Source organism: Anthonomus grandis, chromosome 1, assembly GCF_022605725.1.
Source record: "Anthonomus grandis grandis chromosome 1, icAntGran1.3, whole genome shotgun sequence".
Lineage (NCBI taxonomy): Eukaryota > Metazoa > Arthropoda > Insecta > Coleoptera > Curculionidae > Anthonomus > Anthonomus grandis.
This window is the reverse complement of record NC_065546.1, coordinates 49,640,000-49,712,088: the sequence shown is the minus strand read 5'-3', so window position 1 is coordinate 49,712,088 and position 72,089 is coordinate 49,640,000. Positions and strand designations below refer to the sequence as shown.

The 72,089-nt window shown below is 29.4% G+C and overlaps 1 protein-coding gene and 1 non-coding gene across 3 annotated transcripts; one reads left to right on the top strand and one right to left on the bottom strand.

Moving 5' to 3' along the window:
* Positions 1-28,807: 28,807 nt before the first annotated feature.
* Positions 28,808-69,255, bottom strand: LOC126736425 (neurotrimin-like). Of its 2 annotated transcripts, none has more exons than XM_050440762.1 (10): positions 69,116-69,255; positions 42,487-42,584; positions 34,754-34,961; positions 34,499-34,657; positions 34,316-34,444; positions 34,125-34,262; positions 29,473-29,622; positions 29,304-29,372; positions 29,142-29,231; positions 28,808-29,082 (listed from the first exon to the last, which is right to left on the bottom strand). In XM_050440762.1, the coding sequence occupies exons 1-10, from the start codon at positions 69,195-69,197 to the stop codon at positions 28,940-28,942; spliced, it is 1,266 nt and encodes a 421-aa protein (XP_050296719.1). In that variant the 5' UTR covers positions 69,198-69,255; the 3' UTR covers positions 28,808-28,939. The 2 variants fall into 2 exon arrangements, with proteins under 2 accessions (XP_050296719.1, XP_050296725.1); XM_050440768.1 differs by lacking the exons at positions 42,487-42,584; positions 69,116-69,255 and adding exons at positions 36,808-37,002; positions 37,072-37,270.
* Positions 48,865-48,936, top strand: Trnah-gug (transfer RNA histidin (anticodon GUG)). Its single transcript has one exon. It is a non-coding gene; the product is annotated as a tRNA-His (tRNA).
* Positions 69,256-72,089: the final 2,834 nt, after the last annotated feature.

Sequence of the window (72,089 nt, the reverse complement as noted above, 5' to 3'; positions counted from 1 at the left end):
ATTATAAAAAAAGTGGGCCGTGGTGGCTTTAATTTTTGTAAAATCAAATTAATTGTATCAAAAAAATTTATAAGAAACATTATTTTTAGATTTTTTTTATGGCTAACTAGATGGTGTTTAGGTCTCCAAATATCTTAACAGACACATCAGATATGGGCCATCACAAAGATAAGCTCTTCTAAATCCTTTCCAGAAATGGGGTAAGCTCAACTTTTGGGGCGGAAAACGTCAAGAGCACTCAAAAAAACGACAAATTGCAAATTTTCAAAATATTATCTATAGCTATAATCAGTATTTCAAAGAATCGGTTTTGTATAGGAAATTTGCGCGAGCTGTAACTCTGAAGAAGTGCATTTTAGGATACATGTTTATATGACAAAAAAGTCCTATTTTAACCCCAACAATGTTAAAATATTTGCACCGAGTTTAGTAACACCTTGTAGATAAAATCTAGAGGAAAACAACTTTTATTGATATTCCTATATAATAAAAACCTAAGAGAGGAAAACAATTCGAAAAATTCATCGAAAGTACAGAGATTTAGAACACCAGATCCAAAGATAATGGAAATTAAGAGTGCACACTGTTCTAATTCATATATCACCAGTACGAGTAATTCCGAGTAATCTGTATACATTTAAAAATTGTTGCAAAATTCAGCGTCTACGTTACCTATCAGAACATCCACTCCATATGTGAGCTACTTAACTTTAAGTTTATTATTGACTAAGTTATTATATTAAGTTAATTTAGGTCCTTACAAGGCTTATCCCTTCTGATATATTGGTTATCTAGGATCAGTATATGTTATCCCTTAATTCAGGTGGAAGTGTAATGACGTGTAGCCTGTAATCTATAATAATAATTATAATATTAATAAAGACGTTTAGTGATGAGAAAACTGTTGATAAAAAAATAAGAAATAAGAGGGAGCGGGAAAGGGAAAGAAATGAAGGCAATGGAATTAATTGCAGATTTTATAATTATTATTGACAACATTGTATCTGAGTATCATCTTGAATGTTTTTCAGTAATTTTTCTATAATGCGTTGAAACATAAAGCATACTGCAAATATAAGACACAATAAAATATTTGTATCTTTACTTGTAGTGTGCTATTGCCCTCAGATCCATTTTGTTGAAAAGAGATTTTTAGGTCTGTGAGATTTTAAAATGTTATATTAAGAGGAAATGCAAAGAAACTTTTTGCACTTTGCCATTTGATATATTGTGTAATTTATGAGTTATACTATTGCACCTATGTATTAACGCCATTCTATTATACCATAAATAATTTACATTTTTATTTTACCAAATAGAATTACCTCATATTTTTATTATTATAACCGACATTGATGTGATACTACTAGCAATACTAAAGATCTTTATAAATATGTATAAATCGAGTACAGGAGGCCTATAAAATACTACTCTATACTACACCAGCCAGAAGATTGTATCAGTATAATATAATTATTTTTTTCTGTTTTCTTCAATCCAATAATTATAAAAATAAACCTTACGAAAAAAATAATTAACTATAGTATTTACCATTATATTAATCACTATAATGTAAAACAAATAATTGGGGTAAACTATTTAATCATTAATGCTATTTTAAAATAATTGAAAAGTATACATGATTAAATATAATGAAAAATAAATTTACTTACCTACGTGTATCGTTAAAATTTAAAACACAATGTTTAAATTAAAATAATCAAGAATAGAAGCATTCATAAAATGAATTGAGCGTAAAAATTAACTTACAAATAAGAAAAAAAAGGCCCATTTAGTAACGACCATTAACTAATTAAAGCGCCGCGAGAGGAGCTACGGATGTACTTAGCAGAATTGAGTTTTTTTCATTTCAAACTCTTTGCCATTCCGCAATTCTCCAAAGAATTAATGCGCTAATGAAAATGCAAAATTAGGAAAATCTCAGACGTGCATACAAGTTAATGCTTTGAGTTCTTTTTTTTTCTTTTTGATTTTTTTTATAAAAACAAATAGGTATGTATAAAATTTAATTTGTTAGACTGATCGAATATATATTGTACATAAGAAAAACCGCATCTTAGAAGAAAAACGTAACAAAAAATTAAAGAAGGGAATCTCTTAAAATGTATATCTTACCGGCAATAATACATTATATACAAAACCTAGACTATGTATGGAATATTTGCAGGTTCGCCGGCAATGTACGAAATAAATTGATAATGAGTATTATGTAGTTACTCACATATAAAATTCATTACACGTGTGTCCCTACACTTACATACGAAATAACGAACCAATAAAACATTAGATAATATCAGACTGCTCAAAATCAACTACTAAATAATAATATTAGAGAACTTCCCTCTATTTGTAGTAGGATTGTTACATTTAAATGTATTTTTTATTATTTTAAACATATTTTTGAGTTATATTTAAAAAAAAATATGTATTACAAATCGGCAACACATTCATGAAAAACGTACTTACTACCTTTCTTTAATTTAGTTACCTTAAACATAAAAGAAAATTTAAATATTTTGGCAGTCAGCAAAAAGCTTATTTAGCTTATTATATTAGCTTAAAAGTAAGTAGGTGCCTTCGTATGAAAAGGCCACGTCCTTCCATCTCCTTCTTATTTCTTTCTCATAATAAAATGATCGGATGGGATGGATCATTCTAATTGCATTATAATCAATATTGTTTGTTGTTTGTTGTTTGTGTATTTTTCTTTTGTTTCCATACTTTTAACATATTAAAGAAAATTTCCTTCTATTATAGAAAAATGTGTAAACCTTACTCTTAATCTCAAATCGTTCCGATCGGGTAGAAATAGAAATACAGAAAGAGATTGTATGGTCTTGCTATCTTACTTGTGAGGATGGGAATCAATAAATTCTCAGTCTTAACTTGTAAACTACTTTTTTTAGGTTTAAAACGATCCTTAAGTAAATAAGGTCATATGGTTTATAGTTTATGCTTATGTACGCCCCGAAATTGGGAATTTTGGGGCGTACATATATACAGGGTGTTACAAAATTCGGTGCAAATATTTGAAGAGCGTATTGTTAGAGTTAAAATAAGACTTTTTTCTCCTATAAACATGTATCCTAAAATACACCCTCTTAGAGTTATTGCCCGGGCAAATGGCTTAAAGAAAATCGATTATTTGGAATTTATCTTTTAAAAATTTGCAAATCCGCATTGTTTTGGGTCCTTTTGATATTTTCCTTCTCAAAAATGCTGTTAACTTAATTTTAGGAAAGGATTCGGCGAGCTTACTCTTATGATGGCCTATATCTTATACCTCCAATAAGAAATTTAAAAATCTAGAACTTCATCCAATTACCATTGAAAAAAATTAAAATTATCATTTTAGGCATTCTTTCAACAAAAATAATTTGATTTGACAAAAACTAAATAGACGAAAAAAGACATAATAAAGCTGTGTTTCATTTGCATATATGTGAAACTATTTTTGTTTTATACATGACAGTATTTGGCTCAATATATTCAAGTTATTATAAATTACCCAATTTACTAAGTGCATTAAACTTTAATTTCCTAATTACTTTTATCCACACACATAATAATCTTGATGTTATCTAAAATGGCATTTGAAAAATAAATGAATAAGAAAATCCTCACTTTATATATGTGCAACTACATCTAAGCCAACATCTGTTAACTAAACATCGCATTGTATTACATCTTCCCCACACAATATATACCATTTAACTTAATTCTTTATGCTTACACGCACCAAAAATATATCCACAGAATCTCAGTCCCCTGCTATTAAGAGCTTATCCAGCGTCTATCAACCAAAATGCACGAGGGAACGTCGAATATTCCCGGATACCAGATTGATTAATGGATAGAGGCGCACTTAGACGTCGCTAGATTTATTAATTGCAAGTATTGGGGTAGCAAGGGATTAAATTTTATTGTCATTTTTTTTTTGGAGGAAAATAAACTAGGGGACCATGCCGATATGATTTCTGTGCGGACGCGGATTTTAATGATAACATCTTAACGGCAATTTTGAAACTAATTTTTATATATCACATATTAACGGCTAAAACACCCTAATTTTTAGAGAGTTTAGAAGTTGAAATTACTCTTGCATTTTATACATAGATCCCCTTTATTGTTCTGTTATTCTTGTTATACAAGTTTTATAAGAAAACGTTGCAACCATTTAATACCATAAATAAAGATTTAAGCCGTTATTTTAAACTTCACTTATATTATCCAAAATTTTACTTTATGAAAGCTCTTCGATAAATTAGTGTAGATAGAAATTGTCTTTTTCAAAAGCGTAATTGCTTTTTATTAAAGAACTCCATTTATTTGTAATTTCTAACTGAATACACCATTAAATAAGTTGACAAAAGTATTTCAGACATTCATATGATACGCTTTCAGAAGCCTGGTAAAGTAGAGATTGAAAATAAAATCAAGACTTATTTAAGTACACACAAAGGTTGTAAAACAGAAAAATGATATGCATTTATGCTATCTAAATATTTGTTCCAATGAATATAAGCCGAATTAGTTCATAGAAAATCATCTTACTCTAAAAATTTGCTGAAATGTAACAAACAATAAGTTATATTATGCAAATTACTCCACAATATCTAATTGATAAAGGATAAATCTGAAAAGAGAGTTCCTAACGTCAAATATTTTCTCTCTGTACCGAGAAATATAATAGAACATCTCTAATTACAGTATGTGTAAAATAAACTAGGCCAGTGAATACCTAATCTCCTTCAAGAAAGGCGTTGAGAGCAAAATCACGATCCGACATAAATATAACCATAGATTTAGCTGAACATTCATTTTCACTATTTAATTTTAATTAATAATCAACATAAATAAGAAATTTAAAACTAAAAATCTTAGATTACACCAATAGACCTTCCAAATATACTATAAGAAAATATTTCCAGACAGATATTTACAATAGCAAAATGGCGTGAGTAAAAAGTTTCATATTTCTGATTATGGCCTACTTCAGAACAAAGCCAGAAACCAGAAAACCAAATGGCAAGAAAAGAATTAACTTTCCATGCTAATCTCATTTCTTGAAAATTCTATTATTTCCGGTTAAGGTTGTCTCACACTCAATATGCTTTCTCAGTATGAATATTGTATTTTTCCTTTAACACGAGAGAAATTTGAGCTGATTATACAAATTGGTTTTTCGTTCTTGTTCCTTTTTTTAATTTTACTTATCCTTTGGCTTTCTGTTTGACTTGCTCTGAAAAAGCCAAATTTTTTCCTCAGCAAAAAAAAAATCCCTATTTTTTTTTTGCTGTCTGACAGAATATCCCGATTTAAAGATCCTTTTACTATTTATATTTCCATGCTAATCTTTTTGAAAATAGCTATTAACAACGAGTACTCTTGATCTTTTTTTCTAATGAACTTCTTCTTGTTCCTCAATTAAAATAGACTCTTTAATATTGACCTACAGTTTAACGTGGGCTCCGAACAAACACAAACAACCATGCCCATGCCAGTATTCGAACCTGAGACCACACGATCGCATCGTGAACGCTTTATCCACGGTGCTATCGTGGTCAGCTCTAAGGAACTATTAATTCATCATCTCTTATGTTCTAAATTGCATATCATGTATTTTGTATCAATACACGTAAACCTTCACTAACTACTAACGGTAAGAAGTGGAAAATATGTTTTCTGGTGCTGCAAAGATACGTTCTTATGCGAAGTACTAGAAGGAGTAATTGGACATGCAAGTGCGATAACTCATTTAAAAGGCAATTAAAAATACTTTTTAAAAATAAGAAAATTCAATATGGCGCCCATAAGAAAAAATAAAGTTGATGATGATCGAAAACAAACCAAACGTCAGATTAATTTTTTTTTGCGTCATGTTGTAGGACATAATATATAATATTTTTAATTTTCCGATGTCTCTTTAAATAAAGTCGGTAGAAAGTAAAAACGATTTTGATAATTTCCGATTTTGTTCGGATAACTCCGGAAGTATTCGGAATTTTAAAATGTTTTAAACGTTATTTTATTAGGCTCCAAATTGCGCAACTTTGCCTTTATTTAATTGATTCTGTAACTCTTACGGTTTCCAAGATTCCAATAGTCATCCTCGAATTTGGGACACCCTGTACTTTCATATTATAAAGGCAATATATTATACATATAATAAGGGTCAGATAAGGGTAACTCTATGGTTATCATCTTTAGAAATGATTATATTGCTGAAATTAAAAATATGTTAGAAGACCCCACAACTTACATCCTATCAAGTCTGACCCAACTTCTAACTTTCAAGCGAAAATCAACAGTCTTATTAAAAGATTAGTATCATATATATAGGTAGAATCTTGCAATATAATGTAATACTGTAATAATATTATATATAATAGTGTGTCTTCTAAGTTGTATGGCCTAATAAAAACCCATAAGATGATTTTAAGTTTACGTCCTGTTGTAACTTGCATTAACGCTCCTGCTTACTCTCTAGCTAGATTTGTTCATTATATTCTGGCACAAATTACCTCAACTTTTTAATTTAATATCATAAACTCTTTCGATTTTGTTAACTTTATGCATAGTGTTTCTCTTCCAGAGAGTTATATTCTTGTTTCTTGAAAAGTAGAATGTTTGTTTACTAATATTCTAAAGAAATTAGCAATTGATATTACTAAATCTAGAAAGCGTTAATCTCTGCCTATATTACAATGCAACGTGAGTTATTTTGTGAACTATTTGATACTTTATTTCAAACCAGTTATTGCCAATTTAGTGGTAAGTTTTACCTTCAACTTGATGGCTCAGCGATGGAAAATCCAGCTAGCCTAGTACTGGGCAATCTTTAAAGCTTCCGTACATGAAATGATTTTCTGAAACTGTAAGAAATACTATCATGAAAAAAACACCCAATATTCAACTTGCATTTTATAATACGAAATTAATAGGCTCTCTTTTCACTAAACTAAGCGACCTTATCCCTAAACAACTATCTTTTCATTTAATAAACAAATTTATTAATTTTTTAAATATAATAACAATCTCGATTAAAACTGCGATAAGAGTTATATTAAACAAACTAGATAATACATTAAAAGCAGAATGAGTCAGCACAATGTACGATTGCAATATCATCAATAAAGATAAAAAAAAAGGAATACGGCTTTAACATCATTTTTCATTGGGCCATAATTTCGATTTTTCGAAAGTTATGATTTTGAATAGGGAAGTAAATTTTTGTAAGCGAAATGTCTTTGAAATATTGTTCAATCATATAGCAGTTTTATAGCCACTCCACTTGAAAAATGGACTTCTACTTACTCAATCATATTAACGATACAATAAATTGTAGAATAGACACCCAAAACCTTGACATGACATTAAAGCACGAATGAAGAGACATAATTCTTATTACTCAATTACTATCTTTAGTAATCTCGCTAATAGCATTTCGGCAGTTATTGGTATCACTGGTGTATTAGAGCTCGGTGGATTTTAACAGCAGACTCCGTTGAGTATATGTACGAACTGTTTTATTTTCTTTCTTAAATTGTGATGTTTTTTATTTTTTTTTAATATAAATGTTTTTTGATAATGTCTGTTAATTTAATCACTAATTTTTTAAACAGAAATATTGTGTACATCTTAACACTATCCTTTACTGTTCATATTTTGAATTGAAATCTATATTTTCAGCTCGTTTTTTTTTTGTAAATTATAATCGAGAAGAATATTACACATTTATTTGCTCATTTAATTGTGAGCTGTAGCCTGTTATTTCCAGTCCTGAAAATGGTCTAAATAAAGAACGAAACGTCGGCATTTTCTCTGAAATAAAATCAGTTTTATTCGAAGTCTCAAACCTACGATCCTTTCTTTCTATATTATACTAAGGATGTTAAATTTTATTAACGGTTATTTTTAATAAAACTTTATATTTTTCCATTAACTAAAAAATATAATAAAATTAATCTGATTAAAAATACAAAATTAGTTACTACTAATAAATTTGTCTTATATTCGCATATCAATCCCATTTATATTTCTCCAAGCTTCATTTACTGCATAATTTTTGAATGCTCGAGGTAACGCGCCATCTCGTCGTATTATGCAAATCCTTACAACTCACTGACTACGATATTTCCTTCCCATTGAAATCTATTTCAACGAAATGTGTTGTATAATTTCATTTGGTGAGATAAAAGCCTTTCATGTTATGGTTATGTCCTTGTTTTATTCGAAAGCTAAAGTGTATTTAACTTACTAAATAGAAGAACAATCAGGTTTTTATTTCTCTATATTTTAATTATTTATCTCAGCTTTTTTTAACGAGTTTGACAGGGCATTAAAATAAATAACCTTTTTGGTAAAGGTTTAAATGAAACCGTAGAAAATATATCTTGTAGTGTGTACATAAAAAGTAGAGGCTTTACTATACTGTCCTGTTTTTATTGCCATTTCACCTGAAATCTTTTCAATATGCTTAGCTTTTTGTCCTTCTCTATAGTGCACTGATCAGTTAAAAACTACCTAAAATTAGTTGCTTTCTTAAAAGAATAATATATCCTTAAACTCATCACTAACTTTTTAATTTAATTATAATTAATTTAATGTCCAATAATTCACTTATTTAGTCAGCAGTTAAGGATTTAAAGAGACAATTATTTTTTTAAATCATAGGAAAGAAAATCCAATTTAATGAATATAAATTAATACCTTAGCAGGCACACCGTGCAGTTACCAGTGTATAAGATTAAAAGTAGTCTGCTAAGACTATAAAAATCGCTTTATTTAAATAAATTTTTAATCCTTAAATAATAAGTTCTTAGTTTTTTTTTTTAAATATCTGTACTTAATAAAAAGCGAAATTTATTAACTAAAAAGTAACTTTTAGCAAATAGAAATTAGATTTTTGAAAAAAAATTCTTTGGAAAAATTTGTGACAGTGATAAAATTTTATTATCACAAATCTGCGTATAGAATCAAATAAACCTTTCCACGAACCCTAAAACTCTAAGAGAATGAACTGAACATGATAAAGGAAGATTTAAGTACCTAAGTACTTCTAGGAGATAAATTGCCAATACTTTAAATGTAAGTCAATGGACAGAAGATTCTTAAAAAATCTTTATAACCTTCTTTAAGTCCAGCCATATATTCTTCTCATTAATCATTCCAAATTAAAAAAAAAAAATGATATGTGAATATCGATTTCAACATCAGTTGTCCTTAAAAGTTTGCGTAGGAACTGTGGGTGACTATCTCATTATATTGGTATATCTACAAACAAGATTTACTGGCGGACTGTATCGTAATTCTTTGAAAGAAACTCTGCTCGAGTTTCTATAGGATGTCGACAAGAATTGCAATATGGTTTATGCATGGTTGAAAGCCACCACAGTTTGGAGGCTCGTGATATTTTAACAGAAATATACGGGGACCGATAGATTGGTCGAGCTGGATCACACGTATGGCCTGCTCGATCCCCAGACTTAAACCCCTAGATTATTTCTTATGACGGGCCTCTGAAGTCATTATTTTATGCTACTTCTGTAGAGAATACGGACGAATTGTGCATTCGGATAATTGCAGGGTATAACGCAATTAGAATGAACCTTGATGTACTTGAACGTGTTCGTCGCTCAACGACGAGAAGATTGAGTGCTTGTATACCGGCTGAATGACCTCAGTTAGAATATTTAGTGTAGATTGAGCAACTTTTTGGTTATGAAATTTAATAATTAAAAAAGTATCTAATTTTTTTGTGGTAATTGCTCAGTTGCATTGAAATTACTAAATTTTTTAAACAAATTTGCTATTTTATAATTCTAAGAGCGTGTTTCCATATTTTCTTAAAAAATCTGGTTTTTCATTGCGTTTTTTCATTTTCAGCAGATCGTTTATGTTTCAGAATAATTTAAAAATTTGAATCAAGTAAATATAAATATTTTAATAAACAAGTACTAGGAAAAAATTATAATGATTAAAAACAACTTATTACAATGAAAATTACAATTATGTAATTAACAATATTTCTCAATAGCGTAATATTTAATTGTCATAATATGAAATTCTCTTACGTTTATCTATTATTTTTGGATAAACACTCTTCTCATAGGAATTTTTTACATATGAGAAAAATATTTATTTAACGTATTTCATTTTAACTATTTTTCGACCCTCAAACATGTTTATCAATTTAAAGTCAGAAATTTTAATGAATAAGTTGACATCTGGGTCAGTCCATCTAGGCATTTTGAAAATTCATGCTAAATACTCTTTTCCTCTTTAATTTAGGGAGAAGGACCGTATTGCCTTATAATAGTTACATTTTTCAGTTTTTGCTACTGTTTTCTTTTCATTAATATTAAATAAATATGCAAATAATAATATGCAAGCCAAGATAAATTAAACTTTAACTTCTAAGTTTAACTTAATGATGCTTAATTTATTTTGCTTTTATATTCATAAACTTTCTAAAATGTAACATAATATTCCTAAACTGACATACTAATTACAAAATAATCCGTAATTCTGTAAATATTGGGCACTTAAACCCTTATACAATTTTGATCTGTAAAGTACATAATCAACCAATTTTTCACTTACATCTATTGATCAGTCATATTTGTTGACTTACCAACTAGCAAAGTCTATAAGATGTAATTAAATTGTTCACTTTATTGCCATAAAAGTTAAATATGACATTTTATACGTGTTTACTAAATAAACTTGGTTTTAATAAATTTTTTAATGTTTACAAAGCGACGAAAATGCAAAAAAAATTTAAAAAGTTGAACGAATTTATCTGCAAACATCGTTAAAATGACCATAACCGTAAATCTAAAACAGTTGGAAACCACAAATATGTTTTCGAATAAAGTGTTTCGATTGCCAAAATATTATGAATTTTATGTTAGCGTATTTTTATGATTAACTGAACATGCGTAATTTTTTTTTATTTGCCTAAACAAATTGCCGTGCTTCGAATACTGCTTATAAAAGTTGAAACGAGGAGTGAAATATGAAAGAATATTTTATTGAATACCACATTTTTGGAATTAAATATACGAACTTTCTTATATTTTCTATTTAAAAACTTTAATTCTACTCTATAATACCATGGATTTCGAGATTCAGGATATAAAAAGAATCCACAGGAATAATAAATTTGTCATTAAAAGATTTGTTTTATATTGCTCATATTTCGTTGAATTTCAAGGAATATTGTGCCATCTTTTCCGAGCAGTATGAATAGTCCTGTATAATCTTAGGTGAGTTTCTGCGTACTCCGACTATCCTGGAGAGCATGTCCCAGGCATTTTATATAGGATTAATGTCTGGCAGTAGTTTTTATTTTACCCAACCTTAACTCTAATAGCCACAATACATTATGATTTGAGTGCGAAAGTTAAAGAATTGGTGTGGCTGTATTGCTCGCGGGTGTGGAAAAGATTGACAATTTTCCTAAATAATTTAGATATAGATTCTTGATTATATATATTTTGCTGCCTCTATTCTATGTTACTATACTCTTATAATTGCTTTTTTATTAGAGAAATTACTGTTAGATAATTAAATATTTATTGTCTGACTTTTTTTAGTTTCTAAATTTCTAGAGTAAAAAAGTTTTCATCATCATTTTCTAGAACGTAATCCGGACTCTAAAGCCAAAATTTCGAAATGTTTATTTCGAAAATTTATCTTTACGGTTAACCGTAAGAGCTCCTCGGATAATGTTATTAAGCAGCCTTTGTTTCGTTCATAAAACCGCCTTTTGTTTGGGCAACAAACAGCGGCATTTAAGCTAAATCACGGAGCGAAAATGCCACACCATTTGATGTCACGACAATATTTCTTTTATTTCATTAGGCAAATTCGCATTTTCGAAGAAAAACTGCCGCATAGCTCCGAATGACATTTAATCATAAAAAGGGGACCTTTAGAACATCAATGTTATAGGGACATTAACCGCGACCGAAGTCTAAAATGTCGCTTTTTAATTTTGTCGCTGTTGCGTCCTTGTCTAATGAGGGGAAACGAACTCATTTATAAGATTTTTATGAAGAATGAATGTGCTTAAAAATTTGCAAAATATTATTTACATTTTACAAATTTTTAATTTTTTAAAATTTATTTGTTTTTTTTTGTTATATTAATTTTTCACTGATATCTAAAAAATACGTTCACCAAACTTGTTGAAATATTTACAGTATGTTAATTACTTTTATAAGATATCCTTTGGCTTATCTGACATTACTTAGTTTTTGTAAAAAATAATAACAATTGAGTTTTAAATATTATCAAAGTTTCATTAAATATAATGTCGAAATGAAAACCACGACTATAAATACAAGCATGCAATCGATTTCGCATCGATTGTCGCACTCGTTAGAATATTCCTGAAATGTTGCGTATGACACTAGAAGATTCTACAATCCCGTTTCTTAAATCATTCTCATACACAACTGGCGTCGCATGTAGAAGCGATTTTAAATATTCCCAAATGAAATAATCCAGAGGATTCAGGTCTGGGGATCGTGCTGGCCATAACTGAGGTCTCCCCGAGCAATCCATTGCTCTCGGAAAGTGTTATTAAGATAGTAGAGCGACAAAACTAAAATGAGCAGGTGCACCGTCGTGCATAAACCACATAGTATTTCTCATTACTAGTTGTACTTCTTTTAACAGACCTGGCAATGTTCCCTCTAGAAATTGTCTGTAAGTATCACAACAAAGTAAAAATGCAGTCCAATAAGATGATCACCTGATACCTGCTATTGGAATCCACTTTCTCCAATGGCATGGGGATTTTCATAGAAAGTAAAACTTGCCTTATCTCCGAATAGAAAATTAGACGTAAATTTTGGATTCTGCGCATTTTTTTTAAAGAAATCAGCGGCAAAACTCTAATTATGCAGGAAAATCTCTTGGAAACAGTTCTTGAACCCGTTGAATGTGGTATGGATAAATTAAATTTGAGTGCAAAACCCTCCAAACCCTTTGGTGGCTCATGTCAAACTGTAAAGATAATCTTCCCGTACTAGTTGTCAGAATTGCTTTCTCTATTTCTTAAGTCAATGTTATTCTCGGTCTTCCAACACTGCTCAGTATTGAGTGATCCAGTTTTGTACAGTCGGGCGTGGAGCCTTATGAAGGTCCTTTTTGATGGAATTAATCTATCAGTATAAAATGCACTGGGCTAATTCGATGTTAGTCATAGTTATCTGCACACTAAAACCCTTTCAACTAACAGTACCTGGTAAATATTAATGTAAAAACATCGGAATTTTCTTACCAAAGCCATTTTTCTATATAGGTACATATTATGCCAAATAAGAACAATTTTAAAACACTTATTTTTTTTATGGAGGCTAGAGACGTGCTGAGATATGATTTTTAATTATTTTCGCTAAACGAAGCAAGATATGTAAAAAATTTAGGAGACAGAAAAGGTAAATATTTAATTGTTTTATTAAAAAAAAATAACACTCTGTATCTCGAAAACGGAGCATATATATGTTTATATGAACGTTTTTACTTAAAGAATTACAAGCAATCGCCTCTTAAAGTTAAAGTCATCAGTCATGTTACACCCTGTGTACTGGAATATAAATAAAATTAGCATTTATCGAAAAACTACTTAATTATTATTACGTGATTCATGAGGCAGAGTCACTTTTCAGTACCAGGTACTGTGACAAAACGATATGAACAAATAATGGTCCTTTATTTCTAACATGTTTTTTGATTATTGTATTTGTCTGGTTTTAATAATTTTAAATTTTCTGTTCCTGAAATGAGTAGTATTTAAATAATATTTAAGTAATAATAATATAATTTCTTAATAGACTTATGCTTCTATCGTAAATATTATCCTCAGTTTAACTTGCTTTTCGTCAATTTTCACAAAAACGGTGATATTTACTGACTTTTACTAAGAGCACCTTTTTTATGTAAAAAGCATAGGAACATCATAATCTAATGCCCAAAAGGGGCAGAAATTAAAGTCTTCAAGGAATGGGCCTAAATTTACCAAATACTCCCCTGATTCTGAAGCCCCTGGTAAATATTTTTTTTATTTAGTAGATTCAAAAGAATAAACGTACTAACAATAATTTACCTCCCAAAATTGGTTGCGGTAGCTAAAGTAGTTCCGGAGCTATTAAAAAAAACTAGTTTCTAAAGGTTATTTTCAAAGAGCTCTAGCTCCCTGAGGAAGCTTTTCCGGACCCATGTTTATATGAACTTTTGTTTTTCTTTTGACGTTTTCTATCTGCCCTAGAAGTTTGTAATATGATCAACGGAACACCCTGTATTACCTTGAAATTACCTGCTGAAGTTAGAAATTTACAGATATTCTGTGATTCGTGCTCCGGATAGAATAACAACTTTCCAGTGTTTAAATTTTTACATTACTTAGTCCATTATCGTTCCAAGCTTGAGTCCATTGAAGTCACATTCCCCATTCGAGGTCACTCCTACATGGAATGTGATAAGGATATGGGGATCTTAAACGGATAGTTTCGGGCGGAAGTACCGGATGACTGGTGTAAACACATAGAAACCGCTCGTTTAAGGCCCGCACCATTTCTTGTTGAAAAAGTTGATCGTTTTATGATTAGAAATTGGACAGATTTTCTATCTGCAATGTATGTGAAAAAATGTCCTTTCGCCACACGTCCAATCAGGCAATTAAAAATTACCAAGGAACATCCTCGCTTAGTTTTTATATCGAGATACTTACAATGGTCTTTGGAACTCGTCAGTTATTGTACCCCCATGAAAAAAGAGAATCACTGGTCCGCCGCTACCCGACGGTCAGTTTTACCACCCACCAGTCGCAACTTTTGGTTAGTACGCTTGTTTTGACTTTTGCAACAATTTAATTATCAGTGTTTTTTTTATCCAGATGATAGACCTATCCCTTCGGTTCTTAAGAACCGAAGAGAACCCAGACGAGAAGTTTTATTTTTTTCAATTATAACAACCATTCTTTTATAAATATCTACATATAAATAAAATAATATATTATACTTTATGTTTGGTAAATAAATAACAAAGTATAAATAATTATTTAAGCAAAATTTAAATATAAATTAATCAATCGCCACTGACTTAGCAGTTTGTTTCTTTCATTGTATATACTTATACAATGAAAGAAACAAACAAAAAAAGTGATAAGTATATACAATGAAGGAACGTGCTAAGTCAGTGACATAACACCTTTTTCCCCGGTATTCGGAGTTCGAACTTCGACACATTGTGGTGAAGTACCAGTTTGATATTATATTACAAAATGTCATTGAGGACATAGAGCAAGGTCATAGCTTCAATATGATGGCAAATAAATAACCATTTTGCAAGCTGTGTAATTATCGTAGCGTTTCTAACCTTAAAATTCGTTTCTTGTTAAAAAATTGAAAAATGACTTGGCACGTTTTTCCCCTGTGGTCTTCGTTTATTAAAAGGACCGGCAAGATCTCCCGATCTGGCACCCCTTGATATTTTCTCTGGGGCCAATCGAAAACTGTTGTATACTACCTCTCTTAGTCGTAGATCTTCGGCTATGTTAAATATTGTTAAATTTAATAATGCAGTTCTATTCCAAGAAAATTCCTCACGAATGTTCGAAAAGGATTTCAAAATCAGCTATACTTTAGCCTAAATAAAATACTTTTTTTTATTTAATTTAGTTTGTTGGAAAATATTTCCTAACTACTTCATAAGACCATTTGAAAATTTGAGCAGATAGTATGGCGGGCGTAGTTAGGAATTACACACCCTGTAGAAAAAATATTGTAGTTTTAGTTTTTCTAACCTAACTTATAAAAAAAATTTTAAATTGCATTTTTCATCAATACTGTTTTGCTACTAATTTGTACTGAAACTTTTTAAATTAACACCCTGTGAAAATATTGAAAACTATCGGTAACATTATTTCATATAATCGGCACAAAATTATATTATACGTAATTTATATAATTAAAAATATTGACATTTTCTTAAATTTTAGAATACAAAGTTTTTTGAAGATTTATAGAGATTTGCGACAATTTACTGATATGCACAAAGTTTATGCTAAGAAAGTCAAAGTACGAGTAAATAAAATTAAAAAGTGTATCTCTTATTGAAATATTAGACTTAAGAAAAAACATTAAAAAAATTAATCTAATTTAAATTTAATTTTTACTGTAGTTTAGAGTGTGCCTCAATCCTTTACCTAGAGCTCGCCTCATAAATAAGCTGTTCAGAATAAAATGGCTTGCATAAATAAATGGAATTGTCACCCAGCCACATGAGGCGAAAATAGAGACAATATTTACCTATTTCCCAGAGAACTGCGCTGGAGTAAAGGTGAGTTATTTCCAGAGTATATTTCCACAAGCGCAATGCAAATTTAGAATATATTTATGTCGTGTTTTCTACCTCATATTCTGTAATATATATATACTTATATATTGCAGGTTTGGGGCTATATTTTTTTTTAGTAGGCTTTTTAATAAATGGTTTTGAATATCATTTAACTCTTAATGTTGGAAAAGTTAATGTTAAGAAGTTAAGAAATTTCTTCATAAATCGTAATTATATTAAACTCTTTATTACTCCTCTAATAGAAAAGTTGTGATAACCCTCAGTTGTAATGGTTCTTTAAGGATAGTAAGTAGCTTTTTTATTTTTACCAAAACATGTCAATAATATATAATAGTTTTAAAACGAAAACTTCTAAAAATATTAATCTGATTAAAATATTAATATTAATCTCTGAGATCTTAATGATGATGTAATTATGTGAATAATTATTAAGGACTTCTTATAATAAATTAGTACCTTGTATAATAGCTAACGTGCTAGAAATTTTTGAAAATAGTTGATATTCTGTAGTTCGTTATTGGTCTCGTTTTCCTGAGACCAATAACGAACAATGGAAGGATTGTGTTTGCCATGTAATGGAAAAGAAGATTCATCAGAAAACAAAATATTTTTAAAAAAATATTCGTTTTCATTTGCCTTTTCCATCATGGTTTCACAAAATTCCATTCTTCGCCACTGGTCTTCAGGAAATATTTCCCGAGTTTTTGAATACTTGAAACATTTGTACCCATATTTTTTCCAGATACGAGCAATAAAACTGTTATATTCCCAGTTCCTCTCCAACACTTCTAGTGGACCGTGCCGAATCAAGTTCTAGGGTAGCGCAAACCATTTCTTCTCGCCGTTCTATATCCTAGACCACTTCAACAGGTGGCTTGATGTTTTGTGTGTCATTTTTTACAATCTTGAAGACAAAAAGATCTCTCAAAATTTGTAACCACTTTTAAAACCGTTTTTGCAAAAGGAATCGGTCTTTTCTTAAATGTCACTGAAAACAAATCTCTACATTGTACTGCCGAATTGCCTCCATAAAACCATTTAATTAGTTGAACTCTTTCAGAAGGGATATAAACAGCCATAGTGAAAAAAACACAAAAATAACGCTCAAAAATAATTATTAATGCAACGTGCAGCAACACAGCAAAGTGAGGTCTGCTGACTCCCGTTTTAAAAAATAAAAACGAAAAATTCCGCCGCCTGCAAGCCGCAACCAAGCGGTGTTGCCATTATTTTGGGTAATACGTAGCTCACGATAACACGATCCGTATAAATAATTTTCAGTGTTAACAATATTCCGAGTTAAAATCCTAAAGCATTATTTATTAATTTGTTACATTAATTGTAAATATATCTTAACTTATAATCTAAATGAAGTAATTTTAGTTATTATAATTTATGTTTTTCAATTTATTATCAAAAATAGGATACGAATTGTGTTAATAAATATCCATGTTAATAATGATATCCATATTTTAGTTTAATATTATGAACATTTTTCAGTATTTTCAGTAAATAGTTGTGCTTGGAAATAATACTATTAGGATTGATTAATTTGTTGTTGCAAAGTTGTTTATACACTCCTGGACCAAATTATCGCACCACTTGATTTTCAGAGATTTTTTTTTTAAGAGAGATAAAAAAAAAATTAATAAATAAACATTCTTAACTATGCATTATTTATTACCAAAAAAAATTATATTCTATTTAACAAAACGAGATTTAAGTAACTAAATTCAATACAAGGAAAAAATATCGTTGAAAAAATATCGTTTTTGACTAACTTCAATTTTCATACAAAAATAAAAAAAATAGACCCAAGAAAAACAATAATGAATTCTCAATATCGTGTATTGCCACCTCTAGCTGCAATGACCGCTTGAAGTCTTCGCGGCATTCCTCGTATCAAATTTTAAAAACTTTCCTGCGGAATGTTTTCCCACTCCTCACGAGCAGCATGTTCCAATTCAGCTAATGTTCGGGAAGGAGGATTGTTTTGCCAAATGCGCCGTTTTAACATGTCCCAGGCATGTTCTATAGGATTCAAGTCGGGGCTACGGGGCGGCCAGTCTAAAGTGGTAATTCCCACATCATTAATGTATTCAATAACATCTACAGCCACGTGAGGGCGAGCTTTATCATGCATAAGTAAGAAATCCGCTCCTATGAATGGCGCAAATGGAACTACATGTTCTTCAAGGACCTCCAACACATACCTACGTGCATTAAGAGCTGGTCTAGGTATGGGCACTAACTCCGTACAGGCATCGTAGGCGATGCCTCCCCAGAACATAAAACTTCCTCCACCAAATGGCTCCCTTGGAGATATGCATGCTTGGGCAAATCGTTCACCCTCTCTTCTCCAGACTCTAGAACGGCCGTCTGGTGATCGCAATGCAATTCTCGTCTCGTCTGTAAACAAAACGCGCCTCCAGTCATTTATATTCCATCCCGAGTATTGTCTTGCAAATCTTAAACGACTAACACGGTGTTGTCTGGTGAGGAGTGGTCCAGTTGCGGGTCTTCTGTTATTTAGATTCGCTTCATGGAGGCGTCTTCTAACTGTACGATCTGAAATATTGACATGGCGTACTTCCCTAATCAAATCATTTAAGCTACGGCTGGTAAATGTTCTGTTTCTTAGAACATTGAGGCGCAAGAAATTGCCATCTCTTTGAGAAGTAACTCTATGTCGTCCTTGTCCTGGTCTTCTTGTGTGGGTTCCAGTCTCCCGAAACCGCTGCACAGCTCGTATAACTGTTGTGTGATGTACGCCTAAAATGCCAGCCACATAACGGTAACTTCGACCTTCTCCAACTAAAGTTACTGCTTGGACCGCTTCATTTTCAGTTAGATGACGTGCCGCTCTCTCCATACTCAATAAAAAGGACGGTTTATGTTTCACAACAGTTGTTTTAAATTATCACCTTAAAACGTACGAAGTACTACTGAAACTGTTCGCTTTAGGTATATATGTAACGAAAAATGCAAAATAAGGAATTTAAATGTTCAGATAAATTTGACCTTGAATACCAAAATAGAGCATAAACATAGTTCTTGTCCAGTTCTGCTTTTTGTATGAGAAAAGATATATAACTGTTTTAACTGATATTTATTTTTATTTACATTTTCTTGACAAAATAATCAGTGGTGCGATAATTTTGTCCAGGAGTTTATATTCACATGTTAATAAAATTGTTTGTGCTTTGCTCTGCATCATTTTTACCTAAAGCCTGGGCATGCTGTCCTTATGCAATTAATTTTCTAGATCATCAGAATTTATTTTTTTGACTCTATGAACTCCAGTAGAAAAAATACCTTATGAACTTAATTTAATAAGAATAACAATTTAATTATGATAACTCTTAGGAGTAAACTGAGAGCATACTTTTTGTCATTGGAAAAAATTAACTTTAATGCCTATTTCATTATATTTAAAAGTAATGGTCTAGGCATGGATGTATGCTTGTTACATCCCTATTTATTGTTAGCAACAGCTATGTGAAAGTCCATTTTCAAGCTAAATAATATTTATTATAATAATATATGTGTCAAGAAACATATTTGCTATTCAATTACAGCATTTAGCATCACATTCAATAGAGTTAGTTTATATTTCAATATAATGCATGTCTACTTTTCGTAATTTCATCCTTAAATTTTGTAACTGCTCCATACTTCTTATTTATTCCTGGTTCATTCTCTCTTTTTGCGAACAAATCATTTTTTAAACCTCATTTAATCATTTTCTTGTATTTTTGTCTGATTACATACAGGGTGTTCATTTGAAAACTTCCCACCACGGATTTATTGAAAACCACTGTTTAAAAAAAAACGCCGAAATACGTCAAAAGTCTCTGCCCCCCAGGGTTATCCCCTTAAAAGTTTGAAATGGCAAGGGGTGTCGAGTAATAGCTTGTTTAAAAGGTCTTTTGAAGTCTTTTATTTTGACGTTTGATTTTTTAGATCGGTCGATTCGTTTTCGAGAAAATTAGAAAAATCTTTGTTTATCTTAATTTGTTCAGATAGAAAACAAAAACATGAAAATATCAGTTTTTGTTTCAATAAGTGTTCAAAATATTGCCCGTTTTTGGCCAAACAATGATATAGGCGATGTTCAAATTTCTGACGGACATTTTCAAAAACATGTTGTAGGATATCATGACAGCTATCGATGATGCGTTGACGAAGTGCATCCAAACTTTCAGGTTGGGGAGTAAACACAATAAATATCAAACGACCCTATAGAAAAAAGTCTAACGGCGTTATATCAGGAGATCTCGCAGGCCATTCTATAGGCGCCCTCTTCACCCTATCTATTTATCTGGAAACTCGTCGTCTTAACAATCTCTAAATCCTCTAAACAGTGTTTTTCATATCATCTTTACTTACTGCTGGTCCTGTAATAATTTGTTTTTCTATATCGTCTTTTCTTTCCAGTATCTACACCAATCTTACTGTCAGAAAAAATTAAATCTCATTTCTTGTTTACGTTGACAAAACTTGGACAATATGTTACGGTCAGAATGATATTTTGATTAAAATTATTTATAAAAAAACTTAAGTGTTACGACCATAATAGTTTTTTTCGAATGCAGTATTACTGCAATTTATTTTTCAGTTAACTTAATTTTTGTATTGAATTTTAAAGATTCTCTATGATTTAGTGTTTTGAGTACTTCGAAAAGTGGTAAAGTCTAGTTTAGACTTATTTATTACAGAAAATTACAATGATACTTCTTATATTAAGTGCAAAAAAGACAATTCTAAGACCTAATAGAGTAATGAGATACAGTAAAAAAGACGAAAGGTAAAAAATTGCGTTTTTTTTTTTTAAGTTGCGAGTTTTGAACAATAAAACATAATATAATTTATTAGCCTCCTGTGGCGTCAAATTTTCCATGGCACACAATTTATTTTATATTAATGAATTTCATGATATTACCAATATTTCACTTTAAACTACTAAAGCATAATTAATAATAATGCGTTGTAATAATAATGTTTTTCCTTTGGGTATACGCTAATGCCTTATTAAAATAACTTTTTTAATTAATAAATTTTTAATATTAAAAAAACCTTACCGCATAATATACACTCATTCAAAAAATTTTTCATAAAACGATAACATACAAATGCTGCTGGGAATCTTTAAAACTCAAACAATATCTGTGTAGCTATTGCGATTTTCAGTAGACCTTTATATAAAGCAATATGAAATTTTATGAACGTGATAGGATTTTCTTCTATATTGAATGAAATTGGTCTAGTATTATCTTATTTATTTTCTTTTATTTTAAAATAGTAATCGGTTGATATGTAGTTTAGTGCCAAGTATAATATACCTTAAAAAATTAAAATTAAAAAAAAATTTAAACGAGTCAATAATAACACACCAACTTCTGATGATGATTTCATTATGAATACCCAAAAATTTTAGTGGGCTAAAGAAATAAGTTTTGATTTAATATTATATAAAATTTTTAATATATGGGTATCTAATGTGAAAAGTTATAGACATTAAAAAAAATATAGACATTCGACAATATGTTATTGTGATGAGTACGACTCTATTCTATAATTTCTCGTGATTTTTGAATTAAATTTACCTCTTTTTATCACTACAATTTTTTTCTTAAAACTCTAAAATTACATTTTCATTCAATCAGTTTTATTTGGCTGAAAAAACGGTTTTACTTGTAAAGATCTGAATTTAAGTATGGTAGAACGACAAAATAGAAAAACCTTGCGGTGCTTAAGCAAATTAACAACCAATGATTTTCCAAAAAAAATTGTGGTAAGAAAGACTGATAATATATACAATATTTTAAAACAAAAAATAATAGATGAACGATATTTTATACTAGAAAATGAAAATAATGTTTTACTAAATGACATCATTTTCAAAACATTGTAATGGGAAAACCCTATAATATGTAGATTTTTGACAAGGTTTAGGTGAGGAAGTCGGCAGCTTTAAAATTCAATGATTAATTCTGGTTTTCACTTAGCATTGTTTGTAAGTGAATTTGCTATTATTCAATTTTTGTATTAGTAATATAAAAATATTAAAATAGTTACTCTATTTTACTACTTAGTTTTTATTTTTATTTAAAAATGGTAACAATATCGTATTTGCTACGGAAAAATTTAGCTATTTTTAGAAAAGGGCTGGCATGTAAATACATAATAAAGTACTTAATAATAAGAGAGTGCGAGACAATTAACGTTTTATACAGGCGCATATCTCGTTATATTTTCAGATTTAATCGTATATACTCGTATTATCTTCTTTTAAATTATTTATTATAGCTTTTATATCTTTTTCATTTTAGGTCCGTAATAATTGTGAAGTTGGTAACTGATAAATTGTGTTTGATTTTAATATGTTTGCATAGGGAGCAGATTGGGAGTTTGAATTTAAATTTCGCGCTCTTTAGTGATGAATGCTGAGGTTCGCAACACTGACGCTACTACCGTTGATTGAATATTTGGGAAGATACGCAACCTTATGGGCTAAAACGTGACCGCAAATATGCATGAAAAATAGATGGCGATTCTCTCCAGTATGCGCGAAAATAATTTCGTCCGTCGCTTCTCATTAGTAATCGGCCGATCATCCGAGTCGAGTGGGAGAGTTTTTGCACAGGTTCGTGTTTGCCGTATTGCAATTTGGTAGTTGTTAAAAATTTTTCTTGGATATCATAATCACAAATAGATAGATATATGTAAATATGTTTAGTTTGTGAGACGATGGCTTCTTTAGGCAAAATTAATCAGTGTGCGTATATTAATTAAGACTTTGATTTATAACAACCTAATATGGGAATCTCAAAATCTTATTAGAAAATCTTTAAAAAAATCTAATTATAAACCTCACAGAAAATTATCTATTTTATCTACAAAAATCAATCCGAACTCTTAAAAATACTGTCTCTTCATGTCTATGAGAGCCATTTTCTCTTTTTCTTTTTTTTACTTTAAGAAAATTTTAAATCAATATATTATGTTTATGGTCTTTAGTGTTTTAAGTATTTTCAATAATTATTTTCATGATGAAATTCATTCATGAAAAAGATAAAAATAAAACCTAAAAAGCCTTTAAAGTTATTGAGAAACTGGTTATAGTACGAATGGTAGCTTTCCTAATTAAAAAAAATAACATATTAAATGAATGTCGAGTAATGTTTTCATTCCTGGAGAGATTATATTTGAGCTTGAAGAAGGTCACTTTGCTGCAGCGGTATTCTGCGACTTCTCTAAACACTTTGACTGTGTCAACCATGGAATATTGCTCGGTAAGCTTTCTAGATATGGGTTTAGGGGAGTTGCTCTAGAATGGTTAAAATTTTGTTTTGTTAGACAGAAAAAAGTTTGTTTGGCCAAATGGCAGTTTGTCTGAACTTTGTGTAGTAAGCAGGGTTCGTTTCTCGGTCCTATTTTATTTCTATTGTATATAAATGACCTGGGGTCTCTCCAGATAAGAGGATTCTTCACTATTTTTGCAGATGACACCACTATCTTATGGACAATAATAAAAGCACATTAACCTAGAACAATTTCTAAAGATTTATTAATGATTAAACAGTGGTTTGATGCTAATTTGATGTCTTTAAACATAGATAAGACTAAATTGTTAAGTTTTTATGCTCAGAGCAGTTCATGATTCACAACAAAGAATTGGAAGTGAATAATTTTAACAGATTTCTTGGAATTGTTATCGATCATAAACCTAAGTTTTATGGAGATATGTCAGGAGGCAAAAACTGGCTAGACGATGTTATGCTGTTAGAATGGTTTTAAATCAACTGAGACTGATATTTTTTTTGTCGAAAGTTGGAACTTACTTTCATACAAAAATACCTACAGTATGGAATAACATTTTGGAGTTGCATTAGTAAACGGCTTTTTGACTCGATGTTTGTTTTTAAAAAACAAGTCATTAAATATATGTGTCATAAATCTCCACAGGACATGCAGACCCCTATTTAAAGATACTTTCCTTGTGTTGCTTGTTTATTGTTGAGTCTGCTTGACTAATATACAAAAAATATAAATTGTATCTTCAAAATAATGGCTCCTTAAAACAATATAATATCAGAAAAAAATACAATATTCCAATGCCCATTCCGAAAAGTGAACTAAGAATTCTCTTATTTACTTGAGCATAAAAATTTTTAATCATTTTCCAAATGTCATAAAAGTCTCCTCGCTTTAAAAAGTCCTTAACGAAACTTCTTAAAAGCAAATATTTTTATAGCATTAGAATTTTTTGAAGATAGTTAGGAATAGGCCAATAGTATATAATTAGTTTTTAGTAAAGATGTAAAGGTTAGAATTTGTGATGTTACTCTAAAAAAATTTTAAGTCGTCTTGCTTTGAAATTGAAAATACATTTTGTGTTTATACTAGTATGTTGAACCCACTATTGTGTATTGTTTTTAAATTATGTGTTAGTAATATGTCGATTAATGTGCCTATTTTATATCATAAAAGTACCATGTCAACAAGTAGGTACCATGTATTTATGAATAAAGTATGTTTTGAATTTTTTGAAATTCGAAATTGTATTTAAAAGAGAGAGAGGTATATAATATTTAATAGGGATGATTCCAACTACTAGCTAGAAATTACCTCGTTGATAAAGTAATTAAAAGGGTTATTCAAAACTGCAAGTGGCCAACATGGCGTCGACAAGAAGAAACAAAGTTGATTATGACTCTCTAAAGAAGGAACGTCGTATTTAAAAGTTAAAGATGTTAACTTGTAAATGAGAGAAAGTGTTTACAACAATGTATAAATGATTTTATTTTATATTTTCAAATAACGCCAGAAAAAAATAAAAAAACCATTTTGCCAAATTTCACCTTTTTTCTGAATATTAGGAAGTATTTGGCATTTTTCCAATTTTTAGATTGCATTTATTCAATCCTGTATAATCGCGATGAGACCCTTCATACTGTTAAACAAAATATTTCTAGTTTTAACTTTTTCTAGTTTTAAGAATTAGTAATTAAGTGTTTGCCTGTATTGCAAATTAAAATGTGGCCTATTTTCTATATTTTATAGTGTTGTTACACCCTTATTCAAAACCTTTTAGATTTTGCGATTTTATTTTTATATTAATTTCAGTTAAAGGTATCTATTTTTCAATATTTTTGTCCAAAAAAAGTGTACTTCACAGATCTCACTACCCTACACAGTTTTTGAGATATTGGCTGGTTTTACAAACCCGTATTGTCAAAAATCACATTACGGGCTACTTTTTGCAATAAATTATTCACTCTAAAAAACTATAGTATCGTATATAGATATTAAATCTTTAATTATTTAATTTACTCTTTATATTTACGTGAAACCTACCTATATCATCACCTTTATTTAATATTTTTGTTAATTTTCTAATTAATAAATAAAAGCTTATTGAATTTTTCTTTTGTTTTTATTTATTTATTTTTGTCTCAAAAAAGGATTTTGGTAAGTAATTTATTATTTGTTAATAAAATTTAAGTTGTAAGAGATAGCACCTTCCAATACATTACTTGACCACCACATTTATCTAGTTATTTATGCGAGATCACAGCGCATTTAAATATCGGCAATAACAAAATAAATAAAAGCGCTGTTATCATCATCGCCCTTGTCTTAAAAAAATAACAAAACGGCCGGGCGCCCAAAGATTCCCGCGTCGTTAAAATGCAAATGGTCAATATAGCGCCGACAAAGAAAAACAAAGTTGATGATGGCTCTTTAAAGACAGAACGTCGTATTTTAGGGTAGGTAGGTGTCATCGTATAGGCGAGATAAAGTGGTCACAATAATTTATTCATTTAATAAATACTTTTGTCATATATTTTGAAATAACGCCAGAAAAAAAATAAAATGATTTTGCCAAATTTCAGTTTTTTGCAAAATTTAGGAAGTATTTAGATTTTATTATAAAAGGACACTATATTGCTCAACTTTCGTCTAATTGACCACCTCTATTGACGTCCTGTATAACCGTGATGCGGGGTCTTTAAACAAAATGTTTTTTTTTGTTACTAGGTATCTTTTTATAGTTTTAAGTATAGTTGTAACAACTGGTAATTGAGAATTTTCCTGTGTCGCTTAAAACTTAAAATATGGCCTATTTTCTATTTCTATTAACATCCTCACTCACAACCCCTTACTTTACAGATCTCACTAGGCTGCTCAATTTTTCAGATATTGAATCACATGACAAAATGGGTTACTTTTTACAAAAAATTATTGATCAAGAAGTTATATTACCATCGGTATTAAGTCTTATGAATTATTTAAATTATTCTTTATAATATTTACGTGAAACCTACTTATATCTTAAAATTTGTTCCACATATTTTTTGTATATTAGTTTTTAGTTAATTAAGTGCAACGGGCTTTTTATTTAAAAACTTGACCCTCTTGAACACAAAATGAAGGAAACATAATGTTTGTTGGAATTATAACTTGTATTAAACTTTTTTGGTAATTTTGTAAAAATAGCTTTTTATATATATTTTTGTATTAATTTTTGTCTCAAAAACATATTTTGGTAAGTAATTATTTGTTTATAAAATTTAACTTTTAAGAAATTTCAATATGCCTCCACCCTTAAGTATATCACTTATCACTTGACCACTACATAAATGACACTGTGTTGTATGTTCAAAAAAAATAATAAAAACATAGTTGGCAGCATCATCCCATATCTTAACGTATCTTAAAAATATCCAACACGGCCGCGTAACCGGAGATTCCATCGTCGTTGAAAACCTGACTCAAAGAAGCCAAAAGCCAGGTCCACGCAGATAAAATAAATCGTTCCTAGATTTGACGCTTTGCGGCAGCACCACACGGTGCACGAAACTGAACGGCAATCCGATAGTCGACCGGGTACACTTTTTAACACAGGATTGCGTATCTTCCCAAATATTCAATCAACGCTACTACTCATCTATTGAGTCTATAGCCGGCAAAAGAATGTTAAGAATGCAATAGTTGGGTTTAACTGAGTTTCCAATTTTAGCTATGTTATGCATACTTTTTACTTTATTCTATTTGAATTTTAAAAGAAGAAAAATAGGACTGACAACAGTGCATTTTTTTAACGTTTAACAATGAACTTTTACGAGTATATGGCGAGAGCCGTAACATTTTAAATTGGTTAAAAGGAAAAAATTAGTCCCACTGGCGTCCCACTGGGAATTACCTATAAATTATGGTATTTGCGTATGCATGTATAATATTAGTTTAATTATCAATTTAAAAAATAATTAATAATTTATGACCTGCACCTACCGTTAATCCTCTTTGTATCCTTTTTATACCTTTCGAATTGTCTTGTTATTATCTACCAGTCGTATCTTAAAGGGCTAATTTGATACCATTAGGTAAATCAAACATGTTTTAATCTAATTATTTAATATATATATATATATATATATATATATATATATATATATATATATATATATATATATATATATATATATATATATATATATATATATATATATATATATATATATTTATATTGGTAAATGATTTGGGGACAGGGTTATTAATCGCTTTTTTTATTAAAACCTGCCAATGTAGCCTTATAGATACACACCTACTATTATAGAACCGCCCATCTTTTTCTAAAAGTGTCCAAGTATCTGTTTAATTTTTCATTTATTGATAATGTTGTGATATCGCGTTAATTTTGTTCCTTGGTGTTTATATGTTTATATTAGTTTTTGTGTGGTATCATGATTTCTTAATCAGTAATATGGAACATTTAAAAAATAAAGTTTTGAAAGGTCAGACTAGTGAGGTTATTGCAAATGTAATAAGAATTTGTGATGAGAAAAGTGCCAATAATGATGTTAAGCTACCCTTAAAAAATAAAACAGAACAAGTATCTATGGATTGTGGAGTAGGGCGATCTACTATAATTAAAATTAGAAAAGAAGACCAACATCGACGTGAGTTTGACCCTACAGAGCCGTTATTGACTCCAGGAAAAACACGTGAGAGATTATCAGTACTGGAAAAAATTGATGATGCTGATTTTGGCGTAATAAGAAGAATTATAGAGAAATTTTATACAGAATATAAAGTAATGCCAACTTTTATTATTTGATAGTCAAAATCTAAAGTATCACAAATAGAAACATTTATTATCCATTTATGTAACAGATCTCATGCTCAAATAAGTGTTTCAGAGTTTTATCTTAATGGTGAGTGCTCATTTATCAGTGCTCATGCATATTCGTTAAAAAAACACTTTTAAATAAAATAGTCAATAACATTAATAATGGAATTTTCAGCAAACTTTGAATTTATACTATTGCAATTATTACTATCATGTGAATTCAATTCTATTTAGTCACGCACAGATCATAGCGAAGCTACTGTTAATAAAAAAAAAAGGTACTTCAAAAAATCCTTTATTTTAAACTTTTCTTGACATTTAGTTTTCACAACTTTACATTATTGCTTGCAATTAACCCTTTGAGTAATTATAAATACAGTATATTACAGATTTAGAATCAAAATATGATTTTTAAATAATGACATCTTTACAAATTGAAATAAGCAGCGGAAAAATATGTAATGCTGTTATTGCACTAATTTTAATTGAACTGGATGATGGAAATATTGTTTGTAATTCAGCCAATGCAAATTCATCTTTAAGAATGGTTATATCTACAAATCAAGTATTGAAATTAAGAAACTATGGTGATTCTCATCAAATTTTTACTTACCATCAATCATTTTTGGTTTGATATTTGGTACTTCCATGTTTTCTAAATTGTAAACACTGGGTTTTTCTTTTTCCATATTTTTTGGAGCGGCTGTAGGAAAATTAAAAAAAAAACAGTTACTACTACATTTCATAAAATTTACTCTATTAATAAAAAACTTACTTTTAATTGTCACTAAAGCCGCTTGTGTTAAGACTTTTTCTGTTGGTTTTGTAGTGGGAGCTTCTATACCTATATATATACATTTTTATCAGAAGAAAGTAATATAACATGAAACAAATTTTTATAGAAATAAAACATATTATAATTGAGATTTAGAGAGCTTACTTACGATAAAGCTTAATAGTTCCATCAGTATCTCCCAGTGAATTCTTTGCTAGACATTTGTATATTCCATAATCTGATTGACTGACATTATGAATTGTAAGTCTCATATGAACTTTGTAGGTATTGTCTACAAACACCGGTTCATATTTTGTACCTTAAAATAAGAGAAAACCTAGTTAGTAGTTATTGGGTTGTACCAAGTTGTCAAACAAAAGTCTCATTTTCGGGAAGAAATTTCAGTAGCGGTTTTTTCAGTAATTAATAAATGGCAAAGAAACAGAACGCGTTAATTTATTAATTATTACAAGAAATAACCTGGTATTTAAGGAGGTGGAAAATATGTAAACAATAGTGGTCCATTGTAAATTATAAATTCTATCATCACTAAAAGGCTAAGATCAAATGGTAATGAATAAAGTTTTAATATCATTAACGGAAAAATTGACGAAAATTGGAATATACCAAAGCATCCTTTAATCTGCTTACTCTTGATTTTCAAATTATAGAAAAAAGAAAAATAAATAGTCTATTACTTTGTCCTTAAATGGTTTCCAAAGCTCTTTACTAGAAAATTAATGTAAGTAAATTGCTTTCATAATAATTAATTACTTGCTTCCGTTCCGACGTAGAAATTATTTATATTTAATTGAAGATGCGTTCTAAAGCTCCAATAAATGTTAAATTCAGGTTTGGTTTTTAACCTTGTCTCCCTTTCTTCAGAAGAGTATAATAAAAATTTAACAATTTTACTAATAAATTAAAAAATTTAAATAACATAAGAAGAAGAGCGACTAAAGACGTGAATCAATTATGTGTAGATAATTGACCACAAAAAGAACAGAAGGCAACATATCGAAGAACAAGTATATCATCTTTGATAATTATTACATTATTTAATCTTTGCGAATTATACGTGACAAAACCTGATTAAAAATAAATGTTTGCTAATTATTGTTACACAGATTTTTGTCACAATATTTAATATACCAAAAAGAACTGCTTCTCGATATTAAAAAAATAACGGCTTGTATATGACATCAATACTGCAAACGATTTTCTTTATAAGCGAGAGACAGATAAGCCCTTAAAATTACTAGAACGAAACTAAAAGATTTATGCACTATATTTACCCACAATATTAGCCTTTCAAATAAAATACGTGCACTGTGAAAAATGGCTTAGTATCTTTTACTATGATGTTATGTTGCCTTTTTTCATATGCTGTAGCATTTTTTGTTTAATTTCTAGCAATAAGTTCTATTGGCATATGAAAGCAAATCTGACAGTATTCTTCCAGTAATAAATAGTCTAATTAAAGTCTCATATTTTTCTACAATGAAATCAGGAAATGTATCAAAGTGGTTGAGAGAGTTTTTGCTTTTAATATATTTGGTCTACTCTTAGTCCTTATTATAAATTAATTAACTATTTATAAAAATAAAATAAGAAAAATCTTTAAAATAGATATAGTTAATAAAGTATAATAAAGCCTGTAATAGTAATATTAAAGTCCAGTACAACGATATATTAGAATGGTCACCCGTCAAAACACCAGCATTCCACCTGCCAAACAATGTCATCCACCTTCTATTTACATTGTTTGAGAAGTAAAATGCTGGTGTTTTGAAGGGTGACCATTCTAATATATCGTTGCACTGGACTTTATATATAAAGATTTTATATATAGACTTTATATATAAAGTCCAGTGCCACGATATATTAGAATGGTCACCCGTCAAAACACCAGCATTTTACTTGTCAAACAATGTAAATAGAAGGTGGATGACATTGTTTGTCAGGTGGAATGCTGGTGTTTTGACGGGTGACCATTCTAATATATCGTTGCGCTGGACTTTAACTATAAGACCTTAGGGCTTATTCCGCTTCGGTCCCTATGTACAAAGTAGTATGTAGTATTGATACAAAAAAAAACATAATTTTAATGACTTTATATTTGAAAAAAGTAGTTATAGCGTCTATAGAAGCTATTTTTATCTATACGGTGAAAGTGACAGTGAAGGTGGGTCAAGTTATAAACATCAGTAGTGATTTTTCAATTTTTTAGTGTGTTATGTTTTTATGCGTGTTAGTTAGTGTTTTTTTATTTTTCTTATTAACGCTGAAGCACAATAAAGAGAAAACTTAAAAGAAAATTAACAGAAACTTAAAATAAAATCGAAATGCTAAGTTTTAAAAATTGAGGATGGAGAAATAAAATAAGTAGAATAGCATTCTTTTTTAATGACTTGTATTAATGATTAACTTTCGGCCTTTCAATAGTTAAAGATGATTGACCTTATAGTTATTTGCATTGTAATTAATATAGATAGGTTATTTTAGAACCGAGGTCTGAAATATATGAATAATGAAATTCTTGAGAGAATCAATGCCAAAAATCCTAAAAAGTCCATAAATTTGTAAAAAACTAAAATCTTTCAGAAAGCGTGCAGGACTTCTAAAAATAATGTCAGTAAACGCAGTTTTGTAGTATAAGTTTTTTAGAACTCATGGATGACTTGTGTTACGGATAAGTTCTAATATACTGTTCAATAGAGCCAAGAAGCAACGGTTAAATTGCAATATATACTATAACACTTGCAGGTATTGATAGGTCAGTAAGTTAGAGAAAATTTTAAGATTTCATAGTGTATATTCTGTAAATTCCTTAATTAATACAACTGACAAAAGGCAATTATTTGTTTTGTGATTTGGGAATAAAAATTAACTGTTTTAAAAAGTCCAGGAATATTGGTCAAAAGCCCACCATATAAAACAGACAATTTGACATCTGTAAATAACCGATAAAATTAGTTAAATCTTGGTTGATTTTGTTTTTAAAATTAATATTTTCGGCATCTTTAAAATAGCCTACAGTTTAAGTTTATAGTGGCTGCAATTGAATGTTCCTTATAAAAATGGTTATATTTATAGTAAATAAGATGTTTCATTTTTATGTATTTCTCGAACCAAAAAAAAAAATAAAAAAAATAAATTTTATTTAAAGAATGTAATTGAATGCTCTAGAGTTCAATCTATTTATTTATTGACGAACCGAATAATAATAAATTTTGAAGAATAGTTTAACAGAGAGAAGGGGGAACATTTAAAATTAAAAAAAAAATTGAAAATCAAAATACATCAATTTCTTTTGCTGGATCATCTATTTGATGGAGTGTAGAATCAGAAAAGCAACTGCAAAGAAGTGGTAACAATAACTTCTTTAAATTTATACATTGTAAAATAAAGATCGCTTAAAAATAGGAGCAAATAAACTGAAAAAGAACCTTCTACATTTTGTAAAGTATAATTACCTATATCCGCAATTCATATAAGTAAGCAGACGGGATCACGTAACTTGTAATCTGAAAGAGTTAAACTGGCTTAATGTGCAAAATAGAGAAAAACTTCATTATTGTTGTTTCTTGTTTAATCTTTTAAAAAACAAGTATCCAGCCTACTTACGTAATAAACTTAAAACAGGGATCTCTACACATAACCGAACAACACGCACGGTTTTAACATTTAATATACCTCACTGCAATAATAAATACATATAATATTAGTGACTATGTTAACAAGTCTTTTCAAAGCTTCAAAAATAGATTAAAAACAGTATTGGTTGAAAGTCAATAATAAAATAGAGTACTTAATGACTGTGTTCGATTTAGAAACAATTTTTATTTTATTTCATCAATTTATTTGTTTTTGGATAGTTCTTCTACTTTTACTTTATTTATATTACTATTATTGTAGAATGTCTCTTTTTTTTAAGTATTTGTATTGTTAAGTCAATTCGGTCATGCTCTAGGTAGGTTTTTTTCCCTTTTTTTAAGTCTAAATTTTTGTTTGTTTTTTTGTATATTAAGTTAGTTAAATATTTTCTGTATGTGTTATTTGCTTTTTTAAAAGTAGTTATATTAATATTGTAATTTTATGTGTACTCGGTTAAGTTAACAGCATTCGCTACTCTTTGCCGAGTATAAAATAAAGGCCTAATTTATTTATTTATTTATATAATCTTATTTCGATAATATTCAACAAGTAGTAAGCTTTTTAGATATAAATCGTAGCAAAATTTGTTGCGTGTTAATTGCACACACTCTAAATTAAAATTTAAGGACATTTTAATTATAACTGTATAAATATTATTTTCATACTTTGTTACCGTTTATATTTGTCGCAAGAAAAATTGCTCTAATTGTACTAGTAGCTATTATTCGCACACATTTTTTTAGTGTATCTAAAATAATTTCAGTTATCTTTTTCGATATTACTTCTCAATTATTTTTGTTATTTAATTTGAAATTCAGATTACTGTAAAATAATTTTGGGTATAATTATAAAAACAAAAAAAAAATAGTTAACTTATTTGTTAAATAGGACTCTGAAATCCCCCAAAACCAAAAGAACCCTGAAAAAACTGCCCTTGTATGTATCAATGTTACAACAATATCGCCTTTATATTTTTCCATATAAATTCTAGTTAACAGAAATGTTTACTTCTTCATTAGTTTCGACTGATTCGCGTCGTGCCGAATTTATACAACTGTTGGAGTTTCCACGAAATAAACCATTTCCGTACAAGAAACTTTAGGAAATATTTCTTAGTTTTATTTTGAAAAACAATTAATTATTAAAACACTAACTATTAAATACCTTGAGATATTATTCTATCATCATCCCTAGTCCAATAGTTAATAGATTTTGGAAAAGCTTCCGAATGACATTCTAACGTTATTTGCTCTCCTATTGTAGCACCAACTAGTTGATTCTGTATCCAAATCATTGGAGGAACTAAAAATAATATACTGCCAAATACTCAATTTAAATAAAACTGTTGTACTTACAATGTATACGTAATAAAATTCTTTTGCTAACAGAGGGTGGTACTCCGTTTGACGCTATGCATAAGTAGGGACCCATTTGAAGCCTATTTATTTTGCTCATATTTAATACAGGGCCCTCAAAATATGGCACTAAAATAAAATAATAATTAAACACTATAATAGGCAACTAATGAATATAATTGCCTTCAATATCTTTATCAGTAACAATCATTTCCCCATTTTCTCTTCTCCACGTTATGGACGGCTCTGGAGATCCAACTGCAGCACATTGTAAGCTAACGTTTGATCCTTCTCTTACCACCATATCGCTACTGGTAGGAAAGTCTAATATGTCTGGCGGAACTAAAATATTATAATACTAACTGTAAAAAAAAATAAATTTCATGGAAAAATTAACCAAAATATATATAAGAAATATACTTTTTTCTAATCTCTTACCAACAACATTTAGATATCCCATCTGGCTTTTCATAGGGTCAGTGTTTATCTGACACATATACCAGCCCATATCAGATTCTCTAACGTCTCTTATATGCAAATACCAGTTTCGGTGCTCGGTCTGCGTGACCGCTATACGATGATTCTTTGTGATAACGTGGTTTTGAATGGTTAGTATGGTTTGTGTGTCTACACGAAGCCATGCGACCTGAAATAAATTAAATATGATAAACCGAGCTGGTGTGGCTAAACATGGTTTTAGAGGTGAATTATGTCTTAAATGTAACAGAATTTGAACTGAGTATGATGAAGTATGTGTTGCAAGTATGCTGAATATTGTTTTAAGAATAACAGGAAATTATCTAGAAGAAAAGTGATGTTAAAAGAATCTTTTAGGAAAGTATATGGATGGCTCTTCAGGAAAACTGGAAAATGATGGTTTATTATATTGTATGTTTTATATATGTTTATTTGGCATTTTGTTTGCAATGTATAACTTTTTTGGAATATGAGTATTTAAAAAAACCAAATCTATCTAGCTTCAGAAAAAAAATTATAAAATTTTTGTATATGCAGGGTATTCTGTTTGTTGTAGATCAACATCTATTAGTACAAAAAATAAGACTGAGAAACCCTTTTGTTTTTTAAATAAAAATCGATTTTTCCAGTCAGTTGTAAATTTATTTCACTTATTGACTTTGATAAGAATTAATTAATTAAAACCATTCTTCGAATAATAGGTTGTTATGCTAATAGCATTAAATTACCTATTTTCCTACGAATGTCATATCATAATTGATTCAACAAATGCATTATAAGTATGTCTGAATTCATACGTTTATTGGATGTGCTGAAAATAATGTTTATTATATTGTGTTTCAAATAATATAATAATCAAATAAGAATCTGTTGTTATAAATAATTTTTTTGATTCTAAACAAAAAGTGAAACTTTTTAGAAACTCACTATATTAAAAAGTTGATATTTTATATAATATAGTTGTAATGCATTGCAAATTTAAATATGTTTGCAGTATATATTTTTAACCCTCCTTATATATAAAATTGACATTTTGGCAGTGGAAACAAATTTTTTGATATAAAAAATAGTATTTTTCTATTATTTTTTGAAAACTAGGTAATATACCTTGAAGTAATAATTATTTTATTATATTTAGATATTATTTCATGACCACAAGTAAAGAAAAGGGATTGTAAAAAAAATATCCGATCAAGTTGATGTATTTTTTGTAAATATACGGAATCTGGTTATTTAAATTATAAGAGATTAAAACTAGAGAGTCTAACTCGAAAAATTCATCCATTATCCCAAAGATGCTGGTCATACACTTTTATAAAAGGTAAAAAAAAACTAGAGAGTATAAGACTTTGACTTTTTGTTATGCTATAAATAATATTCCGGCAAGACTAACCGATTTACAAGAACCATTTCTAGGAAGTTGAGTTTGTTCGACAGTCTTGATTTAAAAGTTCTAAACAACAAGAACAACTCCCTAGATCTGATAGGTTCCAGAAACCCTGTTAAATTTAAATGATAAAAAAAAGAACCTATCAGGCCGGCTTCGTGGTTCTCTGTATGGTCAGTTTTCTCAGTCACACTCACTCACTCAGTAGTAAAACACCTTAATTTAATTTAAATAGGGTGTTTATTAAAGTTAAGATCTTGCTTCATCAGAGACAATGAGTTAAAGTTGTAAGGCAAACAAAATCTGGTAAGTAAATACAAGTAAATATACATGATAGTCTTAAAAATGTAAACAAAAATAAATAAAATTTATAGATACATATATAAGTTTATAACCAAAGGTACCTGAATTCGTCAGTGATCACTTCGGAAGCATTACATAATAAGGAATGTATTGAAGTGTTTTAATTTACATAATTATAAAATAAATATAGTTATTTAGGTTTTAAAAAATTAAAATGAGAAGATGATAATAAATAATAATAAATTCATGTTAAATCATACAGAGAAATTAAAAGAATATGGTTAAGGTCAATTAAATAGGAAAATAAAAAGACTAGTAAGCTTACGGGCCAAGTCCCATGGTGTTCTTCTTTCGGGGGCGAGAGCCTGCGATGAGCTATTTTGCACCACATAGGGCCTAAGGCATGATGTGGGTTTACGGGGCTAAGGGCGGTGAAATCATCTGATTTTAGGCTTCAGGGCGAAATCTTCATCACTGCTGGGTCATGACTGGCGGTTTACAAACTCATATTCATGGAGCCCTAAGAGAGATTTCTCAATGGAAACACGGAACACCAAATAAAATGTCACCAACGGTGAAAACTACTTACGAAGTTTTGAGAGGCATCAAACCACTAAAGACCATCCTGCTTCAAAAAATATTTGCTTGCAAATGCAGAAACACTAATGAATTTTAGTTTTTAGTATTAATTTAGGTAAAAATGTGCTGGCGGAGAGAGATGATACTAGATTTATTTCACTACACCATTAATCTCTCTCCGTCACAGCGGACAGCACGGTTCACCTTTGACAGACGCAGGAGCTGGAAAGACCCCCAAATGCGTCGCGGAACTGCTTAAATAGTAGTTCAAAAGACGTCTGGGCGCAAGATCGAAGATTGAGGAACTTCGCTCGTTACTTTATGGGTTTAGCCGCTATGGGCCCAATCAAAGCCCATACGTATATCACTAACAAGTAAACCATAGAGTGCCTGGTAGAAAGTACAAAGACGGGCCAAATCGTAATAAATCGACACGCGGCGCCACAAGCGTCCGCTTTAGTAAACCGGTTGACCAATTCAATGGCCGTGAAATCTTCTCGATGCACAGCATATTGTAAACAATAACAAATAATTAAAATGGTGATAATACTGATAGTGGTTCAATGAAAAATATTGGCGAATTCCATTAAGAGTCGAAGGCAATTGTAATTATGGTGGGTGTCTCAGTCAGCAGTCTCGTACTTATAAAGTTTCGAAAGAAAAATTTAGAACAAAGTCATTTTTAAATATTTTAACCGAATGAATAAAAGTTAGGATTCTCCAGATCCCGTCTAAAGCGTAATTAATCCTGTAAAATTTTTTTGAACATAGTGCTGATTGCTGCCAACTGTTGAAAAATTATTTTACAGAAACTGGTTAGACATTGAGGTGAATATCTCTAGTAATTAGTAACCTGTTAAGGTCATTTCGTGCTTGGCTATATTTTAAATTAATTTGAGTTAAAAAATATTCACTAATTGGAATATAGTTACTAATTAAGACTCCAAGTAAATCTTAAAATTGAGCATCGTTTAAAAACTGCTTTACGGCAACTTATTTTGGTTTTCAAACAGTGTAAATGCTATCAACTTTTCTATAACAGAAAAAAACCTCTTTGGACTAAAGCAATAAATTTATTGTATTATCTCTCCAATAATTTTTGGTAATTTTTATTGTATTATTAATGTTATCTTATAAGAAAATATTTACTCTTTTTAAAAAATATTTATTGCAGTCCGTACTCCTCGCCGCTAACATCTATGTTATCTATTACATCACGATTTTTGTTCTCTTTAGAGTATCGAGACGATGAGTACAAAATATGGTCAACTTCTACAGGAACAGCATCACATTCAAACCAGCTAGGTTTAAAGACTCCTCCATCAATGTACCAACCGCAATAAAATGCCAAAAATTTTAGCCATGTGAGATCTGTAGTATTTAGCCACATAAAATTGTCATAGGCTGTTCGCATATTTTTCTGTTTCAAAATATTCCAGTAAGTAAAATTGAAACCTCTTATTCTTTTTCGAAAGCGCTGTTTACCTCTACATATTCCTTAAACAACACTTTACACTTAACACTTTAGTAATTTCTCACTTTATAATTTTTTCATGTGAGCTTTTGAATACAATTAATTACCTTCTCATTAAAAATGTTAGCTAAATTTGAGAAAGATGCGGAACTTCTTTGAAAAGAAATGCTGCCTTCAACAATTTGAGAAGGTCTTACTTTATCTTTATTACAGAACAAAGTGGTATACTCACAGCTGTGAAACCGTGGAATGCTGGCAAAGATTCACAACGATTTACCCAATATAGAGCCAACTTTGTACAACTCACACAGGATTGTGTAGTGCCAATAATTCTTCTTCACAGATGCAAGTCAGATCTGGTGTGAGGAAATTTATGAACATTTTCCAAAATAATCGCAAGAATATCGGTATCTGAGGCTTTCATTAAGACTTTGGAATTTTCCGCCAATTGAGCAATATGAAACATTATCCTAGTATCGGGCTCTTCGTTCTCTCAATGATCTGCTGAAAATTGAAAGAACGATTTTTTGAAATGAAAACTCTTCGGACTGTCCACAAAATCAATTATTAGACGGCTGCAAATGAGCATAAATGGCGAATGGAGTGTTGTAGTCATTTCGTTTTTATTGTTCGATATCTTTGATAGACGGCATGATATATTTATTAAAAATAACTTGAACGAAGTGGACGAAGTAGTTTATAATCTTGTCAGAATTTTATATAAAGTAAAGTACTTCAATCGACGTTAATAACTGGTTTTGCTAATCATTGCCAGTCCATGCGATTTCTTGTTAAAAAGTGCCAATAACAATTCCGCAAAGTCTCTTATCGGTACGCGATGAAGCAAATTTTCGCTTAAATACACCCCTTAAAAAATGACTTGCTGAGGGTTGGGACTGTGCTAAGTCGCTGGCAAGTCGTAAGATTCAGATTTGCGAAGTCTTTTACTTTTAGGTTTATGTAATTTTATAGCGGTAAGCGATGTATCCTAGTAAAGCCAATTTTCAAATTATCAGTAATTAATTATACTGCTCTGGTCAAAATTTAAGCCGGCAAGTTTGCCGTAAGAATCGAGTAGTTTTTAACAATTCATATCAGTACGCAATGTAACTTAAAAGGCCATTAGTACCGGAAAAAGTTTAGTTTAGAAACTTTTCTGAAAATCGCACCTCATATATATGAAAAAAGGCTTAAAATTTGTGTAATTTAAACTTAACCCATCACAGTCCAATTCAACCCATTCTAACCCAAGCCAATTCAACTATTAAAACATAGAAAAATAAATTTTCGATAAATTGTATTACTATGTAGAATGTACTCATTAGTAGGTATGATCTTACTATAATATGGTATAATATATATAGGATATATAATATAGTATTTATAGTATGTTGTACTTCATGCTTCTCTGTAGCAGTCTTATTTTTCACTAGTTAAAATGTAAATATTCACTCTTAGACGATTGAATTTATTCAACTACCTAGAGGAAATTAAAATATCACTTAAAAGTGAACAATCATCTTGTTCACTATAAGATGATTGAATTCATTTATCTGCATTGGAAGTAATCAAAACATTTGTTCAGGCATTTGAGTTAATTACTCTCTTTGTTTACTCTTAAGATGATTGGGATTATTCGACTGCCTTGAAGAAATTAAAATATTCGTCCAGGCAATTGAGGCATTAATTTTCTTTATTGACTATGAGATAATTAAATTCATTTAACTGCCTTGGAAGTAAGCCAAATATTCGTTCAGGCATTTGAGTTAATTACTCTCTTTGTTTATTATGAAATCATTAAATTCATATAACTGAAATTAAGAGAATTAATGAAAATATTTGTCCAGGAAATTGAGTGAGTATCACTCTTTGTTCACTATGTCAAAGATTGAGTTTATTAAACTGCCTAGAAGTAATTAAAATATTCATTCAGGTAGTTGAGTCTCTTTGTTCACTATAAATTGATAGAATTAATTTAGTTATAGAGTTAATAGAGTAGTAAAAACTCCTATTTTAATTCATAAATAATGTACAAATCTGGGCACACCGATAAATAATAACGATATATAATTTTGCAGGAAAAAAATACGCGTTTAAAGGAAAAACTAGCATCATTTAAATTGAAAGCCAAGAAAAAAAATTTATTGTTTTTTGGACTTAAATAGAATGCCACAGAAAGGAAGGAAAGTAGTTTTTGTGCAGCAAGGATACAGTAGACGAATGCGTCATTAGTAATTTATACAGAGTAGGTAAAGGTAACTCCAGTAAAAGCCAATACCAATTTTAGTAGAATTTGTTAGAACCCTAAAAAAAATTTTAAAAATTGCCAATAATTAAAAGGTTATTTACTATTAATTTATAAAGTTATTATTACTATTGTAAATTATTTAATACCTGAACTCACAGAGCAAAAAAGAAATCATAGTTTAACCCTTTTTTTCAATAAATTTGAATTTGTAAAATATTAAATTGAAAATTATTCCTCGAATGTAGGGTTCTTTACAATTTGATATACAATAATAAATCTGGAATCCATATTTATAATTAATTAATATGAAATATGCAATTTATCTCATAATAATTAGATAAGCTCTATAACATATTGGTAAACTAGCAATCTGTATAATATTTTATGCAGAATTATGTTGAACTTTTAATTGATTGTCGCTTCTCTTGCATTTGTATTGACAATTTTAAAACAAATAAACAAATCACCTTAAATTTACTTTTTGTAGAAAAAATTGTAAATTTACATAATATATCTATAAATATGCATAAATTCTAAAGTAAAATGAAATGCTTACGATACGATGTATATTAGCATATTAAGACTGCATGTCTGTAATTAATTAATAAAAAATATCTTATTTATTTTCCGCTATGTAAAAATTGCTATTGACCTTTTTAAAATTCTATAAATAATTTTAAATTTTTTCTTTTTAATTTTCATTAAACCTGCAAACACTTTTTTAAAGTTCAATTTTTTTTATTAAAAAGCTGTTCATTAATTATATATATATTTTTTTTAAATTTTAGGATAATTAATAGCATTAATGAATTTTTAAAATACGGATTTCAAATGCCTCTTACAGAAGTTTTTATGAAATTTTAATGCAACCAATAGATTAATTTTTTTGGTAATTAAAACTATGTAAATAAATTTACACTAGCCGTTTTAATAATACAGTTTTACATCTTAATTTGCATATTCTAATATTAATATAGTAGTATAATATTCTATATAAAATAATATGTATTCATATGCATGGCATTTCCTTTAAAATTGTATTTTCTTTCACGTTTAATAATATATTTTATTTTAAATAAATTATGTATCCTATTTTCTTATTATCGTTATTTTCCTAAACATATTAAGTTAATACTTAAAAAAATATTTATTGTAGCTTTTAATGTTTTCCTCTTCAACGACCAAATAAAAACGTGTGAGGTAAAAATATAAAAAGCCGAATTAAAGGGCGGTCATAAACCTTCTTGGTAAAATGGCTCTCCTGAGCATTTGTTAAAAGAATTTAAGGACCACTAAACTTATCCAACTAAGTATTTTCTTGACGAGTTTTAGTCCTTAGGACGACCCTAATTTTACTCGAGAACTTTTTATGCTTCAAGGGTTTAGAGGAACGTGAGTTTAAAGAATATAAAAATAGATTTAAAGTTCTTTTTTTATCTTCAGCTATAAAATAAACAAAAGTTTAAAAGTTGTTATGATTTAAAATATATTTAAAAAAATATATATATATTTGTTAAAGAAATCTTAACAGTTAGTGAATAATATTATTAATAAACAAGGATTTATATTATGTTGAATGATCCGTTGCTCCATATTAACTATCAGCGTATTTATACATGTGCATTTATACAATTCAATAATATTGAATAAAGCTTTGGCAAAATACACCTAAAATAAATCATAAGTAAATTAATTAATATTACCTTATAAAGTGAGAGATTGTCAATTATACATTCCAGTACCGCTTCTCTTCCAACAGCTACAGTTACATTTGAAATTGGTGCTATGAAACTTGGTATCTCTGAAACAAAAATGTTTTATTTCACAGCTTTGTTTGATTTCTTGCTTAGTAAAAAATTATTCATAAAATGTGAAGGCTTAAAAGGCTTATTTCTTTTGCAATAGGAAAATTTATTATTATCAATAATAATTTATAATTTATTATAACTATTAATATTAAAAAAGTAGAAACATTATTAGATTTGCAGTCATACGAGACTGTCGTGTTTACGTTCGCAGGAAGCTACATACGTCGATACTCGGTTTTGTTTTTAATTTGATTTGTTTTGATTTTATACAAGATCCACCTCATATATTTCTCGGTACAAGTGTTTTATAATTTACTAAGTTCGTGCTTGTATCAATGTTTTTTTTAAATTTTATAATCAATCAATCAATCAATCAATATATGCTTTATTGTCATAAAAGCAAATTTGTTGACAAAGCTGTAAAAAAGAAAAACATATACACAAACATGTAAAAAGGTTATTTAGCATGCTATGGTCCATCATCCTAAAGGCATTCTGCTTCCATGAATATGGTTTACCTATACCGGTAAAACCAACAACATCCCTATTCTTCAGAAATACTCCTCCAAGACTCTGAACCAAAACATACAAAGCTAATGACACACAAACAGATATTATTCACTGCCGAAATATACAATTCTATTAAATGTAAAACTGTAAAAAAAAGAATCACAGAAACAAATTAGGCGAAATGATATGGTGTAAAAAATATAAAGAATATGCCTAAAGTCCTGCAAGAAAAAGGTAAAAATTACTAAAATCTATCCGACAAAAATTCAGTTATTTCATAATAGCCCTTTGCAACTAAGAGTTTTTTAACACGTTTTCTAAAAAGTTTCCAGTTACCTATACCTTTCAAATCTGCAGGAAGATGATTAAAGAGTTTTTTATCATCAAATATAAAAGTTCTTTTGATCAGTGAACTTGTAGATAAAGGCAAGAGCACATCATTAGCTCGTCGACTGCTATATTCATGCCTATTAGTTGTGTTCACATTTCTAAATTTCTTATGAACGAAACAAACAGATTTCAATATAAATAAGGTAAGAAAGGTAAGATTTTATGAGTGATAAATAGCTGTTTGCAAGACTCTCTCATACTCACATTACACAGACGTCGGATCGCTCTCTTTTGCAAAACAAAAACACTATTAAATAAGTAATATGTGCATGCACCCCAGAAACACAAACCATACCTTAAATGGGACTCAATTAAAGAAAAATAAACATTTCTCGCCATGTCAAAATCAACCTCTCCTGCGACCACTTTAAGAGCATAACAATTTGATGATATTTTTCCACACAATTGCGTGATATGGCCCTCAAATTTTAGTTTATTATCAATAAATAAACCTAAAAAATTATTTTCGTCTAAGTTGTTTAGAATGCGATTTTCCAAAAACACATTATTTAAATTGTATTTAAAATTCATAACATTAGTTTTTGAAATATTTAAACACAGTTTGTTGGAATCACACCATTTCTTGATTTTAACAATATGTTAACTGTGGTATTTAAATTCATCGCACTCGTGTCATGCTATAAAATTATTGAATCATCCGCAAATATAAATATAATGTCATTAATATAAATGAGGAATAGAAGTGGCCCAAGAATTGAACCCTGAGGAACACTCTAATGAGTCACAAGCTGCTCCCTTGAAAGGGCACCATCCACAGAAACACTCTGCATTCTAGTATGCAAATAAGACCCAAACCACTGAAGAGCCAGACCTCTGAATCCAAACCGCTCAAGCTTCCACAGCAGTATTTCGTGACGAACACAATCAGTCCTTGTTTTAACTAAACTAGACTTTTTTGCCGACAATGACCTTAACTTTAAATAATTGAATTGAAGAATTTGCAAAAAATAAACTGTATTTTCAAATGTTGCCAAAGAAAGGAGTTTTCAAGTTATTGCTGCATTTTTTGTATGTCTGTTTTTCACCCAAATTGTTTGCATAGAAATTCTGATGCTATAAAACTGGGACGCTATTGGCTTTTATGCTCACAAAAATGTCAGATGAATTTTAATGAAAAAAGAAACAATTTAACTCTAATATACAAATTAATAATAAATTAAATACCTTAAATCAAAACTTGATTTTAACAATAAAAATATTAGAAAATGAGCCTGCAACCTATAAGATGGGAATTAATTTGTTACAAAAATATGCTAATGCTTTAACTAAGGTAAATAGAAAGATGATAGAGTCCAACGTTAAAATCAACCTTTTAATTATATGGTAAAAAGTACAGAAGAAGTTACCTAGTTATTTATATAAAAGTACAATAGTTAACTAAGGCCAATTGAGGAAAGGAACATGTAGTGCGTTTTTTTTCTATACAACATTTTAGATAGACAGTGACTGCCTAAAGTTTCTCATAAACTCGATAAAAATTAGAGATATGATTTTTTTAGAAAACGCTCGGACCCGTCGATTTTTATTTTAAGTTGCATATTATTTTACATAAATTTTTGTATACAGGGTGGAACAAAAAAAAGATGACGTCATTGGTCATTTTTTTAAATAGAATGGTATATTTTTTATTGCATTTATGAAATATAGGCGAAATTCCAAGCAAGTTTCGTATAATACACCTTATCTTAAAACTCAACTGTTTCCGAAATATTTACATTTAAATAACAAGAAAACAAATAAGTACGTCTATTTACAAATTAAGGTAAAATCGAGAATAAAAATAATGTTATAAACACTGCCAATTGTTTCTATTTCCATGGTTGCACTTGTAAAGAATCTCCATTTTCGAATGTCACTGTCAGTTCGAAAATTAATAGTTTTTATCAAAATAAATTATGGCTAATTTATGTTAGTATGTAGTTTATGTTACACAAAACTTGCATGGAATTTCGCCTATATTTCATAAATGCAATAAATAATATAGCATTCTATTTAAAAAAAATGACCGATGACGTCATATCTTTTTTTTGTTCCACCCTGTATACAAAAATGTATGTGAAATAATGCGCAACCTAAAATAAAAATCGACGGGTCCGAGCGTTTTCTCAAAAAATCATGTCTCTAATTTTTATCGAGTTTATGAGAAACTTTAGTCACTGTATAAATCTTTATTATTATAGAGCCGTAGATGTTACAAAGCCTTTGCTTACCACATAGGTGGTGTTTGTAAGTTGTAGCAATAAATATATAAAAATAAAAATAATAAACTGCATATTTTAACCAACACCGACTAGTCTAATCAAATCTTATTTGAATACAGTATTGCAATAATTATTTAGTGGTAAAAAATATGTAAGTCCTATACAAGTACTATTTTAAATAGACTTTAAAATTAATTAAACTTAATTAAAATTGTCACTCAAATTTCGATAACTAACTCAGCTACTAACAAGATGCTAATAATGATAATATTGATGTGCTGATTTGAGTTAATTAGCCACAAACACGAATGTTAGCGTTTACACAATCATTTGGTTCAGTATACTGACTGGCAGCGAAAAATAAGTTTCATTGATTAGCTTATCATGCATGTACATAGATATAACTACTATAAATCTACGTAGACGCATATTTGCAAAGTTTCGTATTATTAAAATGGACATTACTTTAGGGTGACATTTATATCATATTTTTAACCTGAACATTCTAGAATAAGTTTACTTGTGTAACTATTTCATAATTAAACAAATGTAAACTTTTTCTTTTCATCATAAAAAAAAGTATTTTTTAGGTCAATAAGGTAGATATTATTAAAGGTTAATATGATTAAAAGTACTTGTGATAAAATTAATATTTAATTAATTAAATCATATATAGTACATAGCAGCGAACACACTTACTATTTAAGAACTAAAATCTTTGTATCAAAATTGTAAAAATCAAAATATTACAGTTGCATCAATAAAAAAAATTAAACAAAATCATTTTGTGTGTTTTTGCCTGCATAATAAACTTGAATTTCACTTTGCTGTATATAGGAACTTATTTTAATATGCGTGATTTTTTAAATCTGGTATATAGCTATTTTAAATTATCGTACTTAATTTTTATGGAAAGTTTGAATGAAAAAGCATTAAAATTTTGTAATTTATTAAGCGACAAAAATTTTACTACTGTTTAACTCAAGACTTACTAATTTACTTTTATATATTTAAACTTTTATTAAATACTTGTGTACTTATATATGTGATTTAACACTTTTATAAAACTTTGAATCCTTTTACTTTACTTAATAGATACTTTTTTAATTATTAAAAAAAAAATGATATCATGATTTTAAAAAATATATTTTAGAACTTATAAATCATACTCGGGCATCCATTCCATAAATAAATCCAATAAATTACTGCTAAAGCATGGACATTTCGTAGTTTTCTTCTTAAAGCAGTATTAAAATAAATATTTTTTTGTTACTATGGCATGGAACACAGTTATAGCAATATCGTTTTTTAATTCTACACAATATTTTCTTTGACCATGAAACTATTTACAAAAAACCAATAATTGATTAACCAATATTTAAAAAGAAAATTTCAAAATAAACACAAATCCTTTTACTGACTCTGAAGTTATTATTAAAAACCAATTAAATGTGCATAACTTAAATGGATGTTTTTCTTTCTTTTTGTTCTTTTTACGCTATTGTAATTTTTTTTTAACTTTATGTAATACGGCTTGAGCAAGTATTTACATAAATGTCTAACAACTATATAATATTTCTTTCGTCGTTGCACATTAATAATCGTTACGACTATTAATATTAATAACATTAGCATATAAGCCAGTAATGTACATATATACCTTTAGCTTGTAAATCTTATTAAACGATTTTTATTTTTTGTGTTTACTTAGATATAATGGTAATAAATCAGTCAACTCGCTTTTATAAAGATGAAGATAAAAGGAATATGAAAAACTTTAAGATCAATATTTAACAATGTTACTAAAACTGTTTATCTAGTTTTGTCAATGTTTGTATGTATGTATAGAATATATTGAAGATCTATTTTGTTTAAACTTTTTAAATAGCGCATAATATTTGACTTTGATTATATTTTTATTAACTATTTAATGTCAAAGCCACGAACATTTCCAAATTTAGTGAAAGAAAAAAACTGTAATATTTTTTACACTTTTTTTAAATATTTGAAAATTCAAACTCCTCTTTAAATTCTTTATATTGTATAAGGGCTCTATTAATTTTTAGGCATAACTTTATTGGACAGAATTTACGTTTACCTCTTAAAATATATTTTTTGTAAATATTTAGATCGCCAAGATTAATCCTTTCCTAAATTAAATCCCTTAGACTTTTATCTCTATCTTGTACCTAATATGAAGTAAGACAGGTATTCGTGTGAAAAAAAAGAAAATTAGTATTAAAAGCTTATCATTTTGAATATATCCTTTGATTTATATTAGGGTATTACTTTCTGAAAGTCGAAACCTCGAGATTAAAATCAAAAATAAATAATTAATTATTACATTTAAAAAAAGTTTTATTTTACAGCAAAATCATGGTTATTTCATTTATACTTATTCTCTTCAACATCAATATTAATCAAACTTACTTAAAACATTTTGTTAAAAAACAGTCTTTTGAACAAAAAGCTTCTTTTATATTCACGATTGTAGGCATAAAAGTGAGTAAAAATGATCCACTTAAGATATAAACAGGAGAAGCGCGTTTGACAAATGGATCTGTTCAGGTATTCAAGGCGAAAGACCCCTTTGACTTGCAAAACTCGAAACTCGCTAAGCTTAGTGCTTTTTATACCTACATTTTGTCCGTAAGTAAGTTTTAGTGCTGAATAATGTCCCTTTTTGGGGTTGGTAACTTTGTTTATGCAATTAATAGTTCATAAAGTGGCCAGTTTAATGAAAGTTCGGAAAAAGTTTTTCTAAGGTGATTAATTTAGCTACAAAGCTAATTTATCTAGCCTTATTTTCTGATTTAACTAAAAAATAACAAAATACTAAAATAAATCTGTAGAAGAAATTTTCCACAAGACACATTTCTGTAGAAGAAATCGTGGTATAATAAAACCTAATTTTAGATCTAATAATCTTTTGATAAAACTAACATAAGCTACAAAATATTGATAAAGTAAATATATTTTTGTATACATTAAAATTTTGGATTCACATGATTTTTTCGTATCTTGATTTAAATAATATCTGTGTAAATTTAATATTTTTTATAAAGTTGAATAATAAAAGTGCCTGAATAATAAATGTGTAAATAATTAAAGTATGTTGATTAAAATTAAATTGGCTTTCATGTCTCCGATAGCCGTGATCGTCTAGTGGTTAGGACCCTACGTTGTGGCCGTAGTAACCCAGGTTCGAATCCTGGTCACGGCAATGACGAAGAGAATAATTTTTATATAGTTTATTTTGTTAATCACATCAACGTACTTATATATATTATTTGAATACGTAAACTTAATATTTCAAACTATTATGATACTAGTCTTGGTCCAGTCCGATAAATAGAACGGCTACATAGAAGCATTATTGACTATAATCGGAAAATTCGTAAAATAAAAGTCCTTCTTAAGAAATTAATTAATTTTTAAAAGCCTTATAAAATATTACATAAGCGTAATCCAATCCTTTTTTTTTAAACGAATCTTTTTTAGACTTTATTATAAAAAATGCTTGCATGCTACAATGATATATTACGAGATATCCTAGATTAGAATGTTGGATTATTAATAATACTATTTAATAATTTAAAAAAATAGACTCTATAGAACATAATATAGTGTACTATTTTGTTTTACATATGTTGTAGGTTTAGCATCCATAAAATGCATTCCAAACAACAATGCAGGTATATTTCAATATACAAATACAGTTAGAATATAATTAACGTAAGCAATCAGGGTTTGTAAACTCCTTATAGTGACTAACTGTAAGTCCATATATACCCATATATTTGAGGAGCTTTTATTATAATATACAATATACGTTTAAGTAAGAACCCATTTATTTTCTAGTTTAAACGTATTAAACGTATCTCCATACATATATCCCTATGTCCTGGGTAACAGTTGACAAATTACTTACTGTTAACCTGGATTTAAAAAAGCCATACTGATAGGTGCAATACAGCAATAGAAATGCTATTTTTAAACTCGCTAAATATGATTTTTTTTTATTTCTCTTTTAATAAATTGGAAAAATTTTTGCCTGTTTTCAGCAAATAAAGAAATTATTGGTTTTAAGGCTTAAATTACATTAAGATAGGGGAAAACTATAAAAATCGGGGAAACCTTTAAATAAAAAAGGATGGTATCAGATGTGATCCAACTGCTTTTTTTCAGATCTTTTATAGCATATCAAACATAATTTATTTTAATTTACTAAATAAATTACCTCAGAATTATTTAAATTGTATTAAATATTGGGGTCAGCTTCTAAATTATTCATATAAACATTACCAAAGCAAATTTGTTAGTTTAGCAAATGCATTGTAATTATCTTCACCATTATTATATTATTAATTCTTGTCCAGAAGGATTTAAAATCTGAGTACATTATATGTTTAATTGAAATTTACTTTTTGTAAGCATTTTTTTTTGTTAATTTTTGGTTTGATGGATTTATACTCCCGATAAATGCTCTCTATTTCAAACGGTTTTTATATTTTACGTTACTTGTTTTTATTTTAACACTTCTAAATATAGAAATTTAAAACTAAACTTGATATTCCTTTGCAATACCCTTTGTTATTGGTATACAAAGATTAATGATTCTTGACAGTATTTTATAAACACTCCAACAGCTGTATCCACATCTGTATAGAAATCCAGAAATTTACAATTGTTCAATTGGTCTACCTAGGAATTTAATACAAGAAAAATTTAATTTTAAAACATTTAATATGGTTATGCTGAGTGGCATTAAAGATAGATAAAAAATCAATAAATTTTTCTACTGAAGCATAGGACTAATAATAGGTTGCATAAAAACTTTGGTATATTTAGAACTTCTATTACAATTTATTTAAAATTATAAATTTAAGTAGATTTTTAAAGAGTTGAAGTTACAAAATGGTGAAACATACTGCAATAATATAAAAACTATTATAATAATTTAAAAAAATTGTAACTGTCAACATATCGATATTATCGTCGCTAAAACCTTATGTTAATTCTACATATACTATATTCACATTCTACCAATTAGTTCATAGTTCTAATTTTTAAGATCAATATTTAAAGTATTTACAGGAAAAAAATTGGCAATTATTTACATTATCATCCAGGCCATTTTCTATTATGACATTGACACCATATTTTTCTATGAAGCTACTATACCTACCATAATAAAATTTAATAAATTTGGAGTTAATATCTGTGATATTCTGACAAAGGATATTGATTTTTAAGCAATCCAAGAGTTGCAGATATAAAACCTGAATTTATTAACTAATAAGGAGTTTTCTTGATCGGAACAGTAACCAAACTTCCAAGAAAAGTATTTGTAGCTCCCTAGAGGCAGTGGTAGGTACTGAACAAGATCAACATTGATACTTTTTATGGCGTTTTTATTTCCAATGACGTCAAGCTTCAAGTTGATTTCTTCTGACTGCGTTTGCACTTGCTAGGTCCGAATTCCCAATGGCTCATTCTGAGTGTCCTGTTGACGAAGTGGTTTATCTTCACTAGTGTAGTCAATAATATTGCCCTTTTTAGTGCTTAATTACATTTCAAGTTCACTAATTTATTTAGTTTACTTAGGGATTATTTACCTTGATTGGTAGCATTATAAGTACCATTATTCGTAAACGCTTAATGGACAAATATAGAAGGAAGCCAATTGGGAAATTTATAACCTAAGTTTAACCTGTGTTGGTGCGATGGTTGGGTTTATAAAATTATTATGGTCTTTTTAGAAAATTGTTACATATAGTATAATAACAGCATTTCTAGAAAATGATAAGGAATTTTCTAAATCAGTGTTCATTTAATGCGAGGCATGTAATTGTTTTTTATTCCTCATCAACTGGGTAATGTCAGGCTTGATAGAAGAAAGTTGAATTCTCATGTCTGGTTCTGAATCCAGTCTATTAGATTTTCCAGTCTTTAGATTGCGGTATTTTGTTTTTATAGCTGTATATGCTGAAAATCCATTCACATAAATACGTTTTTGGGAACGGCAGAAAAACATTAAAAGCTTCTGTGGCAAGTTGTGGATATTCATCACGAACTCTGTACCAAAATTTATTTAGTAAAATTGTTTTGAACAATGATTCCATCCAATGTTATTTCTAGAAATAATTCATAGATCTGATTTGACATATTTTCAGGCTTCTGCAATTTAGATGAAAATGGGGTTTTGCATCCATGAGTTTATTTCCAGTTTTATATTCTGTTCTTTAGGAAAGTAAGATTCAAAAGTCCATTGCAGATCATTGAGATATTGCACCAATTCAACAAATATTTTATTTTGAAATATTTCTCTATCACTAAGACTATGGTGACTAAGGAACTCACTTAGCAATGAAAAACTTTCGATTTCTCTCTTACCAAAACAAGTAATCCAAAAATCTAATTTCTTTTTAAAGGCAGTTATTTTGTTGTTAGCATTGAAAACTGTTGTCTGTTTTCCTTGTAGTGACACGTTTAATTCGTTAAGTTTTCCAAACATGTCTGCTAAAAATGCTAGTCTAAATAACCAGCTTTTATCGGACAAACGGTCTTTTAAATTAAAAGGAACATCTGTAAGAAAAGCTTCTAATTCTGTTCTTAGTTCAAAAAGCCTTGTCAAAGTTTTACCCCGAGACAACCATCTCACTTCAGTATGGAGCAATGGGGTTTTATGATCGCTACCATAATCTTCACATAATATTGAGTGTTGTGAAAACCACAATACTGTCAAAGTCACAATTAAATATTTGCACCAAATACGCTATTCACTAATAAGTACGAATCGTGCTTAACGATTACGTAAGCAGCTCCAGACGCGAAGGAAGTCTTTTTAGTAGCTCTTCAACTCTTACACTGTCGATGCGCTCGATCTCTGTATAAGAAATATTTCCCGGAATTTCTAGAAATAGTAAAAGGTTTAAATATTGGCCTTTTTACTAGCAGTTTTTCTCTGTACTCCAAGTGTTGTTAAAAGTGAGAGTAATTTTAGTATTAGAAGTTTGCTGTACCCTTAAATGTAAGTGTTGGATAAATAAGTGAGAAGTATTATGCATTTGAAGTAGTGATGTGTAAAAAAACAGATAGTTTGTACAATATTAAAGGGGTGTAAAGAAGTAACCCTTATGTGTGTTTTAATGTAACTTTTGCCTTTCCTGGGATAAAATTCAACCTATGGTTGTGGTCCTTCGAAGACAATAGTAGAATCAGTTACGCGGTTCTACGTGGTGTAACATTAAGTATTGCACTTCCCTTAGATGTTGAAGATTCAGGAAAACCCTAGTGATTGTCTACGCAGGATGCAGTGGCTGGAACTACAATTTGGCTTTCATTTTTATTCGTAATATTGCTCCTGCTGTTCTTCCTGTCATTGCCTTGGCTCCATCGGTACAAATATCAATGCAATCATGTTAATCGTGTTAAAAATTTCTTCTCCGGTTGTGTTAGTAGGCAGCGATGAGCACATAAGCAAGTCTTCTTCGAATGAATGTTTATATGGATATCACACAATTACTAGCAAGATGGCCAATCCAGCAACATTAGTCGACTCATCCATTTGCAAGACGAATTTGTTATTTTGAAGCCGTGAAACCAGTTCTTGTTTTATGTTTGCTGCGATATCCCCAATTTGGCGTGTTCGAAAGCGGCACTGTAGAAAGATGCTTTACAGATTTTTCGTCGAGCATACATTTTGTTATGTCTACATGATTTTATTAGCTTTTCAGCGATAGTGTGCGCTTCTCCTGCTTGGGCAATGCGTTAACTAACCAAATACGATGCCTCCGTGGCCTTTTCATTCACAGTCTGAGTCGCATACGTCATAGTTTTTTGGCTTTTTAATAATTGTTCTAAAAATTCTTTACTTTTGTTTTTGAAGTCGGGATGTACAGTTTCTAAATGTCGGTGCATTTTAGCAGGTACCATCGAACTATTAGGAAGGAGCTTGCTGCACAACATACAAAAAGGTGAGCCGTTGGAATCAACAAATCCGAGATTAATGTATGATTCTTGATGCTTTCGTTTTTTCACCTTGATTTGAATTTGACGCATCATCCAAGCGAACCACATTTTTTGCAACACCTTTAAGCCAGCGTTCCATTCTTCTTTAACACTAATTTGACTAGGTCAATTTTATGGCAAATAGTATCTCTTGACGCACGAAATACAAGATTTTACAACCACTATGAACAACAACAAGACAAGCGAACATAAAATACTAAGCGCGGTGTGAGTAAATTTTGCGGTACGTTGCTAGATTAATAAATTCTCCGCGCCAAACAATCCGCCTTTATATTATACCAGCAACCATCGAATCATCTCGAATTTCTCAGATATCAGAAACTTCGGAGAGCCAGACGAGTTTCGTATATATACCAGTAACGTAGGCGTTTCGTTTTGGTTGTTTATTTTTATCTTAGGTAACTTTTATTAAGGAAGAAGTCCATTCTGAAGTGGAGTCAATATAAAATTGAAAAGTTAGTAGGGGCGGTCTATTCTCCACAAATAAAACGCTAAACCTCTAATTTCAGGAGTTATGCATTTTGGCAAGTGTTCTTGCCATCAGACTTGGGTTACTTAACACTTACACAAATTCTTTAGAATTCTAAATGCCGAAATGCATAACTCCCGAAATTAGAGGATTACTGTTTTATTTGTGGAGAAAAGACTTCCCCTACTAACTTTTCAATTAGGTGACTTTATTCTTATAGGGTCCACTTTAATACATGCATTCATTTATTACGACTGCTGGCGGAGCCCTACCGGAGGAGCACCGGGTCTCCGCGAAGCACACTTTGAGTAACGCTGTTTTAAATAATGGTAGAGAGCTAATCAAATAGACTAAAAAAGGCTTAAAATGTAGTATAAAATAAATATTTATATAAGAATAATAAACATTTATTTAAGTTCATAAAAAATAAAAAAAAACAGAATCTTGGTTTAAAAAATCCCTTAACCATGTCTAGGAATTAGCTTATTTTATTTAAAAAAATACAAATATCACGTTTTTTGCTAACATTCATCAAAAGAAGAAAGTTAGCAAACAATACAAGTTCTTTTAAAATCCACGGACAAGCTGTCAGTGCGTGTTTATAAATAACACTGGACTAGGTAAAATTATTTTAAAATTATAAATTATAAGTTCCATTTTTTGGGAAAAAAGTCTTTTTACTTTATTTTATAAACTTATTTTACTTATTTTATAAGCTCTAGATAGGCACAATAAGTTATAAGTTATAAATGACGTATAGAAGCAAAACATTCATACGGGACTGAAAATTGTAAGCCTTTAGCTATTGGTAAGTTAAACAAACTAGATGCTTAAAATTTAAAAAATTGCTTGTTATCTGTAAAACAAATAGGCTTTTATAAATAACTGCTGAATTTTTTGAAAATCAATTGAGATTTTGCTACTTGATCAGATACTTGTTGACAAATACCCTGCTTATCCTATACTTTAAAAACCTAAAAGCATTAAACTGGATTTTTTTTCATTTTTCAAACTCATGTATTCAAAAATATCATTTTACGAGGTATGTAAATGTAATATATAGGGTGTTCGAGACAAAACAGTTCACCCTCAAAATCTTAAACAATAAAATGTTTAACAACGTTTAAAAAATGAGGAACGGTAACATCATAATGTGGTGATAGCCCATCTTGTTGAAAGATTGAAAGTTAATTTTTTAACAGGTTATAATCTTGTTTATTTCTAAGTTATTCTGGAATTGATGGTGTTCTCCAGAAGTTCCAAGTAATTTCTAGCATTATGAGTTGTGTTATATATTAAGTTTTGAGGTTTCTGCGTAAGAATTTCTCGAAATAAATGAGGATAAGTGTTGCTCCAGTATCATCAATTGTGTCAATAATTGACTTCACCATTTAAATATTAGGAGTATTCGTCCGAGAAATAGAGATTGTTCAGCAGATTTCATAACTAAAGTACTCACAAAATTTGACACTACAATCATAATCATACCACTTCATTTCTCACTGAATGCTGAACTTAATTTCTTCTCTTTTTAAAACTGCTTCTTAAAACTTTCTTATTAAAACTATTACATAAGGATATTCTACTCTTTTATTCGAAGGATTACCATTAAAAGCATGTGCTGCAAACTTATTTTATTGATAATGAAGGTCAACCTACTCAATTCTTTCTTGCATCGTATACACGGTTTTTATCAATATTATCAATATCACCTGAACTGGATTAAACAATTACTTTATGCTCCTATTTGTTTATTGCTTTAAATAAAAATATCTAAACCAACAAAAGCGTTGAAATATGCAGGTATTTACTGCATATGTATATAAGCCAAAAAGTTAAATGTCTGAATAAAAGCAATTATCACTTAAATTTCTATAGATATCTACTTTCCTTTTTTCACAAGGTGTACCACACAAATTTTAAAGCATTTTCAATATTGCATCGTTCAGCTATATGCGGATAATGGTAGGTAGGATTTTAAAAAGAATTAATCAAAATTGATTTAAGCCCATAACATTTTATTATTTTAAATATACTAGCCTGTATGTTTCGTCGTTCAGTAGCCTAAGGCTAGACTTCGCTAGAGTTGAGAAATAATAATTATTTACATATTTGAAATAAATGTCATAATAATTATAAAAATGGTGAAGCGAAATATGCATTACAGAAAACAAACAGATGAAGATTATTAAATAAAAAACTCTGCGTCTGTATGCTTAACAAATGTGTACTTTATGCAGAGCTGCTCTTAAAATAATTCAATTGTACCAACTACGGATATTTTAACTTTTTAGAACTTTTTCATTTTTAACAAGTTAAAAGGGTTCAGTGTTAATGCAAAATTTTATTCGCAAAGGCAACAAGGTATCGATTTTGTACTTCCGGAACTGTTTTAAACCGCAGAAAATCCCGGCAGGTCTCACCAACTTTCCTAGTTTCACTTACTTATAAAGTTTGGATATTTTTTTAAATATAAAATGGAAAACATGTTTGGGTTCTGGTTTGAGGCAATAGATGCGGTTAAAGTTTGAGAAACTTAACTTAAGAAAGAACTAGATTGGCGAGTGTACAAACTGCTGACTTGAGAGTTCTTAAAAAGATGCATATAAAGTATTATAATAAAATATTTATAAAATGTATTTATAATTGTATATGTGTTTAGAAATGATAATATTGTCTATAATTTACTACTGAATACCAATTTCATTATTTACTGCATGAACGCTGGTTCAAGTTCAATTATTTTAGCTATCACATTTTCTCAAAATTTTTAATAAAAAGATAAAAAAGATATATCAGAGAAAGTTTTTTCCTTAAGTGAAAAATGTCAAATTTAACTTTGTAAGATGTATATATTTAATGAATAATATACTTTTTGGTACTAAATATGAATAAAACAATATATAAATATAAACTACTATTTTAAGCGTTAAATTCGTAATTAAAGTTTGAAGACACTTGCACTTACATAATAATCTATTTTATTTAAAAGTAATATGCATAATAGCTAATGTTTTGGCGCTTGATAGCGGATCCTACCGTTTAATATAATATCACAGCTTTGCTTTTAATTTTTGCCAATAAAACAATTTTAAAATAAGTTCAAAATCCATAAAAAATTTTTTGTCAATTCCACACTTTTTTTTTTAAGTTGAAAATTTTTGAAATTTTTGTTAAAATTTTTTTATAAGAATGCCTGTAAATAATTCTTTATTTTGTTTGTAAGGTCTGTTTAGTGAATAAAAAACTGTTTATTCCCTTTCATAGCTAAGAAAATTTAGTAATTTTCTGAGATTTTTTTTGTGTAACGCTTAAAATAATATATATTTTTAGATAGCAGCAGATTCATTATCATGTCTAGGGTACTACAACTCAACCATATCCAAGTGGCCGATGAAATTTATTGTACAGACGAAAGAACGAAAGAGTCAACTCCCATATTCTTGATCCCCCAATATACAAGATATACTTACTAAAAATAAAAACTGTATATTAAAAATGCTTATTTAAAAAAAATTAAAGTTGTAAAAACCGGCGATTTTTTTCATTCTATTTTTGCCAGTTACTATAAATATCGTTATAATTTGCTAGGTAAAAATAAGTTTTGTGCTCTATAATCCTCCTCGTGTAATTCCTCTATTCTAGATAATTCACTATTTTATTTAAAATCTGTATCACCTTCTGATTCGCATCGATCCGTTTTATTTTGAATAATAGAAAGCTGTTCCACAACAATATTTACTGATAATTTTTTCTTTAATAAGTTCTTGTTCAATTTTTTTTCAGCATGCTCATAACGAGATTTGCATTTGAAGGATGAAAATTCTTAAAAAAAAGTTATCAATTAATAAGGTCCCTTAGAAAGTCCAAGAGTATCTTTATTTATTTATTTATTTTATTTACGCCATTCAACAGAAATACATCCAATTACTGAATGGGAAAAAAAATACATTTACAATCAATAACAATAAGGAAATGCTTAAAAAGAAAAACAATGAGAAAAGTAAAGAAAAAAAAAACAAAGTTTTACTAAGAATAATGTACTTTTTTGATATCTGCTATGCTACAGTTAAATAAGTCACATTGACCCTGAACAGAATTATATGTGTTACAGGCTCTGCGTAGTGGAGCAAAATTTGTTAATGTTAGTCCTTGGTCTAGGTAGGTAAAATGTTTGTGAGTTTCTGGCTGATATGCGAGGTATGTGAAAGTTCAGTTCTTGTAATAATTCTGGCAAGTCGATTAAGTTGTTCACTAATTTATATAGAAACTGCAAAAAAGCAGATTTTCTTCTATCTTCTAAAGAATGAAAGAAAAATCTTTCCAGTAACCGTGCATGTGGAAAACCGATTTCTGGGTACACTCCATCGCATTTATAGCAAAAAAATTTTAGAAATTTTCATTCAAAACTGTTGATCTAGGGACTGTGGCATTGTCTATGGTATAGTCATAAATAATTCTTTTTTTCTTTAAACTGAAAGAAACAACATTACATTTAGCAGCATTTAGAGGCAGGTTATTATTTTTACACCATGCATTAAGTTTGTTTAAGTCACTTTGAAGTAAAATACAGTCCAAAATGCTGTTAATTTTATAAAAAACTTTATTATCGTCCGCGTATAATAGACTATTTACAGAAAGTTCATCAGATATTTTATTAATAAATGAGTTGAAAAAAAGCGGTTCCAAAATTGAGCTCTGTGGGACTCCAGAAGCGGCAACAATCTTTGCCGAGCTTCGACCATAGCACTCTACGTACTAGGGGCGGTCACTCAAGTAGGATCTAAAAAGATACGTTAGGCCGGAAGAAAATCCATAAATTCGATCGAAGTTGTTAACGAGAATGCCATGGTCGAGTCGGTCAAAGGCCTTAGAAAAGTTCGTATATATGACGTCGACTTGAGAGTTGTTATTTATTGATTCAGTTATAAATTCAGTAAGAGAAACTAGATTTGTTGTGGTAGACCTGCCCTTCATAAAACCGTGTTGTCTACTGTCAATCAGATGTTTCATTGATGGATATAAAGCAGTATGCAGAACACGTTCAGAACATTTAGAAAAGTTATTAATTATTGTTATAGGGCGATAGTTTTCTATAAGATTTTTGTCACTCTTTTTGTGTACAGGGATAATTTTAGATATTTTCCAAAGATCAGGAAAGCTTTCTTGTTTTAATGCTAAATTAAAAAGAAAAGTTATTGGTTTAACAAAAGCTATGGCACAATCATAGAGAAGGAAAGCAGGAATTTTGTCCGGTCCAACAGTTGCTTTTGGTTTAATCGTTTTAAGAGCTCGTAATACTTCATCTTGCGTGAATCTGGATATAATGATGGTATCTGCAAATATGTTTTGAGCATTGTTGGCAGGTTGTGTAGCAGTGGAAGAAATATATGCACTCTAAATCTGCGAATGCGTTTGCAATAGCTTGAGGATTAGACATAATCATTCCCTGTTGGTCAGTCATATTTTGAACAAATTGTTATTTTGTGAGCTTTGAATTAGCTTCCAAAAATTGTTTGGTTGGGAAAATAAATTATTTTCAAGATTAACACAGTATTGTCTGTGTGACAGTTCAATATCTTTTTTGATTTTCGATCGCAGCTCTCTAAATTTAGTTAAATCATATTGTTGATGAAAACGCTTATATTTCTTCCACGAGCTATGTTTATTTCTAATTGATTCAATAATTTCAGAGGTAAACCAGGGTGGATAAGATCATTTGCGCCTGGCAGTTTTAGAAACACAGTTATCAAGACAATTATAAATTTTATTATAGAAAAGTTCGACGGCAGAATTGATATCATCCACAGATTCCAATATATTCCAGTTAATGCTAAGAAAGCTCTTATATAAAATTCTTAGGTCAGCTTTTTTAAAATTATAAAAAATATTTTCAACTTTACCGCTATTTATTTTTTTGTCAAGGTTATATCTAAACTTAATCTTGCTAAAGACACACTGAAGAACACTTTTCTAAGTGGTCTATAGTGCTGTAACCAGTTTCATTTTTAGGAGTGAGAGTAATTAAATATATTTTCCTAGATGTCGGTATGTTTGCTTAAATTGCCTGTTATGAAAAAAGCTTAAGAGTAGCTAAATCCGGTAAGTGGCAAGGCCAATGCTTAATGGGAAAGAATGGTAGTGTATTTGATACGAAGCATTGATTGTATTCTTTGTTCTTCTTCAATTTCTTCTTCTTTAGGATTTGAGCGGTTTAATTTTGACAGGTGGTCTTCAAGATGAGTGTCCTTACTCGATGGAAGTAAATTTCCAGGATTTCCAGGCCAATTCTTCAGACAAAATGACCTAAATTTCTATTCCATTAGGCAAAAAGTCCATTTTGAGGAAAACCTTTAAGTAGTTTTTCCTAGTTTTCTCTAAAATTAGTAGGAATAAGGAAATTTTTCTTTTAGCATTTCTAATCAAACCATATAGAATAACGTTTAGTCATAACATCAGAGGTATAGATTGACTTATGTCATCTATATAAACCAGAAAAAGCAAGAGACTCAACATTGATTCTTGAGGTACTCCATGGGTTAAATGGGCTTTATGGGAGATGATTCGTCTTGGTATCCATCATGGAGGTAGCTGCTTAGTAATTTTACACCAATCTCATTTATGCCATATACTTCTAAGTTTGTCACAAGAATGTCATGTAAAACACAGTCAAAAGCCTCTGAGAGATTACAGCATGTGGTGTTCATATATTGTACCCCCTCAAAGGCCTCCACCTTGAACTTAATTAGGTCAAGAGTTGTATGAGTCGTGGACCTATGTTGTCGAAACACAAATTGAGAAGGTGAGAAAAGAGAATTTGCTTCGAAATAATTTGTAGTTGGTTTTTTAGTAGGCTCAATCTTTGGTTTGATGGAACCAATGAATTTTACCGGCATTTGCCTATCAGTGTTTATTATAATGTTTAAGAGGCTTTAGTATACTAACATTTATACTATCTATATCTTGGCTTGGCTGTTTTTTCAGAATATCAATAATATCCCGAACTTAAATAAAACTTACTCTGGAGAAGTTAAAAGTTGCATTTGAATGCCTCACTAAGTAATTTAGGTTTAAGCTATAAGTGTTGATAGGTAAATTATCCTTATATTAGCTGTTTTCTTAACTACATTAGTAAAAAGGTCATTGAGATCCAATACAATACTTAAATTTTAATGCATAATAAAACGAGAAATGATAAAAAATATGAAAAATAAAAAAAGAGAGATGATAAATGCCTCTAAGACCATTTATCATCTCCCAAGATTTGAATTGCGTAATTGAGTTCTGAAAGTTCCTTTTACAGTTTTAGTAATATGAACTAGATGTTCAGAAAGTATATTCTTATGCAAATTATTTAAGGATCCCTAGGTATCACGCATCTGTCTGGGTGTTTAAATCATTCCTTGATTTAACGCATTTGGACGGAAAGCAATATTGGACAACGTTTGGACGTTTCAGAACACACATGAATCTGTCAAATTTGCAGATATTTAACAAACCACTAGGTAATAAAATCTCAGCTTTGTGAGTCTAACAAAATATATCAGAAATTCCTTTTTGAGTTGTTGGTACATATGTATGTATGATACTCAGGTTTTGATTTAGTTTCCTCGGGTTGTACAGAGTGTTCGATAACAAGATGTTCTAAGAAATAAGTATGTATCATACCCGTGCTAAAACTAATGTCATCATCAGGACTCTCAGCATCTGTCCTATTTTATTCATAACATGCGTTAATGATCTTTTCTCCACAGCAGATGGTCAAACAGAAAGTATTACATGATATAGAGATTAATATCATATTTTTTTCTTTATATACCGAGTAATAAAAAGTGGAGATCCATCATATGAAAGGGAACTTTTTAGTGCTCGTGACCATATTCACTCTATTAGAAATAAAGCTGATTTTAATATTCGATCACATAAATCAGGCAACTTTTAAAAATCCTTTAGCTATTTTGCAACACAAAATAGTCTTCTACATGATGTAAAACAAATGTGGCCTAACTTTAACAAAGACTTTATTAAATCGCGTCTTCTGGAGGAGCAAAGAAGATAATTTAAACTTATTTATTTTAAGCATGTTGATATATTTGTGTTGCATATGTTTTAGTAGTTTAAAAAGGCTCCTCATAATTCAAATTATTTTTTGCATCATTTATTTTTTAATGTTGTTAATGTTCGCCTGCCTTATGCATATCTTGACTTTCCACTAACAGTTAAAATTTACATTTCATTACTTTTATTTTGCTTGGTTCTCGGTGTTCTTTTCTTTCTAACTTACACTTATATACATATCAAAATTATATTTAATTTTATTTTATGTGTTAACCTAGTTCTAAAATTTTATATTTAAACTATACCTCTATATTACTTGCAAAGTATTATAGAAAGCAGGGCTACTTCACACAAGCTTGTATTCAAACGAGTCTTGTGGATCGGTTATATAATTGCAAGGTGGTCTTTGTCATTTTTTAAATTATTATTGGGTTGTAACTATAACTCTGTATCTTGAGGACAAATAAAAAAGTTTTGAAGTTTTGAAGTTTAAAGATGACACTAATCTAACAATAAGGAGAGAGGAATAAACTTTAAAAAGGTATAGAAAAAAAAATTGTCCGCTATATATCTGTCTTTGTTTAGACAATAATTTACCTATTAATATTTAGCCCATCTTAGAAAAAGAGCATCTTAAAACCAAGGTGAAACAGCTTTTGATGGATATAAAACCATATTCTTTAAATGACTATTTTGATGAAATGAAATTATTTAGATAAACTCTTATAATTATTTTCTATTTTCAACGCTATTTCATTTATGTTGTGATTGTATTTTATGCACTCATATATTATCTTATGTATATTGTAACAAAATTTAAAATAAAGAATTTTTGATTATTGAATTTTGGTATATTTTGAAGACAGTTAACATTTCAATTAATATTTAGTTAACATCATGTGCACATTTTTTTAACAGTTTATTGGAAAAATTGTAGGCCACACTAAAAACAAATGAGAAGGTTTAATCTATCATCTAGTCCTTATTTCAGAATAAGTGTGGCTCTATCTAAAAGTCATGTTTAAAAACATGACTTAAGGTATCTAGAGCCAAGAAGGTAAATTACTGAAACAAATATAAAATAATAAATAGACACAAAACTAAATATAACTATAGCCGCAGAAAAAGTATAGTCTATAGCATATATAGAATTAAAAATTCTACACTCGAAAAGCAATTCATCTCATATTTTTTATTATGCATTAGTTTCAACCAACTACTATTTGAGAGTATATTTTATACGTTATTTTTATGTTGTATCTACGAAATTAGGTTTAACGTCATACGAGCTACTTTAACTGACACTCATTTAAAAATGTTGCAGGTAATAAAACTACATAGTCCAAAACATCCCCAGCTTTTTTTATGTTTAAATAACGAGACAGGCATAAAACGTTGTTGAGTGGTGCAAATTCCAAATTACACTGTCTGCTTTTGTGGTTTTACCTCTATCTATGAAAGAAAACAATAAAAATACAACGAGAACCACAAACGAAACGTTTCCGTCCGACTGAAAATTGAGGAGCCCACTTTTATGAAGTTCTGAAATGGCAAGTGTGAGGCATTTTAACAATGGGAATAAAACAGCTGTTTTCCATTATTAAATATATTCGTTTATCTCTATGTGGTGAGAGCAAAATATAATTTTGTTAATTGCCACTATCTCAATCAATTTCGAAAAGATATTATTAATAGCTTCATTATAGCAGCATTGTAGCTATGTGTTAGCTATGTTTAGCATAGCACTAATAAGGGGAAATGTTAACTATAAAATAAAATTGCTTCTCGAAAATTAGTGCTTCATCATGACTATATTGAAGAATAGCTCATTAAAATTTATTAGCAATCAATAATCAAAGATATAAACCAATACATTAAAGAAAAGAAAATGTACGAAATAGGGCTGGGTCAAATATTAAAAGAGAAGAAATATTTAAAGATATCATTTTGGAAATTTTATTAAAAGTGAGAAAATTAGTCAATAAAAGTGACCTATATGATCAAGCTTGGAAAATAGAGATGTTAGAATGTTAAATATAAGCCAATAGTCAAAATTAAAATTTCTGTATAATATTAGATCAACAATGGTTCGTAAGTTTCTTTTTCAAAGTTAAACATCAAAGATTATACATGCTTCAGCCTTCTTGGCATCATCATAGCACACAAAATTCTACTAGTTTGCTAATTTACCCGATTTGTATCTTAAATATTAACAAATATACCCATATTGCCGACTTAATCGGAGGCACACTGTATATTGTGCACCTTAAATCAGTCAATCTTATAAATATATGAGTTTTATAATTGTGTAATTCAAATTTACGTGTTCAGATTATGCACAAGATTAAAACTTCTCACGAATACGAAAAAATACGAATACGAGTTTTAACCTTCTCCCGAAGATGCTAAAATCGTTAGCAAAACACGTGTCGAGAGTATAAATAAAGAGTTTTGGTTAGTGGTAAAAGTGTCTCGTAATTTGAGTGTCACACCAAAGGTTCCAGCCATAGGACCAAAAAAAAACTTTAACAATAAGGATTAGCATCTTATTCTGAAAAAGCATGTATAGTTAACCCTGAAAGACTACTGATACACGTATTAGTTACTTCACAAGTACAATATTTAAAATTTATATTCATCACAAGAACTTTCAACGTCATGCTAATCGTTTCGATATTATAAGCATATGCGCCTCAAAAACTAGTAAAAACTTTTCAGTTCAAAACCATAGCTCAATTCACATCAAGCAACGCAAACCAAATAACCAACCCCTCCGTCAATTGCTAAAGATTAAGGACTTTAATTTAGAACCCACATCTGACCCGGAATAGCGTTGCTGTAAACAGTTCTTTCTTTCTCCCTATACAGTCTCATGGGAGATTAGACCAAAAAGCGCCTAAGCCCTTTTTTAACTTCAAAAGTCCCTTTGCAATGGCCATTGATAAATTAAGTAAAGGAAGGGATTCTCAAGCGATAATGAAAAGCCACATCCAAAACGCAAAGAAAATGGATCGGTTGGTCATTTGCGGTTAACAAAGGCTTTTTTTAATTAGACATTTTCACGAGGTATTGTAATACTTTTTTAGTTTATACAATCTTGGTTAAAACTATACAAAAGGTATAGGTATAAGTGATAATCTTTGTTTACGTTTGATCTAATCACACTTTGTGATTATCTATCATAACATAGACAAAAATACTAAGTTGAATAAAAATCAATCATCTTAAGTCAATATAATTGTAAAAAAGCAATAGTATTTGAAACTTTTCCAATAGCCTAGATAGAGGCTAGATACGCAGTCAAAAGTTTTTGATCAGTCACAAACCACAATAGCCTCACCATATTTAACATTGCTTAAACTCAATCTTATGGATCAACAAAAATACAGACAATTTATCATTTTATACAGAGCAAGTATCAGTTGCTCTATCAGAAGCTTAAGCTAAATTTAAAAAACACGTCTAACTTTGGTTAATTTTTTTCATAAGCTATCGAGTCGTTAAACTAAAAATTGGTTTAGAAATATAACATGATATTTACTAACCCTACCCAAAAGATAATTTCACTGCATACATCACTACAGTTATAATTCTTCACTTTTTATTTGACTAAATATTTTAAAAGAATTAAATGCTAGCGATAGTAATAAAAAAAAACTTGTAATATTTGTTTACAAAATGATTCCTGTATCACTGTATATATAATATATACTACACATACCCATTGTTACATTCAAATACGTTTTTTTTTCAATAATATTTAATGTTATTATATAGATAGAGAGTGAAAGCAGAGAAGTTAATTAAGCATAAATAGACTTGAACGCCCACATAATATTCATTGAATTTGAAGTAAGTATTTTGTAACTCATTATTTAAATTATTAACTCAAGTTGATAAGATGAGTCTATTCTTAATGAATTTAATACCCAACCAACGTTCTATGTTGAAGATGCTTTAAAAAGTTCTTTTCGATGGTGAGGAATAGTAAAAGAACTTTTAGTTCGTAGATGATGTTCGTGTACAACATTTCTAAATGAAATTTTTTTATAAATATAAGTTGACCCAAATTTTAAATCTGCCTTTCTTCTGTTCGCTATATTAAGACAGTCTGCATTCCTAATATTGTGAGAAATTCGTTTTCTTCTCCGAATACCAAAAATTAAATATAAGCAGGAATTTTGCACCTTTTCTATATACTCATGTTGCTTCAAGCAGCTACCATAAACTACTTAGAATATTGAAAGGCCAGAATTAGCATTGCTGTGGAATTATAGGTAGTTTGTTTGCTTGCAACATCTCGGATGTAATGACCATCTCTGATTTAATACCAAATACTTAGGTAGAAATGATAAAAAAACACTTTATCACATCACTTAAATTTGTCACTTATTTTAACACGCACAAACCAATACTACTATTCCTTATTCAGATAACGTATATTATAGAAAAATGCAACAACATCGCAACGCCGCTTGATCGCATTGTTAATTCCACCGACACAAGGAATCTTTACCATCGACGTAGTTAAAAAAAATTTGCATTATAAATATATATTAATAATAGATTAGGCTTTAAATTATAAACAATGTTACCGTTTATGAATTCTTTATACATTTTTTTAACGTAGTTCATTAGAGTATAGGTACGTATCTAATAAAAAACATTTTTACGGAATTTAAATATTTTATAATTATTATAGATTTCTTAATAGGGGTTTTATTATTCTACGTTTATGATGATAGTGTCATGATGGTATGACAGTATCGGTATTTACTTGTGAAAAGATCGGCTTGAATCGCCTTTTTTCTATGGTGCTGCACAAACGGCATAAGTTTTTACTATCGTAACAGTTCACAAAAACTCGCAAATGAAGAACTTCACTAATGCTGAATGTAAACACAACAAAAAAGATGACATTTTGCAAGATGACGTCAGTTTTTGCTGGCGGTGTAGCCATTCCAAATTTTTTAGAATTGGTTTTAGGCATAAAAATGTTAATCATTTTTTTTCTGCTTTGAAGATCTTATTTGCTTCGAATAATATATCTTAACTTCTACTTTTTATTTTTAATCCAAAATCTAAAGCCAATAAGTTAAATTAACATTAATAAATGCGTTGATATATATTTGAATTGAATTTGATGAATTTCCTCTTTTTAAAATGTGTGTAAACTTGACAACAGAAAATACACTCCCCTTGCCCCTGTGCACATGTTTAACTCAAACAAAGTTGTTGTTTACTAATTCTAGTATTTCAATGTTTTAAGATAAACTACATCACAATGATTAAATCGCTGTTTGAAAATTACGGTCTGATCTAAGTAACATATTTGACTATATGATATTTATTTTTGAAATCACATCGTCAGGGAATGAAGGTCAGAGTCCAAAATTAGGACTAGTGATCTTGATTAGCTTGTGATTTTTAATGAATTATTAGGTATCATTAAATCAAGCTGAGTTTGGGCTATCACATTTTTATATTTGCTACCAAAAATTATTACTGAAGATTTGGTGCTATTTAGCTTTAGCTTATTTATAGTCCCTCGAGGATTTAACTAGATTTGTTAAATCAGCACTTATAAAATTAGTTGTTTTTGCTAGACCTCCTATCGGGAATAAGCAGTAAAGTTGTGTAGAGTCTGTATATAAATGATATTGGCAAAACGCAAGACATTGTTGAAACTGGTGTGTGTATATTTTAAAAAGCAAAGGGCCAAGGACGCTTTCGTGAGGTACACCTGTATTTGGCTCTTTTAATGTGTAATTTAAATTTATTTAATATTATAAATTTATATTTATTTTCAAGAACAACTTGCTGTTTATGATTACTAAGAAAAAATATAAACAATTCAACAACACGTCGAGAATCGCATGTGTAACGAGTAGTATTACCTTCGGGTGTTGTTCCTAAATATCAAGTGATTTTCCCATAATATCATTATTATAAATAATATAGTAGTGTTGATTGTGTTCAATGAAAGTGACAAGGAAGCCAAGTAAAGTTAATCAGCCTTCTCTTAAACCTGGTAGCTCTAATCCGACTTTCAGTTTCTAAGTGCAAGGATTGAGAAAATGGCCACCATAAGCTGTCAAATTTTAGGGATGAAATAAGTAATCTGTGGGTAAACCAAATGCGAAATCAATTACAAGCAAATTGGGTGAGTTATCACATTTAGAGCAAAGATTTTCGGCGTTTCAGAATCTATATTCCATGCTCTAGAAAATGTACGAGAAGATCTGGCGAAGTAAGATTCCACATACAGCCGTCTATCTGCCAATCAGAACTGTATTTTCACTCATAGAATTGACGAATAAACGCAGGATATTATAATTCTGTACCGCAAATAATCTTAAATAAATTGGTTGTCCAAATAATTAAAATTAAATTAATTACAACTATCAAATTTCATGAAAATAAGTATTTATTTATAAAACGCTGCTACTTAGGTATAGGAATATGCGATATCAAGTTAATGATATTTTATTTGTCCATAAGAATATAAAATAAAATATAGGGTATTCTATTTAAAAAAGTGAACTTTTCGGCATTTTAGTAAATAAAAGATATTAATTTAATTTTTGACCACGCTGTATAATGTTGATTTAATCAGGCTATAGAAAGTTGATCAAGATTTTTACGAACTTAAATAGCTGAGAAATAAACATTTAGTTATCCTTTGATTTTCAAGTTTCAAGTTAGTTACTATTAAAGCTTGATAAAAAACATGTCTCTATAAGTTTCTTTAACTTATTTCTTCTATTTCTCGTTTTTTTTTTTTATTTGAATCATTATTAAACATTTTTCGCGTAAATTCTCAAAAAATAATCTTATTTACCTGCTCCTAACAAATCAACTCCAGCATAAATAGTGTTCGGAATAGTGCAAGACAAAAACAACAAGTAATGAATCGTGAACATATTTCGCGAAGTTACGGCGCGCAATGTCGCGTGGCAGAAGCGTCGCGACGCCGGCCGCATGTCGTCTAATTTGGCGTAAGTTCCACCACCTTCTCGCAATGGGGTTTCGGCGCTAGACAACAACGTGGTGAAGTGTTACGCTTGCGCTTGCAGACATGACCTACACAAGGGCTGCGGGTGGAACACTAAAAAGAAAATGGACAAAATTTTTAAATTTTCAACTCTGGTAAATGATCATTAAAACAAATTTCGATTATTTGAAAATTCCCTCCCATAATCTGTCTATATGCTGTATATTATTTATTTGTTTTGTTTTTGTTATTAGTGTTGTTTTTTTTATCTGAAAATCTTATTATGGTGTTGATTATTGTGGGATTTTTGAGTTTTTTATCTTGTTTAACTCTCAGGTATAGAAAAATGTTTTTGAATATTTATCAACTTTAACCTATTTATATAATCAAAGTAAGTAAAGATTTAATTTAGCTTTACAAAGTTGAATGTTTGTAAAGTTTTACAATATGTTCTACAATTTTAAGAGGGCTTATCTTAGAATTCTGTATAACAGGAGTGACTTGAGTGTGACTGGAAATAATAGTCATGCCCTGGAGCTCTTTAATCCAATAATATATTGCTGTCTTAATGATTATGTACGAAAAACTATAAAGCAAATATGAATTTATCCGTCATAGTTTTTCGCAGCTATAATAAAACCCTTAAAACAAACATTGGGTGTGGGAAAAATATAAGCATTTTAATTATCGTATTTTATCACTAATTAATGTAAAAATTGCGTTTTAAAATTAAAAGGGACACTGATTTGCCATAAAGGTAATACTATAGAATTCTAAAGGATGACATAAAATAGAAACCTCATAATTTTTGGAAATAAGTGAGTATACAACGAAATAGCTTGATACCATACCATACTATGTTTGATAAAAAAAAGAATTACTAACTAGCCCTTAGGGTATTGCCAATACGTTTGCCCATATCCTAAAAACTTCCCAAACTACCGCTAGATCACCGTAAAATAATATTGTTAAAACTTAAAATTCATATATACAACCCATGATGTTCTCCACTTATGCCGAAAATTATGTTCTACTTGTCTTAAAAAGTATAAAGTCCAAATCAATAGTTAGCCGTGACAAAATACCAGCTTTTCTGCTCTCTGATTGTGCTTGTGTTTTTATCAAATCGCCAACAATTCTCTTTCAGCTTTATATCCTTAGATGCCTAATGGATTATTGTCAACATAGATTTGTTAAAGGCGGATGAACTTTTAATAACTTAATTTATCTTAAAGAACATATATCGAGTCAATAAATGCAAGTTCACAAGTTGAAATTGTCCATCCGGATTTCTCGAAGACTTTTGATTGACTAGACCATGCTATTCTTCTCTCTAATCTTAACCAAAATTATAGTTTTTCTTCTCGCTTAATAACCATTTTTAACTCTAAACTGCCGGTTGTCTTCAATATGTGGAATGTTAAGGTCGTAGTTCAGCTGAGAAATGCCGGTTTTTTTATAACGTGTTTATAAATAGTTTATCAGAGCAGCTCACTGTAAATAGTTTGTTATATAATAATAATAATAATAATAATAATAATAATAATAAATGTTTTTTTATTATTTTAATTTACTCAACTCAAGAATATATACAATACATACCAAGTTTCATTTAGAATAAAAAATTACACGAGTAAACAAAAGGCCGGCAGATTCAGATTTCTGCATATAACAGAATATGCTTTTTAACACTGCGGCCAAGTATCAATATGTGTATAAACCAACTCTTAAGTGATACAATACTTAAATCTTAACTTATAAAAATGTCTATGTAACATTTATTTGTAATCATAAAATACAAATAAATGTTACATAACATACAAATAAAATTGATGTTATAGTAGCAGTAATAATATTTTAGATGGTATGGAATTGCAAACGAATAATAAACTACTCAATACAAATTGTAAAAATCCCAGTTACCAAAAGCCGTGTTTTGTTAAAAGGAACCCACAGAGCTTTAATAATATTTTTACCCGGAAAATTTCGTATTTCTTTTATATGGGATCAATGATGGAGTATTCGAGAATATTTTACAATATTTGAGAGGTTCTGCAATGTGGTCACCATACTATAAAAATCATTTGTAAGAACTGGTAAATTTTAAGAGTAAATTCTTAAAGTTTCAATCATATAAATATGACGTAATGTACCTAGAAAATGGTTTTCCTCAGCTGCGCCTACTACCTTAAAAAGGTTTTCCTTCTGTAGCCTTACATAGTGGCAAAATTCTCCTGATCTGCAATTTTTCTTAAAACTATCAATCAATCATATGCTTTATTGTCAAAAAATTACAAAATTTTATAGACAAAGCTAATAAAAAAAACATATAAAAACAAAACAAAACAAAACACACAAAATAAAAATAAATATATAAACAAAATAAATACATGCAAAACTGTACAAAAACAATGTACCTGGTCAATATACGTCATGATGTATAAAATGTCAATAAAAATAAACACAATAGTCAATAACAGTAAATTAATTAAATACAAAAAAAACTGATCTTAAGGCAAAACATGCTGAACTTAATTTTTTATATAAGGCATCAATATGCAAGTCTCATTTTAGGGAGTAGTTAACATTAAGTCCCAAGAACTTCACAGATTCAACGACGCCCAAACTGGTGTTGTTAAGTACAAAGGGTTGAATAGTAGTTTTATATGATAAGACTTTAGTTTTTGAGACATTTAGGCACAGAAGATTAGAATCGCACCACGATTTAATGGTAATTAAGTCATTAGAAATAGTAACATGTAGTGCCCTAGCATCCGGATTGCTCCATGTAAAGCTAGTATCGTCAGCAAAACGACAGATT

Bases quoted from the DNA above. Each gene is read 5' to 3' on its own strand.
- LOC126736425 (XM_050440762.1), bottom strand. From the start codon at position 69,197: ATGTTCACGATTCATTACTTGTTGTTTTTGTCTTGCACTATTCCGAAC. The intron at 34,445-34,498 runs GCAATTATATTC...ATTTTATTTTAG, and splicing joins TACTGATAAAGATATTGAAG to TGCCATATTTTGAGGGCCCT. The intron at 29,623-34,124 runs GTATTTAATAGT...TCTTATTTTAAG, and splicing joins TGATAGAATAATATCTCAAG to GTACAAAATATGAACCGGTG.